This window comes from the organism of the source record quoted next, unplaced genomic scaffold, assembly GCF_019419815.1.
Source record: "Pyrus x bretschneideri cultivar Hongxiangsu unplaced genomic scaffold, Pyrus_bretschneideri_v1 Contig73, whole genome shotgun sequence".
NCBI lineage: Eukaryota > Viridiplantae > Streptophyta > Magnoliopsida > Rosales > Rosaceae > Pyrus > Pyrus x bretschneideri.
Genome location: NW_025999813.1, coordinates 1,335,466 through 1,396,413, shown reverse-complemented (window position 1 = coordinate 1,396,413; position 60,948 = coordinate 1,335,466). Strand labels below are relative to the sequence as shown.

At 36.1% G+C, this 60,948-nt stretch overlaps 5 protein-coding genes and 1 pseudogene across 7 annotated transcripts; 3 read left to right on the top strand and 3 right to left on the bottom strand.

Moving 5' to 3' along the window:
* Positions 1–9,157: 9,157 nt before the first annotated feature.
* On the top strand, positions 9,158–10,776 carry LOC125472744 (bidirectional sugar transporter N3-like). The gene is made up of 5 exons (XM_048574523.1): positions 9,158–9,412; positions 9,561–9,722; positions 9,974–10,093; positions 10,170–10,424; positions 10,534–10,776. The coding sequence occupies exons 1-5, from the start codon at positions 9,173–9,175 to the stop codon at positions 10,609–10,611; spliced, it is 855 nt and encodes a 284-aa protein (XP_048430480.1). The 5' UTR covers positions 9,158–9,172; the 3' UTR covers positions 10,612–10,776.
* Positions 10,777–12,495: 1,719 nt separating this feature from the next.
* Positions 12,496–13,793, bottom strand: LOC125472774 (annotated as a pseudogene).
* Positions 13,794–17,664: 3,871 nt separating this feature from the next.
* Positions 17,665–19,396, top strand: LOC103965655 (60S ribosomal protein L14-1-like). The gene is made up of 5 exons (XM_009378726.3): positions 17,665–17,820; positions 17,949–18,050; positions 18,736–18,865; positions 18,949–19,061; positions 19,179–19,396. The coding sequence occupies exons 1-5, from the start codon at positions 17,818–17,820 to the stop codon at positions 19,230–19,232; spliced, it is 402 nt and encodes a 133-aa protein (XP_009377001.1). The 5' UTR covers positions 17,665–17,817; the 3' UTR covers positions 19,233–19,396.
* Positions 19,397–22,003: 2,607 nt separating this feature from the next.
* LOC103965642 (putative protein phosphatase 2C-like protein 44) lies at positions 22,004–24,568 on the top strand. Of its 2 annotated transcripts, XM_018651990.2 has the most exons (5): positions 22,004–22,178; positions 22,775–23,059; positions 23,375–23,627; positions 23,916–24,025; positions 24,115–24,568. In XM_018651990.2, the coding sequence occupies exons 1-5, from the start codon at positions 22,146–22,148 to the stop codon at positions 24,250–24,252; spliced, it is 819 nt and encodes a 272-aa protein (XP_018507506.2). In that variant the 5' UTR covers positions 22,004–22,145; the 3' UTR covers positions 24,253–24,568. The 2 variants fall into 2 exon arrangements, with proteins under 2 accessions (XP_018507506.2, XP_048430591.1); XM_048574634.1 differs by lacking the exon at positions 22,004–22,178 and having other exon boundaries at positions 22,693–23,059.
* A 499-nt stretch (positions 24,569–25,067) lies between these two features.
* Positions 25,068–35,335, bottom strand: LOC103965641 (COP1-interacting protein 7). 2 transcript variants are annotated; one of them, XR_007254689.1, is made up of 15 exons: positions 35,086–35,335; positions 34,334–34,513; positions 33,844–33,964; positions 33,727–33,766; positions 33,105–33,157; positions 32,975–33,027; positions 32,067–32,219; positions 31,802–31,965; positions 29,981–31,470; positions 27,438–28,373; positions 26,513–26,912; positions 26,018–26,048; positions 25,885–25,908; positions 25,545–25,607; positions 25,416–25,431 (listed from the first exon to the last, which is right to left on the bottom strand). XR_007254689.1 is itself a non-coding variant. In XM_009378711.3 (13 exons), the coding sequence occupies exons 1-13, from the start codon at positions 35,142–35,144 to the stop codon at positions 25,364–25,366; spliced, it is 3,780 nt and encodes a 1,259-aa protein (XP_009376986.2). In that variant the 5' UTR covers positions 35,145–35,335; the 3' UTR covers positions 25,068–25,363. The 2 variants fall into 2 exon arrangements, 1 of the variants encoding a protein (XP_009376986.2); XM_009378711.3 differs by lacking the exons at positions 25,885–25,908; positions 26,018–26,048 and having other exon boundaries at positions 25,068–25,431.
* Positions 35,336–46,688: 11,353 nt separating this feature from the next.
* LOC103965658 (epsin-3) lies at positions 46,689–48,192 on the bottom strand. The gene is made up of 4 exons (XM_009378728.3): positions 48,086–48,192; positions 47,858–47,980; positions 47,576–47,737; positions 46,689–47,482 (listed from the first exon to the last, which is right to left on the bottom strand). Exons 1-4 carry the CDS (start codon positions 48,190–48,192, stop codon positions 46,849–46,851), a joined length of 1,026 nt encoding a protein of 341 aa, XP_009377003.2. The 3' UTR covers positions 46,689–46,848.
* Between the last annotated feature and the right edge of the window lie 12,756 nt (positions 48,193–60,948).

Below are 60,948 nucleotides of genomic sequence, written 5' to 3'. Positions count from 1 at the left end.
TGATTCACCTTCCTCGTATGTCTAGACTCTTCCCCCGCTCATGCCTCTCCTCGGGACTTACTGTTTGGACCATATCTTACTTTTTGGCTGAAAGAATAGAGAACTGAGGACCGACAAATAAGAAATGCAGATAGAATACAAGAATCTGAATATCAATGAACAGAATAGACAGATGCTAATGCAATTACCAACCACTTGGCTCTGATACCAAATGGGGCGGAACTACAAGTAGGCGGTAAGACCGTCCATGGAATTGATAGTGCAGAAGTAAAATATATATAAGCAGAGTAGCAAATGGGGCGGAACTACAGGTAGGCGGTAAGACCGTCCATGAAATTTATAGTGCGGAAGTAAAATATATATAAGCAGAGTAGCATTTCAAAATAATAAATAAAAAAGAACTGGGGCTGATTGAAACGGAATATCCATGTATGATCAACAATAACATGAAGACATAAGATCAAGTTTAACATAGGTGATGTATTCATGAAAATAATGAATTTAATCTAATGATGCAGATAGATTTTGAAAATAAGTTTATTAAAACTTACTGCAATGCAGATTACAAACTGTTTTGCTTAATGACAGATGATGATTATAAACAAGGTGGAGCTCGCAGGCATCCTGGATAATGATATATGTATTACTATATATATATATATATATATATATATATATATATATATATATATATATATATATATATATATACAATCACTAGTAATGACAAGCTTTACAACTTTCATGAATAGGTCAACTCTGAAATTTTAGTATGTATATACTAATTTAGTATTATGTTTTACATTTTTTTGGATCAAATTATATTTTTCATTTTCATGATTTATTGATTTAAAATATTTTTCTTAACGAGTAATGACACACCCCGACCCGGAATATCTACTAGGACTTCAAATCGAGTTGTGCTAACCGACACCAGGACGTCGGGCCCCTGAAGGGGGTGGATTGTTACATCCCACATCGCCCAGGGGAGTGGATCATGTAAGCCTTATATCTATGTTCTCATTTCTACCTAGCACGAGACCTTTTGGGAGCTCACTGGCTTCGGGTTCCGTTGGAACTCCGAAGTTAAGCGAGTAGCACGCGAGAGCAATCCCATGATAGGTGACCCACTGGGAAGTTGCTCATGAGTTCCTAGAAACAAAACCGTGAGGGCATGGTCGGGGCCCAAAGCGGACAATATCGTGCTACGGTGGAATCGAGCTCGGGATGTGGTGGGGGCCCAGGTCGAGATGTGACAAGTAACGGGTTGGGTCATTTACCTGATAATATTAACGGGTCGATTTCGAGTTGAGTCATATTACCCGTTTACTTTAACTGGTGTTACATGACACGACCTGTTAAGTTATCGGGTATGACACGAAAACAATATGAACACGAGAAACACAAGACGAATGCCAGGTCTACTCATAAGGGATTCATCTCCAAAATGCAACAATTTTATTGTAACAAATGAACTTGTATGATCATTTACCCCCTTTAGGTGTAAATTTACCTTCTTTTTACTACATGGAAAATTCATGAACATTGATATGAAAGGTGCGGTAAGTTGTCTAGTATTCGATATCATTCTCATTTTACTATCAGGTTAACGCTTAAGAGCTATATATTTATACGACTAATCAATTTTCTACTTGTATGATCATTGGGTTCCATTATACCTAGTTGGTGGGTTTTGAATATAAAGGTTGGAACGGGGTTTCGGTGGTTGTAGGTTGAGCTTGGTGGTGGCGGGGGCATGATAATTCCCAATCTTCATTTTTATTCTTGTCTTTTTTAAAGTTATTTTTATTATTAGTGTCCATGTAAGCTAAAATGTTGGATCCATTGTTGCCACATGTGCATTTAACAGGAAAAATTAAATGGGGTTTAATGGATGTGACATTTTCAATAGGTTGGAATTTTTAAAAATGTTGAGACCAATTTGGAATGACACCAAGGTCTAAAATATTGATGATATCGGAAATATCGGTAGTCCAAAAACACAGAAATTTCAATGGAAATATTGGGATATTATCGATATCGATAAAAATTGAATAAAAACCACGGAAATTGTAAGAAAAACTTGGAAATTTTTATTGAAACTTTGCAGGATGTTTATTTAGTCAATTATTTATTAGTTTATCACAAAAAATTGGAAGGAAATGCATTGCATGATGGATTTAACTGATTTAAGTTGATTATATAGCAAGCTAACAAACATTGTGAGTGTAGAAAATATGTAGTAATTAATGAAAGAAGTTTAAACATAGGGTTTCAAAAAGCTTGTTTCTGATCATGTGATTTTCTCATTGGTAAATTCTTAGTGTGTAGCTTCCAATTCTTCTTTGTGAGCAGTGAAGATGGTGGTGAGCGCATTATGACAGTCAATACCATTTCAGTAACTTCCATGACCTTCTTCTCGGTGTTGGCAGCTTGAGTTGTAGGTGAAATTGGTGGTTGTTCGTTAAGTTTGGAGGTGATGGCGTGGTGACCATTAGTTGGTCGAGGCTATGTTTCCATGACTTTTTATTGAATTTGGAGACAAAATAAGTCATAGTTAATTTAACATAAATTTAATTGAGGCTTAACGAATGCAATATTTTCAATAAGTTGGGTACTTTTTTTGAAATATTTAAAAATGTTGAGACCAATATGGAATAGCACTAAAATGTTGAAGATTTTTAAGTACTTAATCCTAAATTTTAGTTATTTTTCTTTAGTTTTGCTGCAGGATTAATTTAGTATTTTCACTTTTGATAAAGAAAATTCTATTAATGAATATCTAATGCTGCTACTTTTCTAGCTAGGGTTTCTACCTAGCCAGAATCAAATTTCCAAAGAGAGTAATATGGTCCCACGACGTAATGCCAGGATTAAGGAATCATAATTTTACATGAATTAGGGCACAATTAAGAAGCTTCTGCTTGCACTGCACGTAATCAAACGATTACTTTTTTGCGTCAACGTTTTTAATATTAGATGATTGCGATACAAGATAGGATCTTGTGATTTGAATCCAATTTTGTTGTTGTGATGAATTTGACTCCAACATGATCAAAAGATGAAGCTGCATTTCAAATTAAGCTTCCTGTTCTTGAAGATAACTCTGTTCGTCATCCTCTACCTTTTGCCTTTATATCTTGTTTTTGTTATGTGACATGGTGATCTGACTCCCACCAATGGTAGAAAAGGAGCCTGGAGCCCAATGCCATTGCACCACCAATCTTAATTGAGATATCTCTGATTGATCATCATAAATGAAATGTCGTAAACATCCAGTGATCTCATCCCACATAGTGCATTCTCATCACCAAATTAATTAGTAATCTTGGCATTGGCAATTAGGATTAGTTTTCTTCAATTGGTAAACTCATGTTGTTTGCCACCATTAGCGCATCTTTAGACAATAATTTAAATTTAGCAATTTGGTTCACTTTTATATTAAGATACTTTTTGAGTATTTAAGATTTTTTAGTAGGATAAGAATTTAGATTACTCTTCTATGTTTACTAGGTGTACCATTGTGTTCTTGTTTGTTAGGAATTGGGTCTGCAGGCGGGGATTAAATTTGGCAAGGTGTAATCAATCTTTTCGGATTATGAATCACGTCGTCCATTATGTAGTATTCTTCGTAATTTTAGTGAATAAAAATTTAGAGTTTGCAATTCATTTTTCACATTTTTTTGGTTTCTGGTCCTCTAATTTGTTAACAATATACAAACCAACATTATATATCTTTGATACATTTGATTGGTATTTTTGATAAGTAATATAACATTTATAATCCATCAATGATAAAGGGTAATGTTAGGGAGACTAAATTTATAGACAAAATTTCAAAAACTAAAGAACATGAAAGTTGATGATTGGTTTATTACTTAAGCGTTGATAGACGTATTCATTCTTATTGGTGACACATCATTTAGTTTGCAAATTTTGTCTTCAAATTTAGTCTCCCTAACATTACCTGATGATAAATGACCTACTTAACTTAGTGGTTAGATTATTGCTTTCATACGGCGGGAGTCATTGGTTCAAATCCAATAGTATACTCAATGCTAGATGCAAAGACATATAATAGATCAATATGAACATCATGATTAGTCCCGTAACAAAATTGATTGTTGCCGATACTTTATTCTCGGTTCCTTCTTCTCCTTCTTCCATAACCCATGCTCAGAGATTGGAAGAGATAAGAGAACCCTATGGAGAATGTGGTCATAAATCCATAATATCGTCTGGCCACACCAACCGAATTGATTATCTTCATGCATAAGGATGCTAGATTAATGTAATAACTAAGTTTCTTCCCTTCTGAAAGTGAAATTAATCAACCCCAAATGAGTTTGGCTCATATGTAATATAAGAGTGTCAATTATGGGAGGTATCGAGCTCTCTCTTAATTCAATTCCAATCATTTGAGGGTTTACGTACCTACCTAAGCTAGTCACCTTAATTTCAATAATTAAAAGTCAAATCCTTAATTATTTAAGCATAGATTATTAGCTAGGGTTTTGGGGTGTACGTAATCATATTTTTAGTTCTATATTTTCTTTTATCGATAGAATGTGTAGTGTTTGACTTCATTTCAAGCACAGTACACCAGGATGAAAAATCATGGCAATATCCTTCATGCATGTTTGGCAATATCCTTCATGTGCATGTAAGAGCAAGTCCACTGGGAGTGGATTGCCTAGCACCCAAAACAGGCTAGCCCCCAACCAAATCACTCTACCCCAGCCTAATAGGTTGGCACCCAGCCCAAGTCAGGTAAGAGACTAGCCCAGAATCGATAGACCCATATGCCAGGCCATCCATGTTGTTAATGCCGACGCCAACTCTTCCCACAACCTTCAACCTCCCGCCGGAGGACTCGAACAACTCGCGGGTGAACTTGGTCTTGCTACGCACGATCAACGCGTCGCAGAGCTCGATCTTGGTGCAAAGCTCCTTGAGGCTGAGGTTGATTCCGAGTTCTCTGAGCTTCGACGAGGTCGGTGGGCTTGGCATCGAGGTTCATAGCAAACAACACCATGACCAGCCGCGGAGGGGCTCGGCGGCTCAAGGCCAAAGTCACTGAGAAAGCAGAGAGGGAGGGCTTGGAGGTGAGAGAGAGGGCAGGGTTTCGGAAAAATGGGGAGCGGATTTGGGACAGCGACGGTGGTGTTTTTGTATGTATAGGTGTGTGTGGGTGTAATTTATAATAATATTTTATAAAAATATCAAAAATTAATAATATTTTTTATATAAAGTTAGAAATTAAAATAAAATTATTATTATTATTTTATTATTTTATAATAAAAAATAATAATATTTTAATAAAATTGACTAGGCTATTTTTTGTTAGGGGTGGATATGCATTTGGCCTATTATTGTTCATTGAAGTCTATCACTGTTCATTGAGTGGATTAAATAGGTTATATGCTGACACATTTTATTAGGAGTGGACTTACTCTAATCACCTGTGCCTTTTGAAAAATTAACAGCTTTAATTTCGATGAGATCGATATATAACAAATAGCAAGCAATCATGGATGATGAATCATGCCATATGTAATCCTTTGTATTTTTATTTTTTTAAGTTTCTTTTTTCTATTTTTGTGTGTGGTTCTTCTGGCTATACATGAACGATAGGGCAATTTCAGTGTTAGGTGTTCACTAAGCTGGCCACCGATAAATGCCAACTATATAATGCAAATGCAAGATTAGATTGCCATCGCTTTATATATATATAGTATATGGAGTGAGAGGTAGCTCAACGTCGTAATATTTGGTTGAATACTATCAACGGTATTGTATTGGTGGCACTCAATGAACATGTCGATATCACTGCATTATTGGTCTCTCAATACTCATGAGAAAAGGACAAGGATTTTCTTCGGATCCTCTTTAAATTTGTGGGGATCAGGGGATCAATCAATCGTGTACGTTCATCATACATCGTGCGACTAATTTTCTTTAAGTACTATTTATATTCAATTTTAAATTAAAATTTTAAAATAATTTTTAACCGTATAATATACGATGAACGAACACGATTGATTGATCCTCTGGATCCCCACAAAAAGGATATGGAGAGGATCCTATTCCATGAGATAAAAAGCTCAAATCATTTCAGGAGGCAAGGACTAGCTGTTACATCATAAAGTGAGGAATTGGATCCCATCCGGATCCACTTTGTGGGAATCCTCACATCTTAGTTATTTATCGTGTATCGTGTGGTCAGAAATCATTTGACTTTTTTTATTTAAAATTACACACAAATAGTATTTGACGAAAACTGACCGCACGATATACGATAAACGGTTAGGATATAGGGATCCTAGATCCCCACAAAGTGAATCCGAAGAGGACCCCTTTCCATAAAATCAGCACACTGACCTACAGTTCTGGCTTTTGGGGTGAGGAAAAGAAACTTATTTTTCTCAAATTTGTCAAAATATCAACCTACCTAGCTTAGATTACTAATCAAGCACTTGGTTGAATATACTGCTCAAATTAAAAGTCTGAAAAACGCACGTATCAATTAGCTCTTAATTTAGCTGTATTTATCTTTTCAAATTAGAAAATGTCTCAAGTTCACATTTCTTGTTATTTCCTCATTAATCAATGACGAGTTGTTAGTCTAGTTATGAAACTTGTTTAAATTTTATCATGCTTACGTCGCACTTTCTCATTGATCAATAACGAGTTGTTACTCTAATATTATTAAAGTAACATAACTTATAAAGGATCTAAACTCCAGAAAAATAAAAGTATATAGCAACCAAATCACACAAATTAATGAACGTCGATGGAAATAGCCATGTACATATCTAGCAATCTGTCCAAAGGCTCCCAGGGTGTCCATCTAGCATTCTCGAATCCCAGCCAAATGATAGAGACAAGAACGAGTAACAACATCATGATTGTCTTGTGGCTCATCTTTAATTAAATTCTTTTTTCATAACTTAAAACCTCCCTCCCTCCGTCCCCATCTCATAACCGCAAAAAATATAAAAAAGCTGGCCAGGCTGCTTGGATTGTGGAATTTGATTACTTGAAGAAGAAAAAAGTCAGTCAGATGAACCCCCCATGCACACGAAACCCTCTAAATATTGCATAAACATTGAAGCACTACCAAACAAACATTCAACGGCATAGAACAAAAGCTTTGTGAACAATATTGTAAATCTTTGAGTGTGTGACTTGGAAAGATTGTTTGTTGTAATTGAAATATTGTCAGGTTGTATTATTCAATTCAATTTATAATGAATATATTTATTTTTGAGGTCCTACAAGTTGAACATATCAAATTTGTTGTCTATATTCTTAAGAAATTATTATTGTCATTTCAAAAATTTAATTGTGCAATCCAAACTTTCTATATTTAAAAAGATTTATAAGGAGTGCATAATTAATTTTTTTTAGAATGCTAATAATAATAATAATTTATTATTATTATAACACGTCGTCGCAAGTGTTCCGAGAGTATATATATATAACTATATTGTCTGCGTGTGACTTGTGAGAATTTACAAGTGACAACTAGGGCTGAAGCCTGACGCGCCAAGGCGTGTTTCGTTTAGGGTTTTAGAAGATGGAGAGAAACGGTTCCAACAATGGCCATACAGTATGCACTAGTGCTTGGAATTAGAGATATAGAAGTCACGTGAAGACAGCTTTGCGGTCTTAGAAGAGATGAGTAACGTAAAAAATCATATGCTTAGTTTAGTTGGAAGAAGCCACTTGTTTTTTTTAAAAGAGCGTGGAATTCATGTTTGATTAGAAAAAACTCATAAAAAATTAGTAAATTAGTGTCGATTAACCAAAACTATAACTATATCAATCTTCCTAATTCGCAGTTATGGTGAAATTAATTATTTGAATAATTATGGTGATGATTTGGGGGACTACCCTAATTCCTATCCAAAGTAGTGTCAAGAAGTGTGGTGAATAATGCTCTGCTATTTTTTTTTTTTTTTTTTTTTTTTTTGTGGCCGTTGGATGGAGTTTACGCACACGTGATAGAGGGGCACGTGGAACTTGGATTTGTGGTTCATTGAATGAGTTCGTTGAGTAGTTTTTCATTGTACGGGAACATGACTTGGAACACCAAATGTCATAATACTAGTGATTTGATATTAAATTTTTTTTTTCCCAACCACTTGCATTATGACACTTGATGTATTAGACAGTGTTCCCGGCACATTGAAAAAATTCTTGAGAGCATGGTACACCACCTACTAATCCTCCATCTGTCATGCAGCCACAATGAGTTCAATACGCACACCCTATTTCTTTTTCTTTCACTTTTTGTGTGTATATAAACAAGCTGCGTAAACCCATCGACCATCCTCAGCTAATAGTCCTCTAATTTTCTCTGCATGAGAATTTGAGAGGGAGGGAGAGAGAGAGAGCTCTAGGGTTTCTCAACACCAACTGAGTCCTCCTCCTTAGCTTCTTCAACATATCATTCTCTTCATTTTCATTGAGAGAGAGAGAGAGTTCATCAGTCTGAGTTTTCTTAGCAAACTAGGGTTTTCAGATCTAGAGATATCATGGCTACAGTAGCAGACAGTCACCATCCTTTGGCATTTACATTTGGAGTTCTAGGTAAACAAAATTGCATATGTACATTATTCATATTCTTCTCTAGTTATGACGCCCTTAAAACCTAGTTGGCCCGCATTTGTTATCTAATCTTTGTCATCAACTTGGCCATATTCTTTTTCCGTTAGTGAACCGTCTGAAATTCATCAGTGACTACTTTTTCTTTGCAGAAAAGCCTAGCTAAATAAATTTATATAAAAACAACCAAATATACAACAATAAAATTTCTTTGTATGTACACTATTCAAAGATTAGTTGTCCAATTTTTTACTTCTTGTTAATTTATAGGTAACTTTTTATATTAAGTAACACTGTACATCATTGTGATCCTTGATGATCAACCTTCCTCACCACTACCCACTAATATATAGATAATGAAAAGTGTGATTTATTTTAATTAATTGTAATCTTTTGATAGTCAAGAAATTCTATTTGAATGACCACTATTGTATTATTTCTTTGATGATGCCAGGAAATCTAGTCTCAACCATCCCAGTGTAAGTGATGCATACTTTTTTTTCTTTTTTTTTTTTTTTTTAAATGTAAGGAATAATATGTATATAAGTCTATAAAGAGACATATGATTAACTTTTTTTTTTTTAAATGCAGGCCGACATTTTATCGAATTTACAGGAAAAAATCGACAGAAGGATTCCACTCGGTGCCATATCTGGTAGCAATGTTCAGTTCCATGCTTTGGTTCTATGATGCGTCGCTAAAAAAGAATGCTATGCTGCTCATCACCATTAACTCATTCGGAAGTTTTGCAGAGATGACCTACATCGTCATCTTCGTTGTGTATGCACCAAGGGATGCTAGGGTACGTACGTATGTTTCATCTTTAATTGTTATTTTTCTTGTATATATCAATATAATTTCAATTTCCCTGTATTTTATATGTGTGTGTGTGTGTGTGTGTGTGTGTGTGTGTATATTCTCTAATAACTCTATATATTTACGGAATGCAGAAGCTTACAGTGAAATTATTTGGTATTATGAACGTGGGACTTTTCACCTTGATCCTTGTCGTGTCTCACTTTCTAGTGAGTCGTGCGTACCGGGTCCCAGTTCTTGGATGGATTAATGTTGCCATTTCTACCAGTGTTTTTGCTGCGCCCTTAAGCATTGTGGTAATTGACTCAATCGTACAAACATATGACCATATTATTTGTTGGTGCTTTTTTCAATTACGTAAATGTTATTCACACTCTGATATTGTCTTCTTATATTTATTTTTTAAGTGTTTTAAAATATAAAAATGTTAAATTTGGAGCTTTAAATAAACTCTTAATGCCAATTAATTACCTTTACTTATATTTTGAGCACACATAATGTGTGTAATATATAACATATTCATTCAGTTTATTGATTTGTATTGCAGGCACAAGTTACCCGAACAAGAAGTGTCGAATTCATGCCATTTAGGTTATCATTTTTCCTCACTCTGAGTGCCGGTATGTGGTTTGCATATGGATTGTTCCTCAAGGACATATGTATTGCAGTAAGTATACTTACACTAAATTAAATCTATTTTCAAATCAATTATCCCTGCATAATTGATTAATCACTTGTTGCAGATTCCAAACGTTCTGGGTTTTGTGTTGGGACTGCTTCAGATGCTGCTGTATGCGATGTACCGAAACCGAAAGCAGGAGATAATAGAAGATCATGAGAAAAAGCTACCGGCTGCTACACCAGATCACGTGAAAAACATTGTGATCATAGCCACATTAGCAGCTTCCGAGGTTCATCCGGTGGATGCTCAACCGAACAATCGCAATGATGATGGTGACGTTAATAATAACGCGGCCGTTACAGAGGCAAAGGAGCATATGCTGGCATAGGACTTTGCCAACATCACACTGCTGATGGTGTTTCATTAGGTTGAAGCTCGACGGAAGCATTTTCCACATGACGATGATCATCCGTTTGTTCATGCATGAACAAACGGATGATCATCGTCATGTGGAAAATGCTTCCGTCGAGCTTCAACCTAATGAAACACCATCAGCAGTGTGATGCTGGCAAAGTCCTATGTCGTACTTCTCGGAAAGAAAAAAACTACGATCAGTCGAACCTCGTTTGATGTGTAACAGCAGCAGCCGCTTGATCACGCCAAGATGTGGTCTGATCTTGTTATATTATATGTTTCGTTAATTGTCTCTTATTGAATAAATAAATTCCCAGTTCCAAGCGTGGGGACTGTGGCTGTGCTCATCGATGCACAAGTATATGTGAATTGGAAAGCTACAGCTATCCACGCTTGGCTTTGAATACTACTACTCAATATTAATATCAATGGACGTATGCTTAATTTATGTCCTCCGTTTCCTTGAGCAATATTTTTGTTTAAACGGCCCGGAAAACAGCTAAGTGGTGTTCAAGGAAATAAAGAGTCCCACATCGGAACATTCACAAACAAATTACAACGTATATTGAATAGTTCTACTTCTAATACACAAAGATTTTTTATGATAAAATTCACCAACTCGACCACAAATGCTCATGCATGACAGCATTCCCAAAACACACAATTTCTCATATTTTCTCCACAAATTTATACATTAATTTCGTATTTTATATATTAATTGATTAAGCCGTAATCGATAGACATAATTAAGCACGAAGTTTAGATATGAGAGTGCCAGTTTATAGTAGGAGAAGCCAATGGTGGAGTTTGCGTGAAGAGCTTTAACACAATTAAAGTTGAGATATGAGAGTGCCAGTTTATAGTAGGAGAAGCCAATGGTGGAGTTTGCGTAAAGAGCTTTAACACAATTATCTCACGGGTTGTGAGGTTGCATATTTCCGCATATCCTGCACATTGGCACGAAATTTTCTTGCTTACACATTAAGATTGATATCAAGTTTGAAATTTAGTGCATTGATCGATAGAGTAGTGAGGACGTCAAACATCATAGGACAACATAAACCATGCTCTAGGGTTCACATTTTTAGTACACTACTGTACCAAATTATGCAATAGATGATGCATCAATTTCCAACTCGTCACACAATAATTGATGTAATAAGCAAGTAGGCTACACCTACGATATTGGCTATGGTAACATTCGCTACACCAAAATCTTGTTTTAATATGCGGATTACACTTACCTTGATGAATATGAGAGAGATGTGAACGTGATTGTTTTATAACTTAAATTAGAAGAATTTAATGTTTTATAACTTAAATTAGAAGAATTTAAATAAGGAGCTAGAAAGTGAAATTTTACTTCTAACATGATAATTCATAATATAGTAAATCGATGTGAACCTTATTAAGTAATAGGGAATTTTCAAATTGCCACATCAACTTTTTATTGCGTGGAATTTCCTAATAAGAGCTTGTTATCATGGATTATGATGACAATGCACCAAAATCAACCGTAAATAAGGTAAATCAACAAATAAGCAAAATTAACCACAACAATAACATAAAAATATACGGTACATCCAATCCGGTGATCCCCTTAAGAAACTTCACTAGAGAATAGTAATAACCCCCTAACCCTTATCAAACCATGGATCTTAAATCTCTCTCACCCCTTGGCTCAAACACTTTGATGCCCTTATGGAACCCTTGTAATGATTATAGTTCAATAATGAAAAATCACTATCGTTTCTTGTCAAAACTTCCGTCATAATCAAGGCCAATCAAGAGAAATAATTTATTGTGGATGAAAAAGACACCCCATTTTTGTAGCACGAAAAAAGGAACACCGCAAGTTAATCGCGCATCCTTGGTAATGAAAGAGAGAGTAATTGAACATGTACGAACACATTACCAAAGAAACATGTAAAACGCTCGATAATACTAAGGTTGACAAAGACAGGAGTAGCGACAAGAGATTTTGTTTTGTTTTGTTCCAAAACACACAAAAATTACAGAAGGCAGAAGAATCGTACAGCATTTAACCAGACGTTTTTACTCTCAAAATTTTTAAATACGTCCTCTTTCTTCTGTTCTTCCTTCAGTCTTCTAGAAGATAATGTACAAATTCCATTTACGGATTATTCTTCTTCTTCATGTTCGGAGAAGAGGAAAATAACAGAAAAAGGGTTAAATCAGGACGCATGTTGGTCTGCACCAACGCTCCATTACATTGAACACCCCAAACTAACCAATCTGCGAAAAAGCGAGGGTAGGAGCTGAGGTTGAAGAAGACGAAGCATTGTACACTACGGCGCTACAAGTTGGTGCCATCAAAACTGCCTTGTGCACTCAGTCGTCTTTTCTCTCGCCAATTCTCTCCCCACATCTTGGCCTCAGCAACTGCTCGTTCCCTATCCAACATCCTTGCGGTTTCCTTTGGGGAATCGTCCTTCTCGGAACCATCTAAATCCCATCTCCGTCAGGATCCTCCTCCTTCCTCATTCTTCAATATTCTACCACCATCCCTGTGCCTTTTCTCATCCTTTTCTCCTGAACCTCTGTGGCCATGTCCTGAAGCCAGGTTAGGGTCATAAGACTGGTTGGCTAGGTACGACAGAGCAGTAACCACATCCCCAATGAGAGGCCGTGTGGCAGCTTGTTCCTGGATGCACATGGATGCCACGGCTAGAGCTTGGTAGAGACCCCGCATTGCATACCGACCCTGAAGTCTTGGGTCTGCCAATTTCGCAAACTTCCTTCTATCATTGAACAATGGACGTGCCTGCAGACATAAAACCACTGCCATTTAGTTATTGCACAAACACAGAACCCATGCTTGCCAGACCCACAAAGCCTGCACAACAAGAAGATAAGTTTCTTCAGGCAATTCTACTACAAGAAACAAAGTGAGAATTACCCAAGTGATAAGGTTCTGTTCTCCATGGGGCCGGTCACTATCTATGGCCTTGCGTCCAGTAATCAGCTCCAGAAACACTACCCCAAAACTGTAGACATCTGACCTTACTGTCAACTGACCAGTCATTGCATATTCAGGAGCACAATAACCGTAAGTGCCCATAACCCTTGTGGACACATGGGACTTGTCTCCAGTGGGACCAAGCTTCGCAAGCCCAAAATCTGAAAGCTTTGGGTGAAATCCTTCTTCCAGCAATATGTTGGATGATTTGAAGTCCCTGTAAATAACCGGAGGGTTTGCCTTGTCGTGCAGATATTCCAATCCATTGGCTGCACCAGAAGCTATTTTCATTCGTGTGTTCCAATCCAATGGTTCCTTATCAGGTGGAAGATCTGCAGAGGGATCAACAACCCATTATAGGTGACTCATTAATTATCACTTGGATAAACTGTCAGGGAAAACGAATAGTCCAATAACACAGGAAAACAGAAGTTTGGTGCACTGTGTTTATTGAGGTCGCCAAACTTTTTGGAGACGATGCCCCCAAAAGGAAATGTTTCTTTTTTCGTTTTCTCCATTTTACCAACGTGTGTGTGTGTGTGTGTGTAAGCAAATACTTCTATTTTCCCATATGCCAAACTTCAAAATTCACCATACATTCCCATATGCCAAACTTCAAAATTCACCAATGTAGCGTAGTCAAGACTTAAGAGGAGTATGCTTCAACTTTGAATCAAGTGGTGGAATCTAAGACTATTTCCCATTTAGGCATATTAAACTACAAATAATGCTTATGTCTTTACATGTAAGAAGTCATTCATCTTAGTTTATTTGCAAATTACAGTTTAACACATACAAAAAAATAATTCAAACAATAATTTAGCAATTTGGATGTAATTGTATATTGTTTTTGCTTCAAGAAAAATTCATGAACATTGATATGAAATAGGCGGCTATAGGTAGCTTGTTTACTAGTGGATTAACGTTTGAACGCTTGACTCAAATTATTCGCATGTCACCATGTTAATGGGTGGCCAATATACAACCCTAACCCCAGGAAAAACAAAACTTGCTTTTTTTTCCTCCTTTTATAATTTGGATGCTTTTCCTTGTAATAATTGCGGCATCTTGCACGTGCGAGAAAGATAACAAAGTTAATACAATACGGTTTTTTTGGACAATTTCTTATGTTATATTATCATACTATTAATAAATGTGGCATCTTGCACCAATACACTTTTGTGTGTGCGAGAAAGATAACAAAGCTAATACGATACGATTTTTTTGGACAATTTCTTATGTTATATTATCATACTATTAATAGATGCGGCATTTTGCACCAATACATTTTTGTGTATTCAAAGCTAATATGATATAATTTTCTTACACAATTTCTTATGTTATATTATCATAATGTTAATTTAATCTATTAACTAGTTAATTTAATACATCAGTTAATGTTATTTTCCATTATTAATTTTCTTAGGACACAAATTACTGAAATTAGAAACATATATAAAGTTGAATTCAACGATTCCAAAGTGAGGTTATAAAATTCTTAAGGCTTTCCCACGCGGTCTTTTATCTTTGTTTTCAAAAGCACCGAAGAAAAGGAGATTAGATGTGTTGTTCGAGTGCAAATGATCATCGTCACTATATATAGCAAATGCTTATAAAAAATTAAAATTTGTTAGGGCCGGAAAAGTTTTTGTACAAGTGCAACCTTGAGAATAATCATTAATTCAGAAAAACAAATATGAATAAAATCCAAATAAAGTCCAAAACTACAAGAATATACGATATCGATTTATAAAAATAAAGCAAATAAATAATTTGGAAAGGCTAAACTATCGAATTAGGGTGTTGACATGAAAGATGAACAAAGATAAACTAAAGAATGATATATTCAGTGCCACATACAAGATACGATAAGATAAAAAATGAGGAAAGGGGTGGCAAATACTCGCGTGGAAAATTCAGAATCTTGTTGTTCTTGCTAGGGTTTGGTCGGTCGTTTTGGACTTTGACATCCATCTCAAATAGAGTGAAGAATTTGCTTTGGAGAGAAAGATACGAGGGAAAGCAATGGTTATATATCAAGAAGTCACCAATTAAAAATTTTGGTTTTGGTTTATTAAACTTTTCCTCTTTCCGAAAAAAAAAGAAAAAAAAACAAAAATTTGGACGGAAAGAAAATAAATTTAAGAGTAAATTGTAGCAATGGTCCTTCAACTTTAATCAAATTTGAACAATGGTCCCTCAACTCATCAAATATGTAGCTATGGTCATTTTCGTCAACTTTGTTAGAATTTTATCAAAATGAGTTATGTTTAAAGTACCATTGCTACAATTGGATTAAAGCTTGACGGACCATTGCTCCAATTAGGTTAAAGTTGAGGGACCATTTCTCCAGTCAAATTAAAGTTGAAGGACCAATGATAATTGATTTTAAATTGAGGGACCATAGTTGCATATTTTGATGAGTTGAGGGACCAATAGTAATGAATTTTTAGTTGAGGGACCATTATTCCAATTGAATTAAAAGTTAATGGACCGTTGCTATAATTTAGTCTAAATTTAAAGTGTTATCTAAGCATCATTCGCTTCTTCTTCTTCTACTTCTTTGTTTCAAATTTTTTAGAGTTGAGTGAAGACTACTACATATATATTTTAGAGATACCAATGATGTTATATTTTTGTTGGAAAATTAGAGTCTGATTGCTATATTAATCACATATAAAATTTATAAATTAACATGAAGTAAATACACAATTAAATCATGCATATCAAGAGCTAAATGTTAAATGAACATGACATAATGGATTAGAGAAACCTGAAAATCGGTCGAGGAATGTTTATAACATTTTGTCATTAAGACAAGTTTACGCCTCACTACGATGCTCATAGTTAATCAGCATTTGTTTCCCAACAATCACATCCTTGTAATAGCAGCACTCTAAATTATAAGGCTCCAATGAACTACAATTGTGTTGAAAACTCTCTCATATGGACTCAATGAGACTCTCTAATATTTAGTGCTCTCTATGTATGATTATGTAAACAATGAAATGTTCTTTTGTGACTGTAAGGGGCTTCCCTGTTTATGGAAATTGAGATGTCTTTTTGGAAAACACGTGATTATACATGAAGAGTCAAAAGTAGTGGCTATTCATTTGAATTTCATATTAGATTAGACACATCTTTTTACTAGAAGACATCACTTCAAATTTCCATTCAATTAATAAACTTAATATTATAAGGATATATTAAATACAAACACGGAGTGCTATGTGAGCTAAAATGATGGTACTTACTAATCAAGTACAATACTACCATGTGAGAGATTATTTTTGCTCACCATCACAAATTATGATGCATACTCACACCATACACCTAATCATTTGCCACTTGTCTTCTTACTTAACCTTGGTCATTTTTTTTCAAAATTAAAAAATAACATTTAATATGAAAATTAACAAGAGTTAGATAAAATGACATGTGACATATAATTAAATGTATGATTATCATACATCATAATTATAATGGTGAACAAAAATCATCATAGTTATGATGGTGAGCAAAAATACTCCTACCACATGACAGTGCTAAATGATGATACTTACTAACCAAATACGAACACATAGAGGAGTGCGATGTGAGCTAAAGTGGGTAATTAATACTTTATTAAAAATTTCATTAATTGTCCCTAAATATTAATAACCTTCTCCGCCACTTCCTCTATCTGCTCACCGTCCACTGGAAAAATTCACTTGGTCCCTTCCTTCTTCCTCTTCCTCTCCCAAAGGTGAGTTTGAATCACATTATTGTTAGCCTATTGTGAGGTTAAGCCCATCACCTCTTCTTTAGTATAGATAATTTCGTTTGTTTAAAAAATTAAATAAAATAGAAAAGCGTAAAACAAACTGACCAAGGAAATAGGAATAACTATTTCCATGACTCACAACATGTGTCCACAATAGGAGTACTCATAAGACCATCTCCAACCCTGACCTATAACCTATTTTTTCCCTTCTTTCTTTCGATTTCAGGATTATTCAAATATCTACAACCTTTCGTCCCTCTCCACTTTTCTTATAAACCAAAATCCTCATAAAATGTAAAACAGAAGGTTATATTTTTGGGTGTCCAAATAAATGTGTAAAAGGAAATTGAATCCTAGGGAAATAAAGAGCATCCAAAGATAAAACTAGGGTGTATACAATGACCCAATTATAAATTTGGGCCTTACTTGGTCTTCATGTAAAGCCCATTAGCAGCAACAGCAATAACAAAAGCCAACCCAATCCAACGGTCCGCAGCACACTACAAAACCCATAAGCAAAACCCTAATCCCACCGTGACCATTTTCTCTTCTCTTCAAAGCTCCGCCTCCTCAGACCTCTCTCACACATCACACGCTTCACCAGAACCAAAAATGGTGAGCTCTCTCTCCTCATCCATGGCGTTTGGCTTCTCTGTATACTCTTTTAATACGACCTCGTTTCGTTCTTCTTGTTTGATCTCACCCTGTTCTGTTTTGTTTCGTTTTTGTTGTTGTTTGGACAGCCTTTCAAGAGGTACGTCGAGATCGGAAGGGTGGCTCTCGTGAACTACGGAGAGGACTACGGGAAGCTCGTCGTCATCGTCGACGTCCTTGACCAGAACAGGGTACCCTTCTCCTTCCTTTTTTTTTTGTATCTCCAAATTTCACTTTACTTTTTTTGTAAATAATTTAGAATTCCATTCGTTTTTTTAATTGTCTGTATTTTTGTCTTGATTTATGCTTGATTTGATGTTTTAGATGATATTTATTTTAATAATTCTATGAAAATGGGTATTGGGAATTTTTGTTTTTATTCCCTTGCGTTACACATGCCTAATACCTGTGAAGCATGCTATGATAAGTTTTGAATCAAAGCTTCTGTTAGGACCTGTACGTGTAAATTTTCAGTGAGTCCGAAAGCGGTTAGGTTTTTGTATTGCTTTAGTTGTTGCTTTATATATCTGTACTGAAATCTGCTTCATTGGAGTTACATCTTAGAAGGAAATTCGGTGTTTATTGTCGTGTCGACAGCGTGTACCGTGCAAAGTAGTGAGGAATCATATTTCAAAATTCAAATGCTGATCCAGTTATTCCTAAAGTTTTTATTGGGTTAATGTCACTTTCGTAATAACTTCAGTCGGAGTCAGGTTGGGATCCGTCCTGAACTTTTGCCCCCCTCCTCATATTTTTGGTAGTCTTTCAGAGAACTTCACTCTTTATACAGTACATTTGTATATTTCTTCTACATTGACATCATCTGTGCATATCATGGTTTTGATTGTCGTACTTCTGCTTTGTGTGTCTTTGTAGGCTCTTGTCGATGCTCCTGATATGGTGAGGTCCCAAATGAACTTCAAGAGGCTTTCTCTCACTGACATCAAGATTGATATCAAGAGGGTCCCCAAGAAGAAGGAATTGCTTGCCGCAATGGAAGCTGCTGGTACGTTTTATTACTCATAAATAACAATGGTCTTGTTTTCATTCCCACGCCGTCCTTTTTGATAATTGTTTGTGTATTGGTAGATGTGAAGAAGAAGTGGGAGAACAGCTCGTGGGGTAGGAAACTGATTGTTCAGAAGAGAAGAGCAGCTCTCAACGACTTTGACCGATTCAAGCTCATGTTGGCTAAGATTAAGGTTGGTTATGCTCTTTATCATGACATCATTTATTTTAATCCTTTAGATGATTGCTATTGTTTTCTTGTCCTTGTCATGTTGAACCGCCCCAAGGTAACATATTTCCCTGATTTGCAGAGGGCCGGACTGGTGAGGAGCGAGCTTGCAAAATTGAAAAAGTCCACAGCTTAAGCAATTTCAGTCGTGAGGTTTACAATTTTGTTATGGAATCTTTTCAGTGTACTCTGGATTGTAATCCCGTTGTTTATCTTGGATCAAATTTAGTTTTTAAGAGCAATTTTTGTTTCTAATATTGTTGACAAATGGAGAACTTATATTGGATGAATTTTCTGTCATTCTGCTTTGTCTTGTCATTGTGATGTGGACTCGATGTTTTATACATCTTTTGGAGCGTGGTCTTTGCACCCTTATTATGGTTCATTGTCTGAAATCTGTTTTGAGACCAGTAGTCGGTGATATTTTGGGTCCCCGGTTGCAATTTCCCAACCATTACATGTTTGGTTTTCGTAGTTCAGCTTCCGGCCAACAGAAGGCATTCATGTGCAAAGTTAAGCCTTGGCCTGTATAAGAGCTTAAGCATAGTGTTGGCTCGCATTCATCTCGATAGTTTTTGCATTAGCTCCGGAATTGCTCAGTAGTCTGTATGTTAAGTGCGCGGGCACCTTGTGGTTTAAGTTGCGGCATCGCTCAGTAGTCTTTATGTTAAGTGCGCAGGCACCTTGTGGTTAAGTTCCGGCATCGCTCAGTAGTCTGTATGTAAAGTTATCATTGGACATGAATTCAATGTTTAGTCCAGCGTCGTGGATTAGTCTGGAAAGTTGACAGGTAAATAAAGAAATATACTAAAAATTTTAATACAATATATTTGTGCTTACATATCATGGCCTTCAACCTACTATCTCTTTGATGAAAACAAACTTGCCCACTAGTGAAACCTTTAATCTTAAAGAGAAACTAGATACGTTTAAATGACCCATAATTGTGCTAGGCTTAATACAGGCCTAAATGGACAAAGCCATTACTCTAATTAAGGAACACCACAAGGTCAAACCCCCAAATCCACACCACAACCCTTATAGGGCCTAAACCCTGAAACACATACCATAGCCCATATTTTTTTTTGAAGTTACTATCAAATTTGGCAGCAAGGGAAATAGATGTCATTCCATGTCATACCACATCAGATTTGGCTTCTCAGTTGGAAAATATTGCTATTTTTTTTTTTTATCGTTATTACTTATTTGGACATTTTGACATTTCATTTGGAGATGCTCTAAGAGCATTCACCATGAAATTTGACACCCTAAGTTCAATGCCCCTCGCCACTATCTCTTGTATTAAAAAAACACAAAAAATGTACAGGAAAAACTATTTTAATATTAAATGTACACTTTACAATTAATTATCTACCTTGATTACATTATTTCCTCGAGTGTGACTTCAATGTTACGTAGCACTGATGGAAAATTCTCGAGAGATTGCATTTCATCATTCCGTCGTAGAAACGTTGCAACGTGAGAGAAGGTGGTCATTAGTCAAGGTCTTAAATGGAAAATGACAGACTGACAGCTCCATCAACTTGAGAAGAAGAATCATTGCATAATGAAAGCCGAAAGGCCATTTTCTTGCCGTCCTTGGCAAGTCTACATTTGTTCCATTCCAAACTTCAAAGTCCACGGCCACGACTCGGACTAGTAAAAGAATCAAAACTATAAAATTCAAACCTTTAATTTGATTCCAATTTTGTTATCAAAGATAGATGTAACCTCACTAAAATTCGTGAAAATAATTCTAAAGTGAAGATCCAACGAAATACGCATAATTATTTTGCAGACCACACGTATTATGGAGTAACATGACATCTTCTTTGGGATCTAATGGCCTAAAAGTCACATAAAATAAACACGATATCGCTTCCAACAAAAATAGAAAGATTGTAAGGAATTAAAAAGGCATGAGCCAATAAAGCTTAAAATTAGTCTTTAATTTCAGTTTAAAAAAGGGAAGAAACTTCAAAGACTTTTATTAAAGCTGGGTCACCAAATTGAAATTATGATAGTTAGGTTTTACCAAATTTTTTTTTTTTTTTTTTATGATAGTTGGCCTAATTTATCACAAAACTAAGCTGTATAACGAAAATTTCATAGATCATTCTAAGGTTTGTTTAATTATAGTTTGTTGTCAAGCTACCGTCTTTTTTCTAAATTCATTTATTTGGGCTTTTAGATGTGAAACAAATCATGAGTTCGACTCACATTTACTCAAATATAATATATATTTTCTAACAAATTAAAGAAAAATGATTAGTTGTGAGGTTCACACCACATCGAACTTCAACGATTCGAACCATATATTTTTAAAGTTGCACTCATAGATCATCTTTGCAAAATATAAGCTATATCAGAAATATTTGAAACATTTAATTGAGTTCAAAGAAATTGATTTTCACTATATTCTAAGAAACATTGAATTTTTATCGTGACAATTAAATGGGCAAATAGTTTCGGATTGAATTGAATTTTTGCATAGATGATCTATGAACTGAGATTTACAAAATAGACGGTTCGAATTATTAAAATTCGATGTGGAATAGGTCTTAAAACTAATCTCTATTTTAAGAGATCTCTTCTTTTAAAGGACCTGTTTGCACTATAATTGTTAACTACATTTATATGTGAGACTCGCCTGTACTGTAAAAAGGATCAGGAAATAAAACAACGTAATTTTGACCACAAACAAGATATCCACGTAAATTTTGACCATAACCATGATATCCTCAAATGGGGAGTTACAGAGTTTAAATTTCTTGCTAACAGATTAAGAGATGATTAAAGCTAATAAATTATCTCTTTAATACATTGATTAGCCCTAAAAATAGGATGTCTCTAGATGAATGTAAAACCAGCATTGACTCCTCATCGACTTTAAATAGCCTCCAAACTGTAATTACATTACCAACACAATACTTTCAAACCGTCGTATTTGCCAAGTTTAGCTCTTAATTTTTATTGGCCTGAAGGTCGATCATCTTCTCCATTTTCCAGATAATCACCGAAAGACCTCTGATCGTATTCAGGGGTGTTCATGGGCGTTAAAGATTTTCATATCAAGAAAAAGGTAAGTCTACGTGTGTTTTCCGATTAGCGTTTGAGCGCTCCTGTACATATGTTTCATTTTCTTGAAACACTGCATTTGTTTAGCCTTTTTAATTTTCTTGGACTATCTGAATACTCTGATTTCGGGGTTTCTGAGTTTTGGCTGATAACTATTATGGTAGTACTAGATTATGGAATATGCCGATTGTGTTTGGAATATGGGAAATGACCAAAGAAAAAAATAAAATGAAATTGTTATTATTATATACCCATGGAATTACCATAAACAAAGTTTGATTTTCGTACCGGACGTAGCCAAGTTGTTTAAACATTACGTATTCTTCTCCGTACTCAACTTTGAGTCTCTCCTTAAAATTTAGATTAAGTTAGAATATTGCTCGAAAGAAAAAGAAAAACGTTGGATTTTTTGTCTTTTTGCTTGTTTTTAGTTGAAGTTTCGATGGTTTCTTTGCATACATATGTGATTATCACTAATTTTTACCCTAAAGATCGTCTCTCTCTCTCTCCCCCTATATATATATATGTATGTATGTATGTGTCCTTAACTATAGCAGTTCTTTCTTAATTTTATCAACAATGTTGTTTCCGGCTTTGCAGCTGAAACGCTTCCTCAGGAGAAGTGGTGTGGGGGGGAAGAAGAAAGAAGCCACCATGGCAAAGAAACCGTCGTGGATGATGCCTGCAGTCTCACATGGATATCACACCATTAAGAGCAACACATCACCGGCTGCTTATGGTGATTCCGATTCGGACTTTATTGTGGCTCAGAGAGAGCAAATTGAAGAGCTTGAGCTGTGGTTTTTTGGAGTTTTTGATGCCCGGGTTGGCGACAGAGTTACCAAGTACATGCAGTCACATTTGTTTGATAAGAAGCCTAAAGAGGTAAAACCATATATTTGCAGGGAACACTTCCTTTTGATTAAGCACAAATTAAAGTAATCACAATCCAATTTTCATTAAGATAATTGTCAATTAGTTCCGGCTCATGCGAACGGGGTTTTGCCTTATTTTCTCTTTGGTGTACACCAACTTTAGAATTGCTCGAGCGTGCGCAATAGGAGAGGAGAATTTATCATCATATAACAAAATATGTTGATTGGTAACATAGATGTTATTGGAGATTTGCAATTTGGCCCAATTGTCTGTGTTTTTGTTTTCCTCCTACGTGCTTCATTTTTTAAGTCCAACCATGTGCAGTCTCATATAAGGGGAAAGAGCAAGGAGACAATGAGAAAAGCCTATCTTGGTGCTAGATCGAAGGTTAGAGAGGCCTCGGAGGAGACGAATGGAGTCGGTTCAGTTTCTGCGCTGTTGATCGACGGGGAAAAGCTTGTATTAGCTAACATGGGAGACTATAGAGCAGTTGTGTGTAAAGATGGTTTGGCTCGTCAGATAGGCAGCAGGAACAAGCAATCAACCAAAAAAATTTGGTCACACAGGTTCCTTAGAGGTACGGTGCACCATAACCCTATAGTCGCCAAATTTATTCACCAACTGATACGGCAGATGATGTGACAATATCTTTCTCACTTAAGAAATGAGGTTTGGACTCGACCACACCATGCTGAGAAACAAATTCGATGACCTTAAATGGCCATGAATCATCACGTCCAGCATCGGCCGAATCCATTCCTCATTTTTGACGCACTCGTGTTTAATATTCCTGCATGTACCTCATTTTTGGCATGCTCGTGTATGAACGTGTACGAAAAGTAAACATGTTAGTGTGAGATTGCAGGTAATGCAGCAAACACCAAGAGTTCCAAAGGCTCAGACCTTGTTGTTGGGGTTGAAGGGGTTGATCCCGACACTGAATTTGTCATTTTAGCAAGCACTGGCATATGGGAGGTAGCACTGACGTTTTCTTATCCCACACACATTCTGCCAAAATTTATTCCTATTAGAGTAACTAATCCATAGACTATAATCTGTTCCAGGTAATGAAGAATCAAGAGGCTGTGAATCTCATCCGGCACATCGAAAATCCACACAAGGCTTCCGAGTGTTTGGCGGAAGAAGCTTCGAATAGGATGAGCAGAGGCTGCCTTTCTTGCTTGGTCATCAGATTTGATTAACACGCGACACCATTTGCTTGCGCACTTGTTTGTCCATCTTGTATTAGACACTTTTTGGGTTTGATCTGAATATCATTCAAACAACTCCAAACCTGATAGGGCCTGAGAAAACCCCAAATGAAGGGCTCAAAAACATCAGAAACTCATGAGAGACCTCTGAGAGATTCTACTGTGTAGCCATGTTAACGTCTTCGTGACGAAAGATAGATAGAGGATAGTTTACAACGTTTGCACCTGAGATTTTGCCGACCTCAGTGGTTCGCAACTGTGAGTATCAACCAACTTTTGGTAGAAGATGCCCGGAGTTTGAATTCAATTCTCCCTTCCTCCGTTGATAAAACCCCCCAAAAAAAGGATTGAAGGTGAAATATTGTGAACCCATCGAGTTAAATGTTGCGCAATGCTCTCCTTAACCAATTTGTGCAACGAGTGAAGATTTATAGGTGGCATTCTCTTACAAAGCAATCTGCCATATACGATACTTGTCGGGCAAGAGACTTTTTTTAATGTTACTAGTGCATACATGACTTAACACTTGCAAGTGATGGATTGTCCCATCGGTTAGGGCACTTCTCCTCAACCCGCTGCATCACAAATTCCAGCCATTCCCTTCCCTTGGTGTAAATTAATGTAAGAATATCGCTTGTACTGAAGAAAAGACATGACTAGCAGTTTAAAGAGCGACAACAAAAATGTAACAAATCAAGGAGCAATGCTATTTGGGATTTTTCCAACTCTTTTGGTTTAAATTTGAGAGAAAATATAAGCCACTCTTCAATTGTAGGAACACTATTTTTGTTCATTTTTCCTCCATGTGAGATCCAAGAACCCAAGACATCAATCCCATTCACAACAAACCGTCCAACAACAATCATCGTCGAGTTTACAAATTACGCAGAGGAGAGCTGCAAACGAATTTGCATGCAACACTAACAAACTAATATGAATGTACAAGGACAAGTTAAACAACAACAAAACTAAGATTTTACTTTTAAACATACAGGAGAGGAAAATTTGTATAGCTTTGATGACTGAGATTGCGGCCAAGTGGTGGCAAAATAAGAGAAGGCTTGTTGCTTCTTCACCTTCAATTTCGTAAGCATTCACATCGTTACGTTGTCAGCTTCTTTTCGCTAGTCTTACTTTTGAATGGTGACAACAAGGAGAAATGGCGAGAAGCTGTAACCATATGAAAGAACTTGTAAGTCACAACTAGAATTAGTGGAACATTAAAAAGAAAAGAAAAATGAATGAACGAAGCAATGCATGTTGCAGAAATTGTAAACACTTACACTTCAGTGTAGAGCTGGAATTAGGAGTTTCATCTTGTGAGATAAGATTCTTTAATGTAAACACTGGAAAGGAGCATAAAAAATGAGTCAGCTTAAGTAGTATTCGAGATCAAACTCCATAAATAACATCCCACTGACCTAATCCCCACTTTGACATTACAAATTTCGATTTTTTCACAAACCAGTGACTTGCAATCTTCGTAAATGAACAGAAACTTAGTGATGACAAACAAAAAACACAGGAGAGACAGCAATCAAAAACTCGTGCAACACAACAGCACACAAAACAAAGCAAAGCGAACTCCCAGCCAAAAGTCGCACCAGCAAAACATTTTCTCACTCTTTTTTTCTTCACTTGTGACTCTTAGCATTGAATGGAAGCGGAGTTCCTGGAACTGCACAAGAAAAACTGAACTAGTTCTCTATGTGCCACATTGGACACTAATATGAGATTACACATGCATTGAGCACTCATTGGCCTTGTCAGAGGGGAGCATCAAAACCCTACAGTATCCGGAGTGAGTTTTTGACAATCAGAAAACGGAGGCACATGAATTAGACATTCTTTTACAGATACGGTTTTAGAAATATTTAATCTACAATGGATTTGGATGGTATAAAGTTTAACCGGCACAATGAAAAGTGTAATATTCTCAATGAGAATCGTATGTAGTTTCGAGAGTTTAGATTGAGCAAAATGGTACAGGACTGGTTAACTATGACTTTTTTTTTTTTTTTCCTTTAGTCAACACAAGCTGAATCGCTATTTTATGAATTAAGTCCACATATCCAAATCCAACCTAAATCGTGTGGATTTCAGATTTGTTTAACTTTCCTGTCTTGACACTTGGTTATAGCTGCAATTTTTCATTAGTCTTCTTTTATTCTTTCCGTAATGTTAATCACTTTTCAAATTCAGTCATCAAAATGTTTTGTTTATATGTTTTAAAGGCATAATGCAAAGTTACCTTCACTAGAAGAAACATTGTTTGTCCCATTATCAGCTGCCTCAGTACCATTTATGCTGACGTAATCTGATTCAACATTACGTTCTCCTGATGATGAGCCATGGTTCTTTTTCCCAAACTTTAACAGCCGTCTAAACCCTTTTGATGATTCCTTTGCCTGAGGCCTTTCAATTGCTTCTGGAATCTTTTCCAGGTTACTAGATTCAGATACAAACGCTTTTATGGTCACTGTGCCTGTTGCCACAGTCTCTAAGTTTGGGGGTGCTTTTCCGTACTCAGAATTCTGAGTACATGGATCTTCCAGAGAAGAAACTCGCACATAAGGAGCTTGATATGGCTTTCCAACGATGCTATTGCTTGGAGACTTTGCTGGTTCCTTCTGTATATTACTCACGGTGCCCTATCCATCAAAGTGGTTATACAAAAATATTAGATCATCAATAAACATTTGCACAAAGACCACTCGGAAATTGATCCAAAATTAATGATATGAGCAAAATATAAAAATATATTCTTTTCCAATAGGCAGACACAGAGAAAAGCCTAACAACCTACATAACACCCAAAAAAATAACCAAAGCAATTGAATTGCAAATAAAATTTGGATGCCATGACTAGGAAACATAAAATAAACGAAAATAAAAAGCCCTTTGAACTTCACATGTAGTAATAGTAAGGACTCATATAAACTGCACTTTTGTTAGCTGGGAACAATGACCAAGAATTGATACAATGCATCCGAGTAAAACCTATGAATCTTCCTCTTGTGTCACAGTTATTGAAATTGCAATATTCAAGACTGTAAACATTGAAATTTAGCTGTAATACTTTCAGATCAATCACACCCATCATTGTCAATTGTAGTCAGTAAAGGCTAACAATTGAAAACTGTAAGCAAAGTCCTTGGTTATCTGCCCAGCCATACCTCATGAGATTGAATTTTCTGCTGTAATAGGTCATGAGTGGGTTCCCTATTGATGGTATCAGTTGTAAGTGGTGAAACTGGTGCCCGAATCACAGCATACTCTGACACATCCTCTGATTTCTCCCTAATATTTTGTCCTTTTGCATCCCCCAATTTTTCTTCATATGCATGTACTATAGGAATGGAAGGATTCTCAAGCATCACAACGGTTTTCTTAATTACTGGGTTGTCATCCCGATCACTCTGGTGTGAAATTTTGTCATCATTCCTCCTCAGTTGACCACCTTCAGAAGTAGACTTCACAGAATTATCTTTCTGTGTCGTTCCTTTTGTTGTTGATGTGCTCTGGGCAGCATCAGGTCCCTTTGGTGTCCTGATTTTCAATTCTGGGAGAGTAGCAGCCTTGCTTTTGTCATAATTCACGATAGCAGATATTTTCTTGCTCTCAGGCCCATCAGAAACTTTTGGCTTTGATACTGTTACAGTACTCCGCGGCTTCACTGGAGTAACATGATGGCTGTTAGTTACCTTAGGCTCTGATAATCTTCTAATCCGTGCCATGGATGGCTTAGCATTACTTGCAACACCAGCGATGTCTTTCTTTTGTTCAGGCAATGAAGATACAGACTGGGTTAACCTGTGTCCAGCAGAGTGGTTTCCGGTACTCAGTTTGCTGGATTTGGAGGTTTTGTGAGAATCTGCAGAGCCCACAACGCCAGTTTTGTTGGGCATCCTTTGCAAAGGAGATGATGACCCAGGCTCTGAATCACTAAACTTTGATCCTTTGTGAGTACTCGGAGATAGTTTTGTCGGCCCTTGTTTCCTGGTTTGCAGTGAGGGCAATGGTGACATAGCAGGGATGGTACCACCTCGAGCAGCAATCCTCTTTTGCCTCTGTATCTTTAAAGCTTCCAGCCGTTTCATCTCTTCTTCTTCCTGATAACCAAAAGTGCAAAAATTGAAAAAGGTTATGAATAAACCCGATAAACTAGCTAGCACAAAGCATGTGAAGCCAATTGTACAACACATATAACCTCTTGTAGCACAGACATGGACACCAGACCCAGGAAAAAAGTTATGATGCAAAACAAATAGGATGAGCGATAAATTGAAAGCAACAAACAATTACATTTTTTTATAATATGTGAACTTTACTTTTTACTAATGATTTAAAGTTATAACATTCTGATTTGTGAACTCTTTCCCTCTCTTTAATTTAAAATCATAAACTCATTGGGGATGTTTCTTGAAGAAAAACACCAAGTCTACAAATAGGTTCAGGTGTAAATAAAATAAAATAACGTGGATAGGACCAAAGCAGAGCTACATTCAGGCTACCATAGGCTGTAGGGCATGTAGCTTTGGTGGGACAATCAAATTGTTTGTCTATATACCTATCTATTTTCAAATGTAGGCTATTATTTATTTAGCTCATTAAGTTCATTTTTTGTTATTATTTGTAAAAAATTATAGTTACAATTTAAAACAATCGATTTTAGCTTTTTTTCTTGATTCTTTTGTTTCACTTCTCTGTTTGTACATATCTGTATGTATCATACTTGTCAATCAACGTCTGGTTTTATGTTATAACTTTCAATTGTCCATGTTACACTCTTTAGAAACAAATTATAGGCTAGTTTCATTTAAAAAAATTGTACTCATCAGTTCTTCGTTTTATAAACCAAAAAAACAGAACAATAAATCTTAAGTTAGCCCACCCTGTAAAAAGTTTCTAGTTCTGCCCTCGGACAGGACCACCTTGTAAAAGTTCCAGTGCTTCATAGTTTTATGACACATTTTATATGATTTAAAGAGATATACAAGATTGATACACATGTTGACCTCCTAACATGCAATTGTCTGACAAGGACATGGCTAACTTGTAAAAGTATCTGCATCCATAAGACATTTTATATGATTTAAGTTTCCTAATAAAATTATGTATTATTTTTTTTAAAATATAAGTAGACACTTATTTATTTTACATAATAAATTTAATCAAAATAAAATAAAACGCCTAGTCCCTAGGGCGCTAGGCCCCTACCCAATGCCTGACTACTGCATATCGATTTTAGAACATTGAGGGTTTCTACTTTTCATAGTGAAATCAAGCATTAGGGGAAATTATAACAAACAAATGAATTACATACCTCCAATTTTAATAAACTATACTAGCCTCCCTTGTCATAGTAGATTTCAGAATAATTTCTAATAATTTTAACAATTAAAAATCTGGGTATTAAAGGAAAAAAGAATTATTTTCTCAAATAGGTGTGCAAGATGGTGGAGAGTCTGGTGACAACAATATAGAGAATATTGATCCAATTTTTGAACTTCCAATAAAAATAAAAACTTTTCAAACTCAGTTACAAGTCCAAGGCATTAAAAAACTGTCAAGAAGATAATAATAACAAAGTGTTTCGAAAAGAAAAATTCTAAACTTTGGATCATGAGAATAGCATATGTAATTTTGTAAGACTAGGAGAGGTCTTAGTAAATTTACTCTCTGAAAAAGCAAAACAGATGGGAAAATGATAAATAACCTTCTCTTTCTTCATTTTCTGAAGATCAGCTTTATAGCTTCTTAGTTTCTCAGCACGCGTCCGCGCTTCATCCAAAGGACTCAATTTTGAGGGCTTTCCTCTCCTTATTGGTCCTCCAATCTTCTTATCCGAACTATCTGAAACCATTTTTGATTTCTTATCCTTGTCGGGCTTCTTAGACCCTTGCTTGTCACTCAAATCCTCCTTATGCTTCTTATCCAGAGAAGCACCTTGCATTTCATAATCCAAAGCAGGGTCGTAGCCTGTTGAACCCTTCTCTGCACCACGCTCAGGCATTAAAGTCAATTCATCTGGCTCATAATTAACTTGGGAGTTTTCCACCTTCTGGGCTGCTGATGGGAACTCAGAGCCCATGTCAATAGCATTTCTGTCATTGTTTTCGAGATGGTCTAGTGAAATTGACCTCAATGGAACTATGTATGAATCATCATCCATGTGAGAAGACCTCCTATCCAAACTGCTGGTTGCACGATCAAATCCATTTATTGCAAGCGGATCCGAGGGAGAACTTGTAAAACCTGACTGGTTATTATGTCCATGAATCATAAAATCATCAGTGGCAGCCCTTCTATAACCACCCGTTCTGCCATCTATTTCTGTAGTCCGTAAATCCATTCGCCCATTACCATGCCCCAACTGATCATCTCTTGCAGATATCAACATTTGATCAATTGATGACTTTCGCATGCGGGTAACATTTCCACTAAATTTATTAATATCTGTTGTATTTCCTTCTTGAATTTCTCCCCTATCTTGACCGCCAGAAACTAAAGGATCATCCCCCAGGTTAGTTTGTTGTCTTTTCAGTTGACTCTTCTTTTCATTAGAAAACATGCCTTGGTCAAGATCGCGTCTGTCTTCATCAGGATCTCTGAGTAAGAAATTTTGAAATGCCTGCCAGTTCCCCTCATCTCCCTCCTTCATAGGAACAGTTTCTTTTATTTTCGAGGATTTATGAGGGTGCACAACCTTCTTCCCTGGAATGCCACCCTCAAAATCTCCATTGTCCTCATCAGTTTGAGAGTCACTAGCTGATTCGCTATCTGAAGAATTCTTCCCCTTTGCAGTGATGTAATTTAAGTTCCGAATGACAACCCTGCCTGATTGCTTTTTACCTGAGCGGCTAGCCTTCTTTCCTGATTCGTGACTTTTTGAAAAACCCTTCTCCAACTCCGGATCATCTGATTCAGTATTTCCACTACTGCTATCCATGGAGTGCCTTTTCTGTATTCTTTGACCTTGATTGAGTCTAGGATCTTCTACTGTTGGATAAGGTGGCTGAAAAAATGGGCTACTTCCTGGGTAATTCTGATAATAAGGCATGCCTTGCATAGGATATGGTGGATACACTGGTAATGCACCTGGAGAAGAATGAACAGGCCAGGGAGGGTACATCTGATGGGGAAACTGGCCAGGAAAATATTCTTGGTGGCTTAATGGTGGTTGATGCTCCATGGGAGGATTTTCTTCTGTACAAATAAGCAGACAAAATCTTTTCAGCCAGGCCTAAAAGTAATGAGCAACGACAGATGACAATGTGCAAACATGATACTACATAATTTTGGAGCACGGTTATACTAAATCCATGCAGTGTGATGAACGGGGCCCTTCTCAAAGTCAAAACATTAGATTCTCCACATATTTGTGACCCAAGTAGAGCTTCACACCCTTCCTCTTTACAACTGAAATTAATGATCCTGTCTAATTATTTAAGACTCAGACAACAATAGAGCAGTGTCCCAATGATGAATTAGGTTAGTTACTTATTGGTAGGATACCTCTTATAATTTGTACTCCTACCTGCAGTTACTTGTTGGTTGGTTGCACTCGTAAGCATTATGCCTGATGCATTCATGGCAGAGAATTCTGATCGGTTAGACATTGCTTCAGCAGCTTCAACTTCAAGCCACTGCCCAGTTTCATGCTTTCTTTTCCACAGTTCCTTATATCTTCTACAAGCATCCCTGTTAGATTGATGACGTTAACATTATCAGGAAAGATTCTGATACAAAATATTCAGCCACGTGTTAATGGTAAAGTAGCCAGTGGAAAAAATTCTACTTACATTAAGCGTGAAGCCCCAAAGCATTCAGCAAATGATATCAATGGTGCCAAATGATCAACGTCAAAACCTGCGGCAACAGCACGTGCAAAAGCCATACCTTGCTCTTTCTGCAGCATAGTTTTGCGTGTCTCCAGGACTTTTAAAAGCTGAACTCTACCATATTATTAGATGAATGGATTAGCTGTTGCAATAATGTTATTCTTATTACTGAGAAAAATTAAAACACAAATACAATTATATCATAACAGTGATGAAAGAATACTTATGACACGAAGAGCTCAATACCATAACCATTGCAGTGACCATAAAAAAAATAAAAATTAGTCCTCTGACTCCTTTCTAGATCCTATGTGGGAGATGAAAGCAGAAGGCCATATACAAGAGCTGTACAGTAACAAGGAAATACCCTAATAATATGTGATGCAATGCATAGTGTTGAGAAACTAAACATCCCTCCATTGGATCGATTCTCATCAATAGAAATTATGTTGGTGAGTAGATGAAGATGTGTGCGATCCCGTGTGTGTGAATGTGTGTGCTGACCCTTTAACTTCTTTTTTCCATCAGACTTTTATAGAAATATGATACAAACCATGTTTTTTTTCCTTCTGGCATCAATAGTCTACCATTTTTTTCTTTTTTAGCAAATGATAACCACCCTTCAACTATATATAAAGGAGACATAAGGGGGAGGAGGTTCCATACGCCCATACACTTCCCTGGTTTACTTGAAATGGCAGCAGGATAATTGAAGGGACTTTAGGTTCGAAGTGATGCCTAAAATTTCAAGATCACATGTGATGAGCCCTTGAACAATAGTTTACTTTTCATGATAAATTTAACCCATGAGAGGCACAATACATGGGATTTGGAGCATCACAAGAGAATATGAGAGAGATGGCAAATACTTTGAATTTTCCCCTTGTGCAGTGGGTCCATTTGCTTCAGGTTGGGCATCAGGCTGCAAGTTTTATAAGAGAAACCAAATCAGACATTAAACAACAAACATAAATGAAATAAAAAGGTATAAATTTAAACCTGGTAAAGGACAATTGCTTTCTCTTCATTAGCATCTAGCAAAAGCTTGTTTCCTGTCATAAATAATTTGGGGATCACAATCTAGTAGATGGACCATTAACTAGAGAAACAAAGAAGGAACTACAGCCTTTTTAATCGGAAACTAAAACATACATGACAACAGATTACAGAGCTTAGTTGACCGAGTATTTGCTTCCCATTATTTGAAACAAAAATGAAGTGGGAAAAGGGAGGAAAGAGATAGAAGCCCAGTGAAACTTTCACCAGACTTCATGTTCTGATATGAATAAGCATTTGAAACTTTCCCCGTTAACCCCCTCTCAAACCTCAACACCCTCCTTTTTTCCTATATAGACCCCAAAGGCAAAGCTTGCATAAGAGAGAAAAAAACTGGTTTTATGGTGAAGCATGGTCAGAAAGTTAGGGGCTGTCGCCACCTGATAGACGCATTAACTGGGACCACTAGAACTATCTGCATCAAGTGTGTTGAGTGGGAAGGGTATACAACTTAAATATCAGCTGTCCAGTGCAAAATTGAAAGAAAACAGAAACAGAAAAAAAAATCTTTCTTTACTAATAAGAAAATCATTGTGACATTGTTTAGTTGTTTTTTCAACATTACCTTCAATGCTATCTACAGGTTTTCCATGATTGTCCTCTACCTGCCACAAAGAAACTGAGATGACTTTTCCATGACATACCACACACAGATCATTGATGACTAATAGATTTTACTTACATGAATAAGTCCCATCTCATTATTTCCTTGAATTGCAATTGCCTCTTCAATCTGTAAAATCTCAGATTCTAAAGTGTACACCCGTTCCAAGATCTCTGGGGTGCTCACAAAGCGAACAAACCTAAGATTCACTTCACGTATTAGCACAGTATGATAATTTTCCGGGGAGAGAAATATCATTGCAGCACACAAGATATTGCAAGTAAAGCTCTGGCAACATTCATAGGTTCGGAAGATGAAATGTTGAGCCTATAAGATCTAGTAAGAACTTTTAATACATTTGATGACAAATATAGAGAAATCAGTTGCATTTACACTTCAAAATGAGAAGGGGTTCAAAATTAGAGATCAAGCATGCATTGCATGCAATATTCATGTTACCCTACAATTTCTAGTTGGTGTGCTTAGCTGAGAAGATCAAACTTATGCAGTTATCAAACATATTGCAAATACCCTAAACAGTAGAGGGGCACTGGATTCCATTACAGACCTTTCCACCGTACTCTTTGTAAACCATGTTGCATCACTGCCGGACTCTGGCTCAAGAATAATTGAATAACCACCCCTGGCCATCTGTTTTTGCGCAGTCTTCAAGTGGGACAGAAATGGATTCAACAAACCGGAAGCTATTTTCTCTGTCTTTCCATTTGCGTATATAACCAGATCGCACCTGTCAAAACGGAAGGAAAGGGGCAAAAAAATATCAAAATGAAGAACAATTTGGCACCACTTTTAACTTTCACAATCATGTTTTCGCATAATAAACTCGAAACATAACAGGATAAGCAATAAAAAATAGTGCCACTTTCATCAAAATCTTTCCTTGTTTAGGTTCGAATACAAATGCTTGCAGCTTCTCAATCAATAAATCTATACATGTCCACCAAATGTACCTCCAAATGAATTTAAACTGATGGACACTATAATTCATCAAGGTATGCAAACTGAACAAAAACAAAGCAGGCCAGAAAAGATTGAGTACCAAATAATCAAACACTTCCACACATGCAATGACAAAACAAAATAGACACATAGCATAGATATCCAATAAAACACCAAAAGATCCAATTCCAAAACACCAACAATCATATCAAAATCCAAAAAGTAGTAAATTTCCAACTTAGACATTGCTCATAACCCAATACTTTACCAATTGCAAAAAAAACCAAATCAAGTCTTTATTATCCAAAAAAAAAAAAAAACAGTTCATAAAAAACCCAGTTGATTAGAAGAAAGGATTACCTGGTCCGAGTTGGGGTGAGTTGGAACAGCGCCGAGTCCAGCCGAGTTGAAGACTTCATCTTTACAGGGAAGTGGGTTGGGAAGGATTGAGCCCAGGGTTTTAGAACCAATACAGGAAAGTGGGATCAGAGACTCATTGTGAAAGCGTGGAAAAGTCAAGCAAATTTGTGAGGAAAAAATAAGCTCAGAGATAAAGGATGATAAAATTTCAGATTAAACCCAGAAGAGAAAAGGCCCGTGTCAGCTTAAAAAAGTGAGCTGCGTAGACTGAAGAGAGAGAGAGAGAGGGGATCCAAAGAGTTCACGCATGGTGGCGGATGAGGGAGTGGATCAAAGAGTTTACGCATGGTGGCAGATTACTGTGGATACGAGATAAATCAAGGGTAAATTAGGAAAATCGGCAAAGTTGACGACCGGTGCTGAGATGAAAAGGACAAAAAACTCATATTATATATATGATACATCATATTATAGTTGGTGATGGGACACTGATTTGATGATGAAATTACCGAATTGCCCATCTCATTGTCATTGGAACCGTTGAGGCATCCCCGGGTCCCCACTAAGTTAAATTTTTGGCAAGTGGTTGGTGTTTAATTTCAACCAAAAGAATGAGATGTGTGTGTATATAATAGGAATGCAAGTAATCAATAACTAAGTAATATATATATATATGTTGGGAGTTTGAATGGAAGCATTCATGAAAGATTCCTTGTTCTTAAATATAGGAAAGGTATCGCATTTACTTTAAAATTTGTTGTTGATAGTAGTATGTTACAAAAACAGGAGGAAGATTTATGAATGAAAAGATTAACCAACTTATAACTTAATTTTGTAGTAACTTATACTAATAATAAAAGAGTTAACTTCGAATTTATATGTTGCTGCTAATCTAATGATTCATCTGTTTATAAAGTTGGAATATATTTAAAGTTCAAAGCTCTCTTCACAAGAAAATTTTCTATACAATCAAGTCTTATGTGTAAGGGTGAAGTAAGAATTTTTTTCTGAGTGGGCTAGTTTAAAGATTTAAATTTTTATAAACGGAGAAACATACAATATTTTTCACAATATTAGCTAGCCTAAGAAAATTTTCATTGGGTGAGTTAGGAATATTTCATTGTTAAACAAATACGTGTTAAAATTCAAATAAAATCAAACTTGAAACAAATATGTACAAGAAATGATGAGAAAAAGAGTGTAAGAAAAAGAGATGGTTTATAAATTGTAATATATAAATTCATATAATTAAACTCAGATAATTAAGCTTAGTGACCAAATATACGTTGGGCTACATTCAGAAATTACTGAAAATTACATATAAGATTTTCTTTTTCCACCAAAAGCAACATGGGCGTTAGCCCATGATAGCTTTTAATGTGGCACCGCCAGTACTTAAACAATATTACTTATAACCATATAGTTAGCACGAGTGACTACATGAATACTTGCGTATCTTAGAATGGTTCCATCTCTCCACAAATAAGAAAAACATTCATATTCATTAGTTACAATTAAAAAATTTATTAATGAAACAATTGGGATCGAATTACACGTTCTTCGTCCTATCTCATAATGAACACAACATTTCATAATATTAGAAATAATTAATCTCTCCCACATCACTTCAACATTGTGTCTCTTTCTTTCTTCAAGGGAGAGATGATAGCATTGACAGTGAATATCTATTTATTAAACCCTTGTGGCTACTATTTTGTATGATCATGACTCGTGAGAAAGGAGTCCGAGGCACGATGAGTAAAAACTCTACCAGATAAATGATTAAATACACAATTAAATTAGAGGGTGCATGTTTGGGTCGGTCTGACGCTTATATATGTTAATTTCAATATTAAAAGTCATATGTTTCTAGATGCCATGGTCTTTCCTCCTAACCTTGGCATGCACATAACTAAAGTAGTTGGGTTGGGTGAGAATATCAAATTCCTTAATTAACATCAAACTTGGGGACTCGATTTGGGTTTTTCTTCATGCCAATCAGACTAGATAGTATCATCTCTCTGACTTTCTTACCAAAATTAAAAAAGAATTGTCATTAGCACTCAAAAAATCTCATTCTATACTCCAAATTTTCTATATTAGGAAAGAAAAATACACTTATAAGGAGTGTAGAATGAAAATTTTAAAATGTCAATAACACTTCCCAATTAAAATTAAAATAAAACAAATATAGATATATTGGATATCCTAAGTCTTTTACTGAGCGTTTATTGTCTTTATAAAAAAAAAAAAAGATAATAATAATAGAATAAACATGACTATTGTTGAAATAACTATTACCAGAAGCGGGATAATAATAAAAAAAGTATTGTGACAAAAATGTCTTTTAAATTGTTCCAACAACAATTAATAGTTATTGTTTTTTTTTTTTTTTTTTTTTGTTTTCCCAATGACAAAAGTCATGTCCTCTCAGCCAAGGACATAGAAATCTTGGTCTACCTCATTTCCTGCAACAAAATTAAGACAGAATATGGAGGCCCATACCCCCTATCTATGCTCTCTCGTTATAAGATACTAGTCTTCCTGCACACGTATAAGATATTTTTTTTAATTACTTCGATATTTTTTTATTTCATTATTTTCTTTTTTTTACAAGTCAAATTAAAAACAGAAAAGAAATGCCATCACTAACAACTTATTACATTTTGAATTGAACCAAGAGAGAAAGGTCGTCATATATCATACTTCTGCTAACCTAGTAGAAATGACTTCGATTGACACAAATACTTATGCTAACCTAGTAGCAATGACTTTGATTGACACAAAGGGCCGAATCTCAATCAAACCAATACCTGTTTGACAGTAACAAAATGTGTTAAAAGTCGTAAGTGGATGAAAAAGCAAAGAAGTTCGAGAGAAGTATTTTTACTTTTAACAGTGATAAACACTTTATTCCAACATTTGAAAGGACCACAATATACACAAATGAAGGTTTTTTGTTCAACTCTTGTCTCCTATCTACTCAAAAAACCTATTTTCGCAAAGCGAAAAAGTGAATTTTCTATAAATAATTAGGATTTCCAAAGTAAAATTTAGAACTTGATCTCTGAAAAGGGTTACTCACACCTTTATTTTCTTTATTTCAAGTCCCTCCATGATCAGGTTTCTTTTGTTTTTTAAACTTTCTTTTTTTCTCTTTAGTAGGATTTCTATAGTAAAATTTGGGTCAGGAACATGTTTAAAAATAGAGAAAATAATATTTAATAAACAACTTATTGTATGATGATTTGATACAATGTGCGTGTGAAAAGCTTTTTTTTATCACCGGCACTACGTGCCTCTTAAGATGTTTTGAACATGTTTAAAAATAGAGAAAATAATATTTAATAAATAACTGATTGTATGATGATTGGATACAACAATTGCAACTTTACATAATTAGTCATAGCTCTTATAAATTCAACCAAGAAAAAGAAAGTCAAATATTTGGACTAAATGAATAATATTAGACCATGCTGGAAAAAACTTGTGGATATTCCACGTAATAGTGAGATACTAATTATAAAAAAAATAAATAAATAAACAATTGATTGTATGATGATTCGATACAATGCGTGTGCGAAAGACCTTTTTTATCACTGACACTACGCACTTCTTAAAATATTTTAAACATGTTTAAAAATAAAGAAAATAATATTTAATGAATAACTGATTGTATGATGATTAGGTACAACAATTGCAACTTTACATAATAGGTCATAGCTCTTATAAATTCAACCAAGAAAAAGAAAGTCAAATATTTGGACTAAATGAATAATATTAAACCATGCTATAAGAAACCAATGGATATTCCATGTAATAGCGAGATACTAATTAAAAAAAAAATAATTATGACAAAAAAAAAAAAAGGAACCCTTACTTGATATTATATTAGTAAAGTGTTAGCACCCCTATAGAGAAGGGCTCTCTTCTGGATAGCTGCAAAGCCTTCGATGTTGGTATGAAGACTTTGTTTGCTTCCCGTTCGCTGAACAACCCCTCTAACTTTTTTTTCATGAAAAAATTACACCTGCATTATTTTGGGCTGCTTTTGAACTTTTTTTTTATTTAGAAGGCATTTTTGTCCCCCTTTTTTTTTTTGTGAAGCCTGTGACCCCAAATGAATTGTTGGCATAATATATCGGCATAGACATAGATAGATTAAGAATAATAAAGTTGCATGATGAGAACGAAACATAAACTGTGGCAACTTTTATGGCACATTTACATAAAGGTAATTGGAATAAGAAAATCAAAATTGAATTCTAAGTACGAAATACTTTGGTGTTTATCAAATATTGAGAAATAAAAAATTTAGTAGTAGAACCCATGCAAATTTTGGAGGAATCGAAATGAATATTTACTCCTCATTATACCCACACTTATTTCTAAATTTCCAAGTTTGCCCTTTACATTAGCACAACAGACAACACTACCAACCGCTGTCCAGCTAAACCTTCCCTCTTCTTTCCCTCTGCTGCCCAGCTGAACCTCCTTCTTCTTCCCCTCCGCCACAAACACCTCCCTCTCCTATCCCACTCCTTCCCTATCCTCAAACCATCCTTCCCTAAACATCTTTCCAAACACACCTCCATCTTCCTTGGCTACAGCGGCTTCCACAAAGTTAAAGTAAAATAAATAAAGTTATGCCAACAAAAAAAAAAAGAAAAAGAAAAAGTAAATAAGAATTAGCATATCAAAATAGATTACTAAAGTATGCACATTTTAGCAATCACAATTGATTTTTATTCCAATCATGTGTATTAGTAAACATCTTATATGGTTCAGTACTATTCCTATTCTGATTCTAGAAAATTTAGTAAACAGTTTCAACAAGAATATGATTTCGATTCCACTATATTTCAACTCCTCATCAATTTAATTATTCCTTAATTCAGTTTCTCTCATTCTAATTACGAATTACTAAAAAAGCCACAATACAAAATAAATTAACTAGAATTCCACTCAAGTTATCTACAACGGTATATTTTTCTCTCCACACTCATTTCGATTTCTTCTATCCATTGCTGGATATTTTACTCACTACTGAAGATAACATTATGTTGGTGTCAAGATCAAAGAAGGACATAGGAGAGAATGAAAAGATATAAAAGAAAATGCAAACAACCGAAAAAAAAAAAAACAATAATAAAAAAAATATATATAGACGGTTAGTTGCAGACATGAATTTAAACAAATTGGATATAGTTTTTTAGTTTTTATTTTATTTTATTTTAATTTTAATTTTTTTGGTACTAAGCCCAATCTTTTTAATTCCATAAATTCAAAGAATTCGCTGGCAAAGATTTATACAAAAAATAATGAGTTACAGGTTGGAAACTGCAAGTTTCTATTTATGTAGCTTATTCTAGCTACAACATAGTCGAAAAAGAACGGAATTTTGCCAGGAATCTCGCAACATAATATAAGTTGCATTCAAGGTTTTAAAATTTTCCCCTGCACAGAGCCAAAGTGCAAGTCGTATGTCATTTGGAGCTTCATCCTCATAAGAGATAAATATGGGTTCTAACCGGAGGGCAGGGTTACCATCTTCATTTCGTAATTTGGACTCCACTATGAGAAGTAAATATTATTAGGGAAAGTGAAGCCTACCATCCACTGAAAGGAGCCATAAGCTGTTGTTGCTGCTCGCTTTGATGAAGAGTAAGTTTTAGATCGACGGCTAACGCTGCATGTTTAGCTTTGCTGGAGTTTCATTCCGAATCAAGTTTCAGTACGCTATCTTCCTTGTCGTGAGGGACATCGAAAGCGGAAACGGTGTCATTGTAGAAAATTGTCAGCATCATGTTTCTTATAGGCTCTCAGAAACGAGGCTAACACATTGTATACACTCCTATATAGTCTAAAATCAATCATTAGCGGCACAGTTTCCTAAAAGCTCTTGAAAGCGGCAGCCGCGAAAGAGGAAACTGAAGTATGATTTTAGAATATATAGAAGTGTGTACAATGTGTCAGCCCATCTCAACCTGACTCATAGTACATTTATGTTGTGTTCGTGGAGTATTTGGGTATATTCTACCAAGATCTACAATGTCTAGTACATTTATGCTAATTTTAAATGGCATGAGGCTAGTTTACTTTAAGCACATAATTGACAAAATGAAAATAAATTATATATTTGAAAAAAAAAATGTTTTAAATTAGTCAAGTTGAGTTAGGCTGACACGTTGTACAGACCAAACTCTTTCATAGAGCCATCGTCAAGCTCGCCTTTTTCTCCATGGACCAGCACCACTGCCTACGCGGCATCTCCCTCCTCCAAATCCCAGTTGCAGAAATTCCTCACCCCAGAAACTTTCGAGGCATTCACACTGGGAGGTCCAAGATCAATCTTGAGGTCTTCAAATCTGTCATCACTTCCGGTAATGACAGACCTAGCATTCCAAATCCAAGGAAATTGTTTTCAGTGCCTTTTAATTGAAAATTTGCCACTTTACTTATAGTTAGGTTTAGCATAATCCTTGAGGATGAACTTTTAAGTGAAGTTTCCTCAACAATAAAAATAAATAAGTGGAAGCTTTAAGAAGTAAATATTATTAGGGAAAGTGAAGATTAACATCAGCTAAGAGTATTCACAAGCTGCTTCTGCTGATGCTCAGTTGGATGAAGAGTAAGTTTTAGATCAACGGCTAACGCCGCTTGTGCATCTTTGTTGGGGTTTCCTTCCGAAGCAAGCTTCAATATGATATCCACCTTGTTGTAGGGACATTGAAAATAGAGATGGTGCCATTGTAGAAATTCGTTAGTGGCATTGTTTCCTAAAGACTAATGGAAGTTGGGCTGACATGTTGTACATACTTCTATATATTCTAAAATCAATCACCAACGACATTGTTTCCTGAAGACTCTCAGAAGTGGTAGCCATGAAAGAGGAAACATAAGTATGAAATTGATTTTAGAATATATGGAAATGTGTATAACGTGTCAGCCCAACTCAATCTGACTTATTGAAAACAAGCCCAATAGTACATATATGGTGTTCGTGGAGTATTTGGTATGTTCTACACAAAGATCTACAAAGTCTAGTACATTTATGCTGAATTCAGATGATTCAAGTTGAGTTGGGCAATAGGCTAGTGTACTTTGAGCACATAACTGACAAAGTGAAAATAAATTATATATTTAAAAGAAGTAAATGTTTTAAATGAGTCAAGTTGAGCTGAGCCAACACGTTGTACAAACCAAACTCTTTCATAGAGCCACCGTCCAGCTAGACATTTTCACCATGGACCAGCACCACTGCGAAGCTGTCTCAGCCTTCTCCAAATCCCAGTTTCAGAAATTCCTCCATTGCCCCAGAAGCTTCCGAAGCATTCACGCCGGGATGTCTAAGATCAATCCTGAGGTCCTCAAATTCGTCATCGCTTCCGGCAATGCCTGTCTCAGCATTCCGAATCTAAAGAAATCATTTTCAGTGCCCTTTAATCGAAAGTTTGTCACTTTACGTATAGTGAGGTTTGGCATAGTTCCTAAGGATTAACGTTCAAGTGAAGTTTCGTCGACAATAAAAATAAATAAGCAAATGCTATAAAAAGTAAATATTATTAGGGAAAGTGAAGACTAACATCCGCTAAGAGGATCCACAAGCTGCTTCTACTGCTGCTCACTATGCTATTCGCCTTGTCGAGAGGGACATCGAAAACAGAGATGGTGTCGTTGTAGAAAATCGTCAATGACATTGTTTCCTAAAGACTCTTGAAAGCTAGGCTGACAAGTTGTACACACTTTTATATTTTCTAAAATCAATCGTTAGCGGCATTGTTTCCTAAAGGCTCTCAGAAGTGGCAGCTGCGAAAGAGGAAACAGAAGTATGAAATTGATTTTAGAATATATAAAAATGTGTACAACATGTCATCCCAGCTCAACTTGACTCATGTAAAACAAGCCCAATAGTACATTTATGTTGTGTTTGTTGAGTATTTGGGTACGTTCTACACCAAGATCTACAAAGTCTAGTACATTTATGCTGAATTTAAATGAGTCAAGTTGAGTTGGGCAAGAAGCTAGTGTACTCATAATTGACAAAATGAAAATAAATTGTATATTTTAAAGAAATAAATGTTTTAAACGAGTTAGGTTGAGCTGGGCTGACACGTTGTACTTGCCAAACTCTTTCACAGAGCCCATTCTTCGCCATGGACAAGCACCACCGCAATATTGCCTCCTCCTGCTCTAAATCCCAGTTGTAGAAATTCCTCCACCGCCCCAGAAGCTTCACTCTTCCATCTTATCTCACTGGAGCAAATATGTTATCTGAGCTAGGATCTCAAAGTAAGTGATTTTATAGATAATTAACGTTAAGATCGAGTGAAGCTCAATCAAATAGTCAGTTATGAAGTGGTTAGGAAGATATATTATGTTGCTATTCCTTGTTGTAATACTAATGACAAATTAGTGTGGGGAGCCTCAATGTCCGATGAGTTCACAATTAAGTCGGCTACTTGGTTACAAAATAGTACTTGTCAGCAATCGGTGGGACAAGTCTTTTTAAAGAGAATGTGTAATTTGAATATTCCCCCTAAATTAAAAGTGTGCTTCATCTCTGCACTAAAGCTTAAATCTTCCTCTTCTTAAATACATTTAGTGTAAAAATAATACTACTTTTACTCTCTATTTGTACTACATTCTTAATACCACATTATGTGGTAGTTAATGTGTACATCTACATAAATTATTCTGAATTTTAATTCACTTAAAAATATTAAAATTTGTCTTCTTCTTCTTCCCCAACACACTAAAATCTGCCCTCGTTTACGACTGCTTATCACTCGAATCCAAGGCTCAAGACTTCGTAAAGCTCAATCACCCCGATGTTCTATTGGTTTCGACAGATAGGCACCAATTGGGGTGCCAATTCATGAATAATGACCCCAATGCAATCAACATCTTGACGGTCATTTTGTTGTTTTATTAAATACATATTTTTTTTTTGGACAAACGATAACGTTAGTGAGTTAACTTGTCAAATGGTAGGGGGAAGGGGATTAGTGGGGATCAACTCGTACTAATGTGTATAGATATTATTGTTTTCCGTCACTGCAATAAAGTGCCATATGAATTAAGTAATATCCACGTGAATGTATTTGACCGTCAAATGGTGATTATATTAAATATATGTCATGTCCCGACCGAAATACGTCTAGGATCGACACTTAACATCAGCCTCTATCGGGACAACCACATAAAATCAAGCTAGATTCAATATTTCAATAATATATGTACACCAGCACCTATAAACAAAGTCAGTAGTTAACAGCGTAGCATCCTTTCATCTTATTTTATGATTATATCGAACCTTTATATTAGACTGTCAACGTACCATATGAAGGGATCAAATCAATCGTGGTTCACCATTTTGTTAAGCATCCAAAAATCTTGTATGTACAATAATTTCCAAAATTTCTCCTGGCCTTAACTAGCAATAAAACATAGAGTTACAAAACCACTCATTGGAACTTAACAAGGATGAGTCATTTCATCTTTCACATATATAACAATTATTTCCAACAACAATTTCAATTTCACCAACAAATACATTTCAAAAATGCCCTTGCCTGTAACATTTATTTCTTCTTCATTTTAACCCCGATTCACAAACGGTTTTCTCTTACGAACTCGTGAGATCGAGCTACATCAAAAAATAATAAGAGACCCTAAAAGGTATATGGATTTTTAATTATTATTTACGAAAAAAAATTGAACTTTAACTAAGAAATAAAAATTCAAAATTAACGAAATTAAAATGAATTCACAAAGTGAGGTACGATAATTGTACATCCGGGGACCAGATTTTACATCCTCTCCACCTTATAAAAATTTTGTCCCCCAAATATTCGGTGCCTATCACACTACAAGTAGCTCAAATAATAACAATGCTACATAAGCATAACAAAAGACTTTAAACTAACAAGTCATCCTCTTACGTTTAGTCTCATCTTAGCTACCCATGATGCTACCCAAAAGTTTTCTCCAACGTTAAGGTAAAGGTACAAGGACCTTCATTTCTAAGCTCTGATAATACTAAAAGTTGTCATGCCTTGATTTTGAGTTACGTCTAGGATCGACACATGATATAAGGTTGTATCGGAATAACCACATAAATTCAAGCTAGATTCAATATTATTGTCATATTTTCTGATATTGTTTCAACAATAATGTGGTATAAGATGTATGATTCAAATTAATAGTTGGTAAGAATAGCATTATGAAGAAGGGTGTTGTTATTGTTGCCACTCCAAAAATCTCATTATGCACTCCTCATAAATATATTTTGCTTTCTAAATATAGAATATTTGAAGTGCACAATGAAATTATTTTAGCATCGATAAGAGCTCCAAAGCATAATTATCGTATTGTCTATAAAAATAAAAATAAAAAATAAAAAAAATAAAAAAAAATAAAAAATAAAAAACTAGTTAGGGCAAAATTGGGCTAAAAACCTAGTTCGCTACAAGGTTAATAATGAGACAACACTTTACGTGCACTGCTCTAAAAATTCCCGCCTAGGTGGTTGGCAACAGCTTCGATTAATCTCTAGGCGTTTGAAAATTACGAAAGTGCACCTAGACACACTTAGGCGTCCGCCTAGCCCTCTTATACCCACCTAGGCACCCACCTAGGTCATGACTCTCACTTAGACAAAAAAATCAATAACCTTCATTTTGCATTTTAATTTTTCAATAAAATGTAAGAGACTTGTTATATACTTGGATGAACACTCAACATATGCTTGTTCCCCATGTTTATAATATGTTCTAACACTTTATAATTTATGTGTCATTTTATTTTACAATTTATGTATCTCAATATCATTATATGTGGTTTTTAAGGATAAATAGGCACTTATTTATACAATATATAATAAATTTACTTAAATCCGTCTAGCCACCTAGACGCTAGGCCCCAACTCGCCGCTCAACTAACGCCTAGTGTCTTTCAGAACCTTGTTTACGTGTTATGCAAGTTTCAAGGCAAGCTGAATTTAGAAACACTAATCTGTTGAAAGTCGTGTTGTAGAGTAGTAGAGTAGTCCTGAGTACACATAAAATAGAACCCATGTCAAATACAAGTGTTGGCTACTTTTGATGGTGTTATGGGGTTGCTGGGAATTTAGGTTTGGGAACTTTGATCATTAGGACCTCGCCAATGACTCAAAAGTTGATAGTTTTGTTGTTCAACAAAGTGAAGAAGATCATAGAAATTTAAAAAAGTGATACTAAGAGTCGAAAATCTTGGGTAAGAAATCATTAATTTGTCTATGAAAGTAATCATACCAAAATTTTGGGTACATGTCGATAGATGGAATTACTAATGTCTATCTATATTGTTTATAATTGTCTCTGTAAATTAAGACCTAGTAGTTATATGTTTAAGCTCAACAGTTTTACTTCACAGTTAGGCAAGAAAAGTTTGTACACCGAAGATTTCCTTTGCAGACTTTTTAACATATCAAAAAAGAATAAGGTAGGACTTTGAGGGCTTACTTTGTAGGGTTGAACAAAAAGATAACACAACCTTGCCCGATCTTCACATCCGTAAATTTTTTAATGAATGAATGATATGGGTTGGATTGATATGTTTGCCTTACCAATTCGACGGGTGCTTTCATCAGAAAGAGGGAAATAAATGTTATCATAATTGAAAACTTAAAACAAAATTGTCATCTATATATGGATAACACTTAATTATCCAAAAGATACAAACTATGATTCAGACAAAAAAACCTCCCTCCATGTTACTTCATCAATACCAAAATGAAGATTGGCGATCAAACTTTTTCTTCCCCTCCCTTCCCACATCAGACACACTCCTAAAGCCAACTTTCTCACCATGAGATCTACGAGGGCTAAGGTTAACCAACTTCGAGAACATTCCACTTGTCAAATTACCATCCGGCGCCTTCTCATAAAATTCATCTTCTTCATCATCTTCTGCATCACCTTCATCCCCAGATTCGAGCAGTGAACCCTTTTCTTCGATCGGAGGACAATCCCAAAGGTGTGATCCTTCACTATTTTCATTGGTTGCTAGGAAATTTGAAGCCTTGTCATAGTCATTGCTGCGCAGTCCGCTTGGTGAATATCTTTCCATGGCTTCCAATTTTGTGGGAGATGGCTCATATGACCTACTTAGCTCATTGATATCATTCCATACAGAACTTGTGGTAGAAAAAGAGCCAAAGGATGTTCTTGAGGCTTCGGAGGCCGATGAAGAGAAAGAAGTTGCGGATGAAGGAGAAGCCGTTGCACTTCCAAATCCTTGGATTTCATTTGTTATTTTGAGAGCTTTTAAACGTGCTTCTCTTAGGATTTGTCCTCCTCCTAGCAAGTTAAGTATTTGGTCTGATTTCTTTTGCATGCTAACACCCCAATTGAATCTATCGTGATTAAAAAAAAATTAAAATCAAAAGGTATAAAAAAATCAAAAATTTAATATTTCAAAGAAATCAATATAGACTATATGAAATTACCCTTTGTTATCTATGTATTTAAACGATCCAAGCTCTTGGATGACATAACTATCACGTTGAAATTCTTCAGCAAAATCTTCAGGGCCGTGTGTTAGTAAGAACTCCAGAAGTATTAATGCTTTGTAGGATTGCCTCCACTCTTTCCAATCTATGCTATATAACCTATATTATTTATTTTGTGCATATTAACCTTATGTTAAACCAAGAAATTATAGCATTAATATGCAATTTACAGTAGACACTTCTGGTTGATATAAGTTTAAACAAGAAGAAAATGATTACCTCCGATGCAGAATATCGACAATTCTCCAATAGTCATCCACGTCAAAGGAGGCATCGGCTATTTTAGTCATTGTCTTAGCATCAGGGCTACATGGATCATTATTTGTTGCTTCCTCAGCTAACCTTTATGACAAGATGGATCTCAAGGCATGTTAGGTTTTCTAGGGGGCCGGGTTGGGAACAAATGAAATAACATAATAAAAAAGGTGTAAAGAGAAAAGTACTTACAATTCAGTTGGAGAAACATCAGTAAAAGTCAGCCTAGCAATTTTGTATTTCTCCTGTACAAAATTAGATGCTTGCTTTTTGATATGATTCAAAAACAAGGTTCCCATAGCTGCCAATAAGTTCTTAAAAATTTGTAACCATGAACCCTAGTTTGAAACCCTAAACGAATTGGTAAGTTTAATGCTTATGCGCAAAATTTTGGTAACAATAATCCAATCACTAATGTCTAGTACCCCATATTAGAGGATAATTGAGGCCTCAAACTCAGTTCCCTAAATGTTTAAATTAAACCAAAGGTTTCTTAGTTTAGAAGAAAACTTTTTGAGGTAGAGGAGATTAGTATAGGATCAACTATTTCATGGGAAGCCATGATTATAGCTCAAATAGTGGAGGAGGGCTAGGGTACCCATTTTGAATGTGGGGGAAATTACAATTGACTAATATTGGAAATTTGACCGAATGTTACCCATAAATTTTTAACTATTTTGTTTAATTTTTCTGCTGAAAAATTATAAACTATATACATAATTTTTTTTTTTTTTTTTGGAAACAAACTATATACATAATTATAGTTATGACCCAAACATTATTCGTGCCTCGTTAGAGATTTCTAATTCTATCATTTTTCTATTTTTATTTTTATGCATAACTAAACTATTTCCCAAGTTTTTTTTTTAATTATTATTTGATTACATGCTATGTTTCACTTGCATGCAAATTCTAGTTTCAAATGACCCGATGACAGGCCATCATGAGAAACTTTGTTGATAGAGACTTAGATAAATCTAAGATGATGACCAATCAATTAGGTTTATTGAAACTAAGGTTAAAAACAATATATAAACTAGCAAGGATGACCCATCAAGAAAAATTTCTCTAAACGAGCTAGTTACAAGATTTATAAGCCGAACATAGTAAAGTTAAAACCTACTTGTTTCTTAAATGAGTCGAGCTCAAATTTGTTTTTTTCTATTACAATCGAGGGGAACTCAAATTTTTTTATATATATATATTAGAAGCACAAATTGCAAGGAAATGGCCACAGACGAGGTTGTGTATGGTTTGGTTGGTGGCTATCGGGTAGGTGGAGAGTTTGGCTCCTTTTGCTTTGAAAAGATAACATTGTTTTTTATTTTATTTTATTTTATTTTTAGTACAAAAGATAACATTGTTACATTAAAGGTTAAGTTCACTGTTAGATTAAACGTTAAGTTCATAGATAGCTGTCAAAAAATTAGAAAACAGACACCAAATCATAGACAACAAAACCGCAGCCCCTAGTATTATCCTTATCTTCAATCCTAAATACTATTTTTTTTTTTTTTTTTTGGTTGTTGTTGAGAAAAAGTACGATATTCATTGAAGATTGAAATACGTACAAATTAAGGATAAGGTGCTTACAATGGGTCTCGATAAAAACCTTGGCAGGGCTTTTAACCCGATCAAAGGGAAAAAAAGCGTCCCTCACCAAATTAACTACTGGTACTATCCCCTAATAATAAATCAGAAATTACATCAGGAGGTTCTTCAAACCAGGAAACAGGGTGATCAACAGTGAGACTAAACCTCGCTAAGTGGTGAGCCACCTTATTCGTTTCTCTTCAACCAAATGTGATTTGCCATTGCTTGAAGTCCTGCAAGAGCTACCTAGTATCGTCGAACATATGTCCATAATGACCACTAAACGCTGCACTTGCATTTTGAATTGCAGAAATCACTAACAATGCATCCCTTTTCCACCTGAACCTGCATCGTGACCCATCTGCGTAAGAAAACAGTCGCTGCATCTACATGCAACGCTGATCTCACGATGTTCTCCCTGCTTACTTGCGCTGCCAAAAACCGTCCCTCCGAGTTTCTCACTACCAACCCATAGCCTCCAATCGACCCCTACTCATCCCATGATGCATCAAAATTACATTTAATCCAACTAGAGGCTGGAGACTACCATTTATTTATTCTATCCGAGGAACAATGTGGTGCAACCTCATTCCATTTTTTATACTCCGCCAACCAATTTTGTGCTTTGATTTGTGTATCCAACGGATATGCCTCAACCCCATTCCAAAGAAAATTGTTACGAACCTTCCAAATACTCCAAATAAGTACCAGTAGTAGCTCAAAACTATCTTTGGACAAATTTTGCGCCATAAACTCCAACCAATGTCCAAATCCCTCCTCAATTTGATAAAATGAACAGATTCCCAACGGACTTCCAAACCACACCTCTGCCGCTCTAGGACACAATAGTAAAGCATGTTCTACAGTCTCTACCTCTTTATCACAAAACCCATAAGTATCCTCCATAATCGCCCGTTTGCTCTTCAAGTTAACTTTGGAAGGCAACGCATTCATAAACCTACGCCATACACAAATTTTCACTTTCCTCGGAACCTTAGCTCGCCACAAAGCTTAGGAATCGTGTGTCCACATTAATTGCCAAACCCATAAGCTCATCACCACTCATCCCCTGACACGATCGAGCCACAAAGTACGCATTTTTAATAGTGAATAGGCCCTTAGGTTCCTTAGCCCACATCAAAGAATTGGCACGGTAGAATAAGCTCCAGGGTATACTCAAAATCAAATTCGCTTCCTCCTCCAAGAACCAACTTCGAAATAAATTAGAGTTCCATCGAACTCCATCATCCTCCAACATCAGTGATCTCACCATGAGCTCTGGGTGCACCCCATTCGGTCTGGGGCTAAGCACTTTGTAATAATGTTATCGTGGCAGCCAGTTATCTCCCTATATATGAATCCGCAAGCCATCCCCTACCCTCCATCATATATCTCAACAAATAATAGACCTAGATGCCACCACATTACGCCAACAGTAGGACGAATTAGGTTTGACTGGAGCCTGTAAGAACTCAGAATTAGGGTAATACTAGGCTGCTGTAATAATCTCCACCCTTGCTTTGCAAACAAAGCAAGGTTAAACGCATATAGGTCTTTAAATCCTAAGCCACCTTCACTTTTCGGCTTACATAATCGTTGCCATTTCACCCAATGTATTCTCTGTTTCCCTCATTCTCTTCCCCACCAAAACTGAGCCACCATTTGGTTTAGTTCATCACAAAATGACTTAAGGAGCAAAAAAGTCTGCATCGTATACAATGGCATGGCCTGAACAACCGCTTTTATCAAGATCTCTTTCCCCAAACTACTCAACAATGAACCTTGGCAACCATGCAACTTTTTCCACAACCTATCTTTAATATAAGCAAATGCGTCTTTCTTGGACCTACCAATGAACACTGGTAAGCCAAGATATCGGTCGTGATACTCTACCCGTTCCATCCCTAGGCAATCTGCCAACAATTATGCATCCAACTCTGTAAGGTTCCGACTAAACGCCACACTGCTTTTGATGAGATTGACTGCTTGTCTAGACGCCTTTTCATATGTATGTAAGAGCTCCTTCACCTGCAAACACTCCTACAAAGAACTCCTGGCAAAAATAAAGCTATCATCCGCAAATAGCAAATAGTGAACACTTGGTGCACCTTTGCATACATGGACCCTTTGAATTTGGCCTTGTGCTTCCTATGAATCAAATAAAGCCGATAATCCCTCCGCGCTTAAAACAAAAAGAAACGGTGATAGCGGATCTCCTTGGCGGATTCCTCATTTCGGATAAACTAATCCTATAGGCTCTCCATTCAATTTAAACAAGTAAGATACCGTAGACACATACATCATTATCCATTGTATCCATTCCTCTGCAAATCCCAACCTTCTCATCATTTGCTCCAAGAAAGTCCATTTAAACGATCATAGGCTTTACTGATATCTAACTTCAATGCCATCACCCCATTCCACCCATTATTCTTCCTATGCATATAATGTGCAATCTCTGAGGCTACCAAACAATTGTTAGAAATTAGCCTTCCCTCTATAAAAACACTTTGCGATGGTGAAATAATTTACGGAAGAATGGCCTTCAGTTGGTTAATAAGAACCATTGAGCATATCTTGTAAATCATATTACAAGGACTGATTAGCCTAAGCTCAGTCATCGCTAAGGGATCAACTTTCTTCGGAATCAAGCTGACATAGGTATAGTTGATTTTATTAAGCATATGACCCGATGAAAAAATATGTCGAACCCCGTCACACACATCTTGGCCGACCGTCTCCTAATGCTTCTGATAAAAACCCAGTGACATACTGTCAGGTCCTGGCGCCTTAGTCGGGTGCATTTGAAACAACACCTCTTTAATTTCCTCATTGGATACCTGTCAAATAAGCTCCTGATTCATCTCAGCAGACACTTTGTGTGTCACCACCCTCATGATTTCCGACACATTTGTCTCACCTTGAGAATCAGACAATTTCGTGAAATAATCAACAATCACCATCTCCATACCCCTCTTATCTGCATGCCACACCCCGACCTCATCATACAATCTCGACAAAGCATTCCTACGCTATCTTTGATTAGCCTTCTGGTGAATTTTTTTTTGTATTTTAATCTCCAAGCTTTAACCAATTTTCCTTGGACCTCTGCCTCCAGAACGGTTCTTCCTATGCCAATAAAGCTTGCAATTGAATGTTTAATTCATGCTATTGTGCAATGATTGTTTCAGTAAAGGGCTTTCCAAATAATGCATTCAATTTATCTTCTATTTTGGTCTTTGGTGTCCATTCAACCATTATAGGTATATGGTCCGATGAATTTGGTTTCAAATAAGAAACTTGAAACCCCAGAAACACATCCACCCATTTCTGTGAAGTTACAACTCTGTCTAATCTTACTTTGATTCCCCCACACCTGGTAGTCACCCAAGTGAATTTATTTCCAACATATCCCAAATCTTGTAATTGGCAGTTTGCAAGTGCATTCCGAAACCCTTCCATTTGGCGTTCACTTTTTATATCACCTCTTTCATGTTCCTCGGCATATAAAATCTTATTGAAATCTCCCATGCAACACCATAGTAAATCTAATTTCCACTCAACCTTTGAAGCAAACTCCATCATTTATGTCTATCCACCTTCGCCGGAAAACCATAGAAGAAAGTAAGTCTCCACTGATTAGCATCGCATATTCTTCCAACCTTTAAGTTAATATGATTTGACGAATACGATCTTAGCAACAAATTTGCCTCCTCTCTCCACATTGCACACAAACCCCCGGACCTTGCCGAACTTGGAACTGAAAACACAAAATAAAACTTCAACTGTGATTTTAACCTTTCTACACGCTCATTCGAGGTTTTTGTTTCACACAGAAAAATCACCATGAGATATTTGAAGAGAAGAAGTCTCTTAAGCGCCCCAATTGCTCGGAGGTTCCCAAGCCCCCGGTAATTCCAGCCTATACAACTCATTGGATTCGGCAGGGTTGAACCTCATCAGCTGTCGCCGCTGTGAAACTCGGTGAAGTAGACAAAGCACGCTTCTTTGCACCTAAGATCAATCTCATTTCCTTCTTTTCCCGCTGCCCTTTTTTCCCAACTCTGGTGGAACAAAACGACGAAGTTTAGACTGCTTCCTTTTATTCTTACGACTAACCTTTCCTCCCGAGCTATCACCATGTATAGATCCCATTCCAAAAATAAACGGGCTAAATTAAATGGGTCTGAATCAACGGACCGAGGAGAGTCACCTTCTGCCATCAAATCTTCCCCATTAACCCAACTTGCCAAGGTTAAAGAAAATGTATCTTCACCATCTCCTTGTACCTCTGGACTTCCTCCCTCATCTCCCACACTCGGTTCAATTGTAGCCCCAAATAGCCACATTGACTGCCTCATTTCTGTCTCTAAACCTTCCCTCATATCCTCCAGCATATCCTGGTGTTGGCTACCTAGTACCCTCGGCATAAATTGTACCAAGGCCAACTGATCTCCCTTACTATCTGTCTCGTCTATGCCCTTATTCAAGTCTAGAATTGGCAAATTACCTTGCCCCACTACCCTCATCTCCATCAAATCTTCCTCGTCCACATCCATTGGAACATCCAACTCCTCTAACACCAGAGCCTTCATTACCCAACCACGCTCCGCATGCAATCTAAAATGTCTTCCTGAAGGTCGACGATAATCCTTATCCAACACATCCATTTGGAACCAATGACCATATGGTTTGGCCTTATTGTCTAGAACTTTTCCTTCATAGCATTCACATTGGTCTTCAACATGGTCCATCATTCCGCAAAGAAAGCAAGTGAGAGGTAATTTCTCATATCTAGCATCAACTTGTATCTTCCTGCCATCCAATTGTATGTTCATAAACCGCACCCGAAGAATACTACCAAATAATTCATCCTTGCGACTTTGATCCGTGAGGATATACTCTCCCAGGAGCCTATAAATTTCCCCATATGTGGTGTCATGTAGCAGAGGGTAACCCCTTAAATTGCACCCAAAATTCCTGAAAGTACAAAAGGATACTAGCTGGGTATACCAACGTATCTGCCTTTCTAGGTAACAACAGGTATTGCTTGTTATACAGCTATGGTCCTCCTCAAAGAATGGTCGTACATTCATGCATGTAATTAAATCCAAATCCTAAATACTATTCTTAAACGATATGTACAGTTTTTGTGAAAAAGAAATAAACAATTTAGGCACAACACAAATATAACATTAACAAAGCAAATTTAAATAGAGTATCTTATTTCCAAAAAAAAAAAAAAAAAAAAAAAAAAAAAAAGAGAGAAATAATGAAAGAAACAAATATTGTTTGAATGTTCACTTGTTAGTTATACACTATTCGAATTTGTCAACTGGTGTATCAAATACACACAATAAATAATTCTCATTAGTCTGTACTACTACTAAATGTGTGCATGCCTATGCCATCTCACTTGTCAATGAGTGCCAACTATTGATAAGATAAGAGGAAGTTAGATTTAAGCACTCAAATTATGTGGGTTATTAATTAAATATTTGTGGATTTTTAAAATTTTGGTAAATTATATTATACACTCTCAAGTTTGGGTGTAACTACAACCTCATACAATATTTTTAAAAGCATTTCAATCTCATACATTTACTTACATTTTATTTCAATATCTTTCTATCAATTTTTAATTTATTTTTTTTTCAATATCTTTAATGTTAAAGTTAACTGGGATTAGGTGAAAGAGCACATAGCAAATGATTAGGTGTGCAATGAGAATACACCATTGTTATGGTGGTGAGCAAAAATGCTCTCTAAAAAATTTGTTAAATTTACTGTTAAGTGATGACATAACATATATGGGTCCACATTTGTGCTGATGCAAAAAAAAAAAAAAAAAAAAAAAAAAAAAAAAACTAAATATTAAAAAATCAATTTAAAATATAATATTAAATTAAAAAAAATAAAAAGTCCACTTCCTTAACATATTCTCATAATAAACCTCTTGCTTCACATGAATCACAATCTTGTTTTTGCTCTTCTTCGACACCGTATCTACTGCCTCCTGAATCGCCTTAACATTTCTGGTCTAGTCCTACGCCAGTCACCACCATTACACAGATAATGGTGACAATGGATGGATGGGGAAGGAGGGTGATGATGGATGGGTTGTTGGGCCATTGTGGTTTTTTTTTTTTTAATTAATTAATTAATGTTATAAACTTTGTATTTAAGTATGATTGTGTAAATACTAGATTATATTTGATTCTAGTTATTCTTTCCTACTAGGACTTGTATTACTTGGAGGAGAAGGATTCTTCTCTCCCTTATTACTATAAATAAAGGCACTGCGTAAGGTGAATAACACATCATCTACATAACCCTATGATGCGAGATTTATACGCACACAAATTAAACCCTCTTTTCGTCAAATTATAGTATATGTATAAGTAGGGATCGTTCTGGACCGGGGATTAGGAGGGATTGTTAATCACTTGGATTTGACTCAAAAACGTAAAAACACAATATAAAACACTAAACTAGACTCAAAGAATGTAAAACTAAACTTTAAAACACTAAGACAAACCAAAGACTCAAAATGCTTTTAAAAACACAAACTAAAATGATTTCTAACTAAATTGACATTAAAGTAAAGGGGGATTTAAGTTTATACGAAAATTGAAATAACGAAACAAGTTAAATAAACTAGACAGAATGTAAATATGAAATTGATGAAATGGAATGAATGGATGATAGAATAGCTAAGGGGGTCATCTCCACATATGTTACACTTGCATAATAAAAAGATTTCCAATTGCATTTCAATAAATTATGAATTCTCATCACCCCAAGTTAATTAGGTCCGCTTAAATTAACCGTCAAGTTTTCCTTAAGTTAATGAATTGGATGGGTTAGCGCAACGCAATTCACAACATTCTCCAAAAGTCCTTTACGTGAACAGCACAATAAAGATACAATCAAAGATCATTAAGCATTATGAAAACTATAAGTGTTGACGAGGCATTCGTTACTATGATGAGCATGAAACTCGTGCCAAGAATTCATTTAACGCGATTGTTTATAAGCAACCTCCACTGCTTGTGAATATAAGTTCATAACGATTAGGTGAAAATCACTTATATTCTAGCGTCATATTCATGCATGAAAATTAAGCGCGCATTCTTAATAAACATACATAAATAAGTTATCAATCAAACGGTTAAACAAATTGAATCAACAACTTATGAAATGCAATTAGAAGTAATCAAATCAAAATGCAAGCATAAACATATATTTCGAATCACCCCCTAGCTAAAGGGGGTTTAGTTTATTATAACTTTGAAATCAAAGAAATACCTAAACATTCCAACAACTCAAACTTGAATTGTATGAACGTTTAGGCACTCTTCTCTTCCATTCCTCATACGTACAAACAAAGAGAATTGAATTTAAACATTGAAATCAAAGAAACACCTAAACATTCCAACAACTCAAACTTGAATTGTATGAACGTTTAGGCACTCTTCTCTTCCTCGTTGTTGTAGCACAAGGTCTAAGGATAGTTTGATGGTGTGAATGGTTTGGGGAGTGGTGGAAATGGAAAGATGGTTTTTTGGATTCTAAGGGAGACTCACGGCTAAGAGAGAAAGGGATGTGTTTGTGGTGTGTTGTGTATGAAATGAGATCTCCATGAATGAATGAATGCAAGGGTATTTATAGGAGTAGTGGAGGGAACATATGGCTATGTCATTTGTAGGTGAAGTAGGTGGATGTTGTAGGTGAAGTAGGTGGATGTTGTAGGTGAAGTGGATGTTGTAGGTGAAGTAGGTGGATGTTGTAGGTGAAGTAGGTGGAGAGTAGGTGGATGTTGTAGGTGAAGTGGATGTTGTAGGTGAAGTAGGTGGATGTTATGTTAAGTGATAAGTGATAAGTGATATGATATGTGGTTATGATATGATAAGTGGTTAAGTGGTGATGATAAGTGATAAGTGATTAAGTGATATGATATGTGGTGATGATAAGTGATAAGTGCATGTGGGTTAACTAATGAAGGAAATGCATGTGCAATGACAATGTGTTAGAATGGATGTGTGTTATGCATGGCATGATTGGGATTAGGAAAGGTTTAAATGTCCTAAAACTAAAGAGAACAAGGTTCCAACACTTTGGCTCCAATTAGGTCTTCAATTTCGTCCAACACTTTGGCTTCAAGCATAAGCTATCCGTCCTTAGCCCAAAAGTGCTCCAAAAGTCTCCAAAATGCATCTTTTTGCTCCTTTAGCCCTTTGGACCTACAAGCACACGAAAATAGCTTAAAGTACTAAAATAACTAAAGAAACATAACGTAAATGTACGAGAACAAGCCATTTAAGTCGCATAAATATGCTCCTATCACCCTACAAACACATCTCTCTCCACTATCTCTCTCTCTCTCCCCCTCCCTCCCTCTCCCCTTCTCTGTTGTGCCCTCTCTCTCCCTTGTCATTTAAATATAGACCACAACACGTTAGGCATCTGATGTGGAAGTTTTCTACATCAAACTGGTTCATCAATACCATCATACAATCAGGTTCTTTCAAAACAACGGTTTTTATCTCGATATTTTTGCAGCCCTGATAGCATGAACATTTACCATAATGCAAGACCCAACTTTACGTTTTTTCAAATTTTAGATTCTACATAAATTGTATATGCATTATATCCATAATTGTTGAATTATGTGAACTGATATTGCCATGAATTGCATCCTATATATGTCCATGCATTAAATTATTTGATTAAATATGCATTGAATTAATTGAATTTGAAAAAGAAAAAAAAAACATTTAGGGTTCTTTGAACCCAAACTGACATGCCTGACCTTGATATTCACCAAACACCAGGGTAAGCATGTGTTGGCCAACATCCGAAGGTGACGAAGTCATATTAGGATGCAGGAGAACTAAAATAATTAACTGACATAAATAAAACTTGTAAATTTAATTATAATAAATGTGCATTTACGGACTGTGCTAAGAGCATACAACTACAATGAGACAGTAAAAAGGAAATAAAATAAAATTGAATGAACAAAGGAGTGGGTCCTACATCGAGATGACTCGAAGAAGTCGATGTGGGAGTGCCCTGACACCGACATTGTACGCCTAGATTCTAAGTCTTAAGGGAGTGCAAAACAAAACATGAGTGGACCAAGTTGATATATAAGTAATAATAAATAGTTAATCTTTAACGTACTATCCCCCAGGTTTGGAAAACTCGTATAGCATAATAAGTAATATGTTTTTCCGAAAACCCTAGTATGCCATAAAACCTTTCATAAAACATATATCGTATATAGGTTGCTTAGTAGTAGTACCACAAGGTGTGTGTGTGTGTATATATATATAAATCTTCATTTGCTCGAAGGCACTACATTTCCCGGCCAAAGCCAATATAAATATCTTCCGCCCATAGGCACCAACCAACGCCCGACCGTAGCCAATATAAATATCAATCGCCCGTAGGCTCCTACAGCACCCACCTCGAAGGCATATATAGAAGTATCATTCACTCGTAGGCAGGACATACGCCCGTAGGCATAACATACACCCGTATACAGAACCGTTCGAATAACCATTAAGTAAGTAGCTAAAATGTCATATCAATCTTAATTGGAGTTCAGTAGCTAAAACATCATATCGTAAAACCTATTCGTAGTATATAGTCATCAATCATATGTAATACGAAGAACGTAAAGTCGATAAAGCATAATATATCATATAGTGTGCGTAATAGTGGTGTCACATATAAGTATCTTCATAGTATATAGTCATCCATCATATATGCTACAAAGAACATGAAGTCGATAAAGTATGGTATTCCAAAATATTCTTAGTAAAGCATGATACCTCATAAAAAGTAAAATCTAATTTACTCATAAAACGTTTCATAAAACGTAGTCATAAAATCATGCTTTTCATGTATGCATTTTTAATAGCAAAAATTATGCATTTTGGAAGGGGTCCACTCACCGATACTTTGTCGTCGAAGAGCCCTGCAACTAGCGAAGACGGAAACGCCACAATAAATGCACATAAGCACATAAAGGGTCCAACTAATAAAACTCTATTCAAACGATTGAATTTGGGAAAACGGACATCAGAATTGAAATCAGGACGTTGAAATTAGTCTAGGAGGGGTCCCAGACAAGACCCGAAAAAGTTAACCCAAAAGTCAATGTTGACTGGTCATTGGTTAACGGGTTAGACTAGGTCAAAGGTTTGGTCGGGTCAACGGTTAGTGGGTTGGTCGGGTTCAAGTGAGTCAAATGGGTTAGGTTGGATCTGGTTAGGGTTTAGGGTTTTGGACTTAGGTTAGGATTAGGTTTAGATGGGTTGGGCTGTGTTAAGTTAGTGGGTTAAGGCCTAGGCTAATAGGTTGTCAGGCCCAAAGGTTTGGGTTTCTGGGTTCTAATTTAAATGGGTTGGGCTTGGATTTAGGCTGGTTACTCGGCCCAAGGGTTTAGGTCGGTTCAATGGGTTGGCCCAGCAATTGGGTTGGGCTCGACCTAGTTTCCTTTGCATCTTGCTAGAGTTTAATGGAAGGGAAAGCCAGGTTTTTGGGTTTTAGCCAAGAAAAATTCCTCGGCTCTGATCCGGGGTCAAACCTTAACCAAAACTACCATTCAAGAGCCAAATTGAAGGTAAGAGACTAAGGGTTCAAGTCATACCATTTGTTCTCTCAGTTTTGGTAGGAGTTGGCCAGATGAGGACCTGAAACCCACAACATTCTAGCCGGAGATCTGGGGGAAGTCCCCCCGAAGTGTTTTTTGCGTTGAACGACCACCAAAATTACTCAAAAGAAGTCCCACACTCGCACAAACACAAACCAAGAGATTCTAGGGGGCTTACCTATGTCGAGGCCGATGGAAACTCGCTAGAGTTCATCGAGGAAGGGAAAGAACAGTGGTCTCTGCCACTGTGCACTATAACGGACCTGTCATGGGTTCGAGAGTTGATGTCTTGGTCCTTGGGTTCGAAAGTTAACGTGGGTGTGGGTGTGTATGGGTGTGGGTCACCGGAGAGGGGGAGCATACTCGGAGGGAAGGGGAGAAAGTTAGAGAGAAAAAAAGAAAAGTGAGGGGGAGAAAGAGTGAGTTGTTTTGGGCTGGGGGACAAAAAAAAAAGGTGGGCCCCTTGGGCACACCAAACAAGAACCAAAAGCAACCCAAAATAAAAATCCCACGCCAAGTGAAGTTACGAAATTACCCTTTCGTTCCGAAAAAACTTTGAGACGGGTTGTTACAATCTACCCCCGTTAAATAAAATTCTGTCCCAAAATTTAAAATAACTTGCTACACTAAAATACTCGAAAATAAAAAGAAGAAAAATATATGAGTAATGAAGAAATCAAGTTAGAGCGGTTGCACAAAAGGGAAAATACCGCCATGTCGCGATCGTGTTGCAATGATTCCATCTTTCGTGCCTCTAGGCTCATACCTTCTTCTCCGATCAGTGTAAAAATAGAAACAT

Bases quoted from the DNA above. Each gene is read 5' to 3' on its own strand.
- LOC103965658 (XM_009378728.3), bottom strand. From the start codon at position 48,192: ATGGGAACCTTGTTTTTGAATCATATCAAAAAGCAAGCATCTAATTTT. The intron at 47,981-48,085 runs GTAAGTACTTTT...CTTGTCATAAAG, and splicing joins GATGTTTCTCCAACTGAATT to GTTAGCTGAGGAAGCAACAA. The intron at 47,483-47,575 runs GTAATTTCATAT...TAATCACGATAG, and splicing joins AAATACATAGATAACAAAGG to ATTCAATTGGGGTGTTAGCA.
- LOC103965655 (XM_009378726.3), top strand. The intron at 18,051-18,735 runs GTACCCTTCTCC...GTGTCTTTGTAG, and splicing joins ACGTCCTTGACCAGAACAGG to GCTCTTGTCGATGCTCCTGA. The intron at 18,866-18,948 runs GTACGTTTTATT...GTGTATTGGTAG, and splicing joins TGCCGCAATGGAAGCTGCTG to ATGTGAAGAAGAAGTGGGAG.
- LOC103965642 (XM_048574634.1), top strand. From the start codon at position 22,703: ATGTATGTATGTGTCCTTAACTATAGCAGTTCTTTCTTAATTTTATCA. The intron at 23,060-23,374 runs GTAAAACCATAT...AACCATGTGCAG, and splicing joins TTGATAAGAAGCCTAAAGAG to TCTCATATAAGGGGAAAGAG. The intron at 24,026-24,114 runs GTAGCACTGACG...AATCTGTTCCAG, and splicing joins CAAGCACTGGCATATGGGAG to GTAATGAAGAATCAAGAGGC.
- LOC125472744 (XM_048574523.1), top strand. From the start codon at position 9,173: ATGATTAACTTTTTTTTTTTTAAATGCAGGCCGACATTTTATCGAATT. The intron at 9,723-9,973 runs GTAATTGACTCA...TTTGTATTGCAG, and splicing joins CTGCGCCCTTAAGCATTGTG to GCACAAGTTACCCGAACAAG. The intron at 10,094-10,169 runs GTAAGTATACTT...CACTTGTTGCAG, and splicing joins TCAAGGACATATGTATTGCA to ATTCCAAACGTTCTGGGTTT.
- LOC103965641 (XM_009378711.3), bottom strand. From the start codon at position 35,144: ATGAAGTCTTCAACTCGGCTGGACTCGGCGCTGTTCCAACTCACCCCA. The intron at 33,767-33,843 runs GTAAGTAAAATC...TCTTTGTGGCAG, and splicing joins ATGAGATGGGACTTATTCAT to GTAGAGGACAATCATGGAAA. The intron at 33,158-33,726 runs GTAATGTTGAAA...TATTTATGACAG, and splicing joins ACCTGTAGATAGCATTGAAG to GAAACAAGCTTTTGCTAGAT.